General features: G+C 34.8%; 1 long non-coding RNA gene across 3 annotated transcripts; it reads left to right on the plus strand.

Annotated features, from left to right (window-relative positions):
* The first annotated feature begins 5,828 nt into the window (after nucleotides 1-5,828).
* Nucleotides 5,829-46,845, plus strand: LOC145691667 (uncharacterized). Of its 3 annotated transcripts, none has more exons than XR_014132479.1 (3): nucleotides 5,829-5,906; nucleotides 45,897-46,029; nucleotides 46,634-46,845. It is a non-coding gene; the product is annotated as an uncharacterized LOC145691667 (long non-coding RNA). The 3 variants fall into 3 exon arrangements; XR_014132480.1 differs by lacking the exons at nucleotides 45,897-46,029; nucleotides 46,634-46,845 and adding exons at nucleotides 7,459-7,591; nucleotides 8,195-8,452 and having other exon boundaries at nucleotides 5,865-5,906; XR_014132478.1 differs by lacking the exon at nucleotides 5,829-5,906 and adding an exon at nucleotides 44,078-44,128.
* The last annotated feature ends 25,244 nt before the right edge of the window (nucleotides 46,846-72,089 follow it).

The following is a 72,089-nucleotide window of genomic DNA, read 5'->3' on the forward strand; positions in this document are numbered from 1 at the left end:
TTTATATCTTACTACAACTAGAATCGAACCGATAACAAGTAATCTCCAACCATGACATTAGTGAGGGTGGGAGGGTGGGAATTATTTATATCTTACTACAACTAGAATCGAACCGATAACAAGTAATCTCCAACCATGACATTAGTGAGGGTGGGAATTATTTATATCTTACTACAACTAGAATCGAACCGATAACAAGTAATCTCCAACCATGACATTAGTAAGGGTGGGAGGGTGGGAATTATTTATATCTTACTACAACTAGAATCGAACCGATAACAAGTAATCTCCAACCACGACATTAGTGAGGGTGGGAATTATTTATATCTTACTACAACTAGAATCGAACCGATAACAAGTAATCTCCAACCATGACATTAGTGAGGGTGGGAATTATTTATATCTTACTACAACTAGAATCGAACCGATAACAAGTAATCTCCAACCATGACATTAGTGAGGGTGGGAATTATTTATATCTTACTACAACTAGAATCGAACCGATAACAAGTAATCTCCAACCATGACATTAGTGAGGGTGGGAATTATTTATATCTTACTACAACTAGAATCGAACCGATAACAAGTAATCTCCAACCATGACATTAGTGAGGGTGGGAGGGTGGGAATTATTTATATCTTACTACAACTAGAATCGAACCGATAACAAGTAATCTCCAACCATGACATTAGTGAGGGTGGGAATTATTTATATCTTACTACAACTAGAATCGAACCGATAACAAGTAATCTCCAACCATGACATTAGTGAGGGTGGGAATTATTTATATCTTACTACAACTAGAATCGAACCGATAACAAGTAATCTTCAACCATGACATTAGTGAGGGTGGGAGGGTGGGAATTATTTATATCTTACTACAACTAGAATCGAACCGATAACAAGTAATCTCCAACCATGACATTAGTGAGGGTGGGAATTATTTATATCTTACTACAACTAGAATCGAACCGATAACAAGTAATCTCCAACCATGACATTAGTGAGGGTGGGAATTATTTATATCTTACTACAACTAGAATCGAACCGATAACAAGTAATCTCCAACCATGACATTAGTGAGGGTGGGAGGGTGGGAATTATTTATATCTTACTACAACTAGAATCGAACCGATAACAAGTAATCTCCAACCATGACATTAGTGAGGGTGGGAATTATTTATATCTTACTACAACTAGAATCGAACCGATAACAAGTAATCTCCAACCATGACATTAGTAAGGGTGGGAGGGTGGGAATTATTTATATCTTACTACAACTAGAATCGAACCGATAACAAGTAATCTCCAACCACGACATTAGTGAGGGTGGGAGGGTGGGAATTATTTATATCTTACTACAACTAGAAACGAACCGATAACAAGTAATCTCCAACCATGACATTAGTGAGGGTGGGAGGGTGGGAATTATTTATATCTTACTACAACTAGAATCGAACCGATAACAAGTAATCTCCAACCATGACATTAGTAAGGGTGGGAGGGTGGGAATTATTTATATCTTACTACAACTAGAATCGAACCGATAACAAGCAATCTCCAACCAAGACATTAGTGAGGGTGGGAGGGTGGGAATTATTTATATCTTACTACAACTAGAATCGAACCGATAACAAGTAATCTCTAACCATGACATTAGTGAGGGTGGGAGGGTGGGAATTATTTATATCTTACTACAACTAGAATCGAACCGATAACAAGTAATCTCCAACCACGACATTAGTGAGGGTGGGAGGGTGGGAATTATTTATATCTTACTACAACTAGAAACGAACCGATAACAAGTAATCTCCAACCATGACATTAGTGAGGGTGGGAGGGTGGGAATTATTTATATCTTACTACAACTAGAATCGAACCGATAACAAGTAATCTCCAACCATGACATTAGTAAGGGTGGGAGGGTGGGAATTATTTATATCTTACTACAACTAGAATCGAACCGATAACAAGCAATCTCCAACCAAGACATTAGTGAGGGTGGGAGGGTGGGAATTATTTATATCTTACTACAACTAGAATCGAACCGATAACAAGTAATCTCTAACCATGACATTAGTGAGGGTGGGAGGGTGGGAATTATTTATATCTTACTACAACTAGAATCGAACCGATAACAAGTAATCTCTAACCATGACATTAGTGAGGGTGGGAGGGTGGGAATTATTTATATCTTACTACAACTAGAATCGAACCGATAACAAGTAATCTCCAACCATGACATTAGTGAGGGTGGGAGGGTGGGAATTATTTATATCTTACTACAACTAGAATCGAACCGATAACAAGTAATCTCCAACCATGACATTAGTGAGGGTGGGAGGGTGGGAATTATTTATATCTTACTACAACTAGAATCGAACCGATAACAAGTAATCTTCAACCATGACATTAGTAAGGGTGGGAGGGTGGGAATTATTTATATCTTACTACAACTAGAATCGAACCGATAACAAGTAATCTCCAACCATGACATTAGTGAGGGTGGGAGGGTGGGAATTATTTATATCTCACTACAACTAGAATCGAACCGATAACAAGTAATCTCCAACCATGACATTAGTAAGGGTGGGAGGGTGGGAATTATTTATATCTTACTACAACTAGAATCGAACCGATAACAATTAATCTCCAACCATGACATTAGTGAGGGTGGGAGGGTGGGAATTATTTATATCTTACTACAACTAGAATCGAACCGATAACAAGTAATCTCCAACCATGACATTAGTGAGGGTGGGAGGGTGGGAATTATTTATATCTTACTACAACTAGAATCGAACCGATAACAAGTAATCTCCAACCATGACATTAGTGAGGGTGGGAGGGTGGGAATTATTTATATCTTACTACAACTAGAATCGAACCGATAACAAGTAATCTCCAACCATGACATTAGTGAGGGTGGGAGGGTGGGAATTATTTATATCTTACTACAACTAGAATCGAACCGATAACAAGTAATCTCCAACCATGACATTAGTAAGGGTGGGAGGGTGGGAATTATTTATATCTTACTACAACTAGAATCGAACCGATAACAAGTAATCTCCAAGTAATCTTGATCAGCGTGTCCCAGATAGGTGGATAGGTCATGGTAGACCAATTGACTGGACGTCACGGCCTTCAGATTACATCTCAGTTAACTTCTTTCTGCGCGTGTTTGTGAAAGATAAGATGTTACCTCTCCTCTATTTGATAATGTTAATAAACTGAAAGATCGCATCACAACAGCCATCGTGGACGTTACCCCCGAAATGCTGGCAACTGTTTGGCAATAAATCGAATTTCGTTGGAATGTTTCTAGGATGACCGCAGGTGCACACATTGAGGAATAATGGATTTGTCTATAATATTTTCTATATAGGAGAATTGAAAACAAACTTGGAATAATTAAAAAAAAACACGTCCACTGTCCTAGTGAAAATAAAGTTGAATTCAGTTGTATCTACTACCGCCGCTATTCTCTTCATTTGTTTGTTTTTGCGAACCATGTGTGCATTTTGTAAACCCCCATTCTACTTTTTCTTGACACTCTTCTTCCAGTTGCTCACAAGTTATTAGAGAAAAAAGCCGAGTCAGCTACTGGTAAGTGGATAAATTCGTCAATATTATGGAAATAGAAAACTGGTTATTATCAAGTTACTACAAACACTTGTTGAAAATATCAGAAGATAAGACAGATGTGGTTTCTATTTTAAACTTGGGAGCTCTCTGCCATACACTCAATGTTACTGAATGTAGTTCAAGCGGTAGTACAACTATAAACATAAATTACCGGTACTCTCCTTCGTTCAGTATTTTCCATATACTGATATTAATTCTTGAAAAATTCAACACGCACATCGTGCTGAGATTTGTCCGTACGCATTAGTGCCTCAAGCAACTACACCTTATAGACATAAAGACGTAGACTCTTGTGCAAGGCTTTGTGCACTTTTATCGTGGTATTTCTAACTCTCTGGCCTCAGTAATCACTGATTTTATCAGACGCCTTGCAAACACCTTTAGTACCTTGTCCACATTAGTATCTTAAACAGATAAGCGGGCAGCCCACTGTTCATGGAGAACACTACCTATTTCTATAAATGACGTATGCTAGACCAAATACTTGGTCAGGACGGATGTTCGCTTCCACACTGTCCGAAAGCTTCATTGCACTTGGGCATTGGACTTCACTTCTATAAACCAGGATACTGAATATTTTCCTATGGCGTCCGTGTTATTCGTCAAATCTGCGTCACGTGGAAATTTAAAAGAAAATATGAACTATGACTTGAAAATCGTTTGTTATGTGAGTAAGACGCTCTAAACACCGAAGGGAATGAGAAAGTTGACGTAAATATAAAATTGTATTGGTGTTGAATCCAAAGATTTCGGAGTTACTGAGGTGAATAGTGACACTACCAATGCCATTTTAAGTCCAAGTTCAGCCTTATCTTCATGGAAAATAAGAAGGGGTGAAAAATAAATTGTGCAAAATAAAAGTGCTTAGCATCAAATCAATAATTTTCGAGGGCGTTAAGCTGAATGTTATCAGTACCTGTGATACAGTACATAAGCCCAAGTTTTGGAAGAAATGCATACGTCAGCTAGATCTGAAATTGACAGGGCCAACGAGCTGTTGTTATTTTTACTCAGTGGTGTATTTACGATTTTGTTTCGGGAGAGGCTTTGCTAACCTTCGAAGGGGGCTTTGCCTGAAATTGTGAAAATTCTGCAAGATATTTCATATACTTGACTAAAGTAAGTAAGATTTTAGGGGGGGCTTGAGCCCGGAAACCCCCCAAATACGCCACTGTTTATACTACGTAGTTTCTTATGTTTTGACAAGGAATTTTTTTCAAGTTTTGCTCTTTTTCTGTGATTTTCTCTGGACTAGGAGGCACCCAATTGAAGAAACCTTACGAAACTAGTTTTCATTTGTTACAGTGTACTATACCACGTATCGAAACAATGTTTCGAATAAAATTTACCTATTCTTCCTCGTAGAATCCGAGTCTGCATTAAGAACAATGAGTGTCTCTTGATTTGAGCTTTCGAAGTTGTTCTCCAAATCTCACTTCCAGGGAGGGGGGCAAGAGTGGGTTACTTTTATCACAGGTGAACCAATCACACTTCAAAATATTAATTTTCTTATTTTGAACATTTTTTCCTTGATTTTCATTTTCCCAGGTCTTTTGCAGTCCCAAGTTAAAAACTTTACCCTATTTTTGTTCAGACATAATTCAGTCTGTATCTTGGAAATGATTGATTCGACGAGAAAAGTGTAAGGAGCATTTTATAAACTGCAACTTTCCTCATAACTATTTTCTATGAAAGATTGATAATTTTTGAGATAATTCCATAAAAATATAATTCTCCCTCCTCCAACACCCCACAAAATACCCATGGCACAAACCAAGAGCACTTTTCAGAATATATTGAGGACATCAACATAAAGTTTTTTTTTTCGAAGTATTGCTTTCTTTCTTGTCTAATACATCTGGACTAATTGAAGTTGTTGATGGGTAAGGCGATGAAAAAACGAAATTGGAAACAAAACCTTCAATTGCTTCTACAATGCTTGACATTATTATAATTAATTTCAAACCAGATCCTATAATATCTGCCATTACGTGTTAGAGAGGGAAAATAATTATAAGTAATTCTTACTAATGCATAAACAATGAACCTTAATTCGTATCTATTCGAATGTAACTAATAAGTGCTTCCATTTGTCAAAGTTAACGGGTAAATTAATATATGAATCATTAGCAGTATATGAAGTGTTAACCTTTCAAGGGTAAATCACTGTTATAAGTATGGTTCATTTTGAAATTTAGTCATAAGTTGTATCTTCTCCAAGAAGAAAACAATTCTGGATTCAACCATGTTCGCAAAGGTAAGTATTTTCTTTCTAGATATAATATAATGAAATCAAATCTATCCATCTGCATACTTAAACATTTAAAAGAGTTAAGTAGCCCAATTCCAAAATGTCTCTTGTCCACTTCACAAAACACTCGGAAAATCAAGTTCCTTTATTTGGTTTTACCAATTTCACTCCTACACCTGAAAATAAGCAAAATAAGTTTTGTAAAATATAAACAATGAAATACCTGAACACATGAAATGAGATAAATGGTTCTGAAATTAAGTATTAACAAATTATAAAAAATAAAATAAGAAACATTCCAAAAGAAGTGGACGAGAGACGTTTCAGAACTGGATGACTCAGTTAATAATATTATATTATCCAAAGTACTTTCTGCGTTTAAACAGGGCACTTAACAAAGAAGTCACGTAAAGAAATTACCTGCTACGTAATTAATTCAACTGGTTTATTTTGAACAAACTAAAAATAATCTAATATAAATATACTTTATCAGAGATAATCTTACCTGTCATGAAAATGAGAATTAAATAGCAAAAATTGTTCCTGACTGGAGAATATGTTGGGTATGAAAATTCCCTAATTATAGTTATATCTAAAATAACTGTGGCTATGGAGAAGAATGTGGAAATAGACTAAATCTAAAACCGAATTAACTAGAAAACACAAGTAATTTTTATTAAAAATGGAATTCTATAGAAGTTTTCTCTATAGAGGGAGAGAAAGGGAACTTTACATTAAAGTAAACAATGCTAAGAGGACCCTTATTATGGGAAAGAATATGAAAAACAAGGGGGAACAAAGTGCAATATAGGCAATTGAAATATGACGTACTTTTAACTGAAGACTATCGTGCATACAAAATACTTGATTAGATACAAGATCTGTCCCAAACGTGGAAAGATGCTTATTTTATTGATAACAATGTAAATACTCTAGTAAATCTGCAAATTTTATAAAGTTATGTATTACAGTACCCACAATCAATAGATTATTGTTTTCATCTTAATCAGGCGCCGTCAAGATGTATTAACTCAAAACGTATCAACTCTACAAACTGACTAACATTTTTACAATGTATTCAAAGTATTCAATACGTCAAGCAATCAAACTCAATTCATGTGTATTACGGAAAAGAACTTACCTTCTCTTTATATTCTTTTCTAAGATAACACTTTTTTAAAACACTGTTAAGCAACACTTCCTAATACAGAGTAATATTGTGTGCTGAAAAGTAAATGAAAAATGTCAGTAACTTTTGACATCCTCAAAACTGAAAAATTAGATTAAATTGTAGAAATATTTTTTAAGTAAATTTACAAAGTAATTTTAGATTAAGAACGCATAATTCGGAAGCAGAAGGTAATTACAAAAAATACACTTCTAATTACTAACATGTTAATAACTCAATGATAAATTATTTGCAATACCTGCAAACATTTTTATGAGTTATTAAACGCTAAGTTTTCTGAAATTTTTAAAGATAATTTGTGACCTCATACAACTTAGAATAACAATATTAAATAACAAAAATAATAATATTAATTCTTATTATTTTCAGGTTTTCATTTTCCTTGCTCTAGTCGTTTGTGTTGCTTTGGCTATTCCCAGGCCCATACCTATACCATATCCTCAGAGAATTCCTTTGCAACAACAGAGAGGAGAAAATATGCAAACAGCTAACATGATGTGGGGTGAGTACTTACTTCAGATACCCAGTCGTATTTGCGTATATTTCACTTGATTTGAAGATTACTGTACATAAAATAATAATAAATTATAGGTAGCTGTGCATATATTAAACGTACTCAGTGTAAAATCATAAGTGAAAAATTAAGTTGACTATTATTTTGAGCATAATTGGCAGACATTCAAATAAATAAAATTATTCTTGGATCGAAATTAATAATCATATGAGGTGCTTTGAATATTAAGAGTAAACTCAACTAATCTTATGTGCAATTGAACGCTCAGAAATTACATTTGGGACATTCAAGAAGTGTTCGCTGGCAGCCAGTCCTAGTACCTTTGTGTGTATATATTGTATAGGTCGTTCGTCTTTCAATTAGATAATAAAGTTTCTTCCTCTTAAATTGACAATTATTTTGACTGTTCAAAGTGCATTTTCAGGAAACAAGCCTTTATTGCCTTTGGTCTTACTATCATGAACATCTCATATCAATATAAAAATCTAATTAATATTTAACCTCTTGGAATCAAAAAATACTCATTTTTATATTATTAATTTATTATTATAGGTGCATACATTAATTATAATTACTCCTATTTTATTGTAGGGTTTCCATGGTTCTGGGGTTAACTGACTAAACATTATATTCAATGGCTACGGAATATGGGATTGCTATCGGAACAAACTAAACACAATCTCCATACCAAAAGAAACTGAACAAACAATAAATAATTTTAGTATTATAGTTTGTACAAAATTAATGCTTTTGTTTAAGAGCATGTTAAGCAGTAAATAAAACAATAAAGAGTTTTGCAAGAAATTTGTTTTTGATTTGAACATGCTGAACATTATATATATTGTTGGAACCAGTGTTTTATCTGCTATTAAACGTGTTTAAATAAGTTTTGCTTTACTTTCTTGTACATTGAAAGCCTACTCTGTATGCTAAACTTCGAATTTATCAAAGGAATATTAGAATTTCTTTATTTCATTTTTAAAAAAGAATGAAATGAAATTTCAAGCATAACATCACTAGATACCGTCGTCAACTCCAAGCGAGTGGTAAATGAAAGTAAAAGATGATGCATTGAATAAAGTGGAATTGAAGGGAAAGAAGAAGAAAGATAATATACCACAAAACCTACAAACACGATAATCTACGAAAAGATATTAAGAGAAGACTATTTTGTTTAAAGATGTCTAAAGAGTCTTCTTTTACTGAAGACTATCTACACTTATAATTAAATGTTATGCAAAAATAGATTCTTTATTTTTCTAAGATTTTTCTAATAGATTCTTTATTATACTATATGAAAGAGTGGAAATGACTTTCTCTTCATCGTCCAAATTTTATTAGTATAGACGGAAATATAAAAGTTAGACAGAATCCTCCTTTTTTCTTGAAGATAACACATGAGACAAGCTGTTTTGAAATACCTATCATAATGGGCAGGGACGGATCCAGAAGGGACTTCTGGGGGGCGGTGGGTTGTAATATTACTACTTACAGCTACTTTTAAGAGCTCGAAACTCTGGAATGCGTTTTATTTATATATAAAATAAGAAATATTCATCTTATGAGTGGGGCGATCACCTCGATCGAACCCCCCTCGATCCGCCCCTGATAAAGGGAAAGAAGAGTTCACAGTTTCTAAAGAGATATGAGTAATTCGGGATGGTACCGAGACCTGAGACGGACTTTTATATACCTAGACGAGACCGAGACTGAGACGAATTTTTATATACCGAGAGCAAGATCGAGATCGAGACAGGCCTCTATAAATCGAGGCAAGACCGAGACGAGACTTGATAATGGTTGATTTTATTATATTATCTGTACCTCAGAGATAAACTAAAAAATGTCATAATTTCGTAATTTTACCGGAGAAACGAAAAACTGGTACTAGGTAAGGTAGGGTAAAATGGACCCAAAATTTAACGAAAGTCGTACAGCGAAAAAATATTTTTGTCTATTCAATCGTTCATGTTGCAGCATAACTAGGAAAATTAATACAAAAGAAAACTAGAAAGTTAAGAATTACTTGTTTTGGTGAGAGAGAGAAAATAGATACAGGTAGCTCGAATTACCTATATAATTATATAATGTGTATGTCCATGTTTCGCAAGTAATGTTCAATCAATATAAAATTTCAACGTAGTGAACGCATGACTAGTTTTTTCGAATAAAGATCAGATGCACCGCTGAAAGCTCAGGAATAAACTTGATCTATGTTATGAGCTCCTTCGTGGATAAGCGGATAGCAACGCGCCTTTGGAGTGGGAGATCCGAGTTCGATTTCCGGCCGGAGCTCATGTGATTCGGATTCCACGTTAATAAGTAATCCCCGTCTGATATAGCCTCGCTGCTGAATGGGTCGTTAAACTCAAATTCAAATCAACTTTACTTAATCTATATTACGGCACTGGATATATGCTGAATGTAATGCATTACGACCTTATGAACTTATATAAGAAACAGAATGTACTTAAAATGAGACATGAACTATGCGAAACATCGGACGTTGAATCTGTGATCCAAACCGATACCACACATAATAAAGATTATTGTCGTAGCGCCAACCACAAGGTTCAAAAATTTCGTGTTATAAAGTGTCAATCAAACACGGAGATGTGAAACAGTGATCAATTTGAAACAAAATATATTGTAGTAATAATTTACCCTATTTGTTAAGATAATGAACGTTATATTCTGGTTTTAAAATGACAGCCAAAGCAAAATTTATTGGATAATAAATGAGAAATTTTAAAATTTCAATTTCGGTACAAATAAATACATTCGTGCTGATATATGTTGCGTTATCCGTTAGGAGGTATTGAACAATTCTGATTCAAATGAAGAAAATAAACTACTGTGTAGTACTGGACTTAATATAATAGAGTTTAATTGTATAGACAGTACTGAGGCTGAATGAGACAAAGTGTATTGCTGAAAGCGAAATATGGATTGTTATTAGGGTTTTATCCCAGGTATGATATTCCCACTGATAACTGAACCTGGAACACACGCATGGAAAACATTAGCGATAGCAAATTAGCTATGAAGAAGTACACCATACCATAATTCAAATAAAAAATGAAAGCAAAAAATAAGAAGCGGAAATGACAAACTGTACGATAATAATAATTTCAAATTTTTATTTCAAACTATTTATTTTGAGACTTTCGAAACGAGACGGAGTCCGAGATCGAGACAAGCATCAGTTGACCGAGACGGCAATTTTTGACTCGATACGAGATTGAGACCGAGACCGCTATTTATCAACCGAGACGAGACCGAGACTGTACAAAGTCTCGTCTCTTCTCGATACTATCCCTCTCACTATTTCGTGAAGCTAGATAGTTAAAACGTGAAACATAAACTCTTAATTGCAAGTAATGCAAAGTGTGGTTCAGCTTTTCGGTAATTCCTAGCATAAGAGGGAAAGAAGGTGACATTTTTATAATATTCAAATTTCACTTTGTTTATTCAGAAGGTGATACATGTAAAGATTCTATTAAGCTGGAGGTGTGAACTTCGATATATAAACTCTTAATTTAAAATAAAGAATCTCATTTTTCAGCGTTTTCGAAGATTCTGCTATAGAGAAGTGGAAAAGAGCTCATTTCTATTAATATTCATATTTCTCTTTCTGTGTTCAGAAAATGACAATTGTGAGGATTCAGGAAGAGTAAAATTTAAAGTACAAACTCTTGTCTGAAAATAGGGGATTAGAAGTTTTATCGTTTCGAAAAGTATCTTCCTAAGCGAGTATATCTCTATAATATTAAGATTGTTTCTTTTACCATTATTCAGTGAGTTACAAATGTAAGAATTCTCGTAAATCGGAGGAGATAATTTCTATATATAAACTCTTAATTAAGAAAGGAATACATGTTTTAGTGTTTTCCTGAACGTGAAAAAAAGACAATTTCTATAATATTATATTCAAATTTGCGATTTTATATTTATTATAACTTAGTTCCCTTAGACACATGCTGCTCGTGTGATGAAGTGGAACTTATGGTAGCCTATCCGTCTACATTTTTACTTCTTAATCCTAATTGAATGATAATTTAATAGATTCAACTTTGTAATTTAATGTTTATTTTTCAATAGTGAAACAATGTAAGACAGAGTTTATTGTTTAAAATCAAACCTTAACCTCAAACGAAGTTAATATACAAGTAGGTGTGTTTGAAGGGATCGCAAAGAACTGTATAGTTTAGAACGTTTACCAAACATTTTAAGTGTGATCAAATCTAGAAGGTTAAAGTGAAAATCCCATGTAGAAAAAAGTGAAAGGAATAAGGAACACTTTAAAAATTTTAACTGGAAATCGAATCCGAAAATAGTCATTAGGAATGTACAGATGGGAGGACAATATCAGGATGGATCTAGCTGAATAAGAAATACAAAATAGAAACTGGATCCAGTTGATTAAGGACAGAATTCAACGGAGAGCTTTTGTGGACGCGACATTGAACGTCCAGGTTTCATAGGTCATGGAGTTAGTTCGAAATAAATACTAAAGTCCAGAACGAATGAATATAAGAACAAATAATTTTATTCTTATTCTCATAATTAATTTTTGGATTTGAAAACTTTGTTGAAAATTGAATAATATACACTGCTCCACAAAACTTAAGCAACTCGAAGAAAGTGGCAGAAAATAAAACGACACCATCACTGCACCAAGTATAATGAACAAACCGACGTTCTAGATGCACAATGCAACACAACTGAAGACGAACAATACAGTTAGGATGTACAGAGTGACCAAAAAGTTCAGCACAACAATACCTCAACAGGTGAAGCTGGATTGTGCGAGGGCATAGGCAGTCAATATGGCCTCCATGCTCGTATGTGACCACCACGAACAGCTATACAGGCACGACATCTGGCCTCCATGCTGCAAATCAGAATGTTGATCAACTCTTGTGGCAGATGTTGCCACTCCTTGAGGAGAGCTGCTCCCAGGTCAGGGAGAGTGCGTGGTGGTGGACTGTACTGCGCTATTCGCCGTCCAAGAGCATCCAACACATGCTTGATGGGATTCAAGTCCAGAGAATATGCAGGCTATGCAATACGCGTAATGTCTTCACTCTCCAGATAGTCGGAAACAAGATGTGCACGGTGTGGGCGGGCATTGTCATCCATGAACAGGAAGCCTGGGCCAAATGCTCCGCGGAAATTGCGCACATGTGCATTCAGAATTTCATCCCGGTACCGTTGTGCTGTTAAAGTGCCATATTGCACAATATGGAGGTCCATTTTCCCATTCAGCATAATTCCACCCCACACCATAATGGAACCACCGTCATAGGAAGGCCGTTCAGCAATGAAGTTTGAATGATAGCGTGTTCCTGGCTCTCTCCACACTAAAGTCCGACCAGAATCATACGACAAACTGAATCTCGACTCATCGGAGAACATGACACGCGCCCACTGGTGTTCCCCCATGCAACATGTTCCTGACATCATGTGTAACGCGCACGTTTGTGCTCCACTTTCAATGGCGCACACAGCACAGGCCTTCCTGCATACAGTCCTGCTCTGTTGAGCCGACGACGAACAGTGTCACGACTCACGCGTTGTTCTGTAGCCTGAAACAACTCATTGGCCAGTTGAGAGCGTGACTCTTGACGGTTACGTTTGGCAGAAATTGTGAGAAATCCGTCATCGACGGCCGACGTCTTCTACGGACGGCCTCCTCCATGACGTCTACTGACTTCACCTCCATTTTGGAAGCGACTCCACAGCCTTGACACAACGCTTTTGTTCACGTTGAATTCCTGCGCCACTTCCACTTGCGATCGACCCAATTCCAACCGCCCAATTATTCGCCCGCGGTCAAAGTCACTCAAATGTCGTCTATCAGTCATTGCAAGGTGTGTACCCCACACAAGAACCACTAACACAATGCTTGGAGCCTCGGAGACTACTAGGCTGTGGTGTACGCCTCATGGCATAATTTGTTCACCGCGCTTGAAACGGTGCTGCTTATGCAATAGAACGTGTCCTCGCCTTGCCTGTGTGTCTCTGACGCGTCTCTGTCTATGTGCATGCCACTAACCATTGTTGAATGGGCTCCACACGTCGCTTATACCACGTTCTCTCGGGTTGCTTAAGTTTTGTGGAGCAGTGTATTTCTTTTTTAAAAAATAAGTACCAGAAAGATCGGATAACTTTAGTACATTTTCTTATTGTTTTGTGCCATTTTCCTTATAAAAGTGTGCCACTATGAGCACTTCCACAGAAACAATTAAAATGTGTCAATTGAATAATTGAAGCATACAAATGTTTCAATCGACATCCTCAAATCAAGTGAAACCCTTTAACAGAATTAGAAAGAAAAGGAATAACGTAGATTTCAAAATAGACCATAGATCCCCAAAGTAGCCAGGCGGAGACGTGTGCTCAACCGGGTCTGACTTAGTAATTGAAATCAATACCACGTGAGCGAAAGCCTCATTGTAACTGTTGAGTAGAAAACTCAGCATGAATGCAAAGCCCTACTCAGGTTGGTAACCACGAGTTCTATTATCCATTCAGCCTTTTCTCTAAACGGAGATGAACAATATTCGTATCCTTCCGCTATTCAATAGTATAATTGGCTAGTGATGCATTATTTCCCCTCCCGCACAGGGCGAGCAAATTTTACGTGTGAAAATTTGACAATCCTGATCCCTACGGAGTACTTGCATCAGAACGAAGAAAATGGAGCTATACATTGGTATTGGCGTCATTATCACAGCACATGCTTAAATGCAATGTTTCTGTGATTTTTTTAAAGAGAAACTGGATTGCAATATTACGAAATAATTTGTCTTGTATTTTTATATTATGATTATGTCATAGGTTTGTATTTTTTTTTTTTCATAGTAAAAGTTTTAATTAAAAGCACAGAACTATTTTACAAGGACATACAAGCATTGGTAGGCCGACAGCCAGACTTCTTCAGATCCAGGATCGATTCTCGGTGGGAGAGCACAAAAAATGCATTTCAAAATCATCTTCATTTTCAATAATTATCCGTCACCTATAGCCTAAAGGATATAAAGGGAATGTTAAAGTTTAAAACAACACCATACCAAACGTTATTTTTCTATTAAATTTTCATTTATTTCCAAGTTATTTTAATATCATTTGTGTATCATTGAAGACTTTTAAACTTAATTTATGATATTCTCCAAGATTCCATTACTACATTTTATTAATACTTTTCTTTGTACATGTTATTGAAATTCTGAGGGGTTTACTAAACCATCTCGTGAGATCTTTGACAGTACACAAACGTCCGCTAAATCCATGCTTGTAGCTGTTAAAGCAGTTGCAACGCTTGTTATAATTTACGTTAAATATATATGAAGTTTTTTCTATCAATTGCATAGTTTAACTCTATCTTGAAAAAAAAGAGTCAAATATTGCTATCTTGAAAAATAAGACAGGAAAAAATATTGCTCCATGTGCAAACAGTATCAGCTTTCCCCTATGTGAGCAATGGATAACCCATTTTTATATAAAAATTTTCTAACTCATCCCTAACTATCGTAGAGACATGATTGATACACCATTGTCTTTGACTGAAACCAATCTTTCAAACGTTACCACTCACATGTCTCTAGCATGCACCGTAGTGGGGAAAATTTGCGAAAAAGGGAAGTTTTTGTCAAAAAATTCCCTTTACCCGATTTTGGCCCCTCCACTATGGTACATGCTAGACACATGCGAGTGGTTCCTTTTGAAAGACTGGTTCATGCCAAAGAAAACGAGGAACGTATCATGACTTTAGGATAATTATTGATAATACTGTAGATACTTTACTAAAGTAATTGACTAAAAATGTGTAAAAAATGAAAAAAATAAAGAAATCGAGATTTCTTTGACACACGTCTGTTGACTCTAGCAACATGAATCATACCTCATTTTTTTTTTTTAGCGTAAGACACCCTTTCAAATGGTACCACTCAAATGCCGTTATCGTGTAAATGTGAAGAGAAAAATGGGAGAAGGGAATATTTTTCTTTTAAAAAATCTCCTTTTTATCATTTTGGACGAGATTTTCCCTCTTCTGGTACACGATAGGGAACACCAGTTTGTGATGCATTTCGAAAGCCGGTCTTATAACGAAACCAACGAGGTACAAACCATGATTCTAGGTTAAATAGTAATGTGTCAGGGAGTTTTTGAAAAACCTTTTCAAATATACCCTTTTTTAAAAACCCATAGTCCATGTTTGTGACGTCACAGCCCCCAGATAGAGCACCGAGGCTGCAAAATTCCAATAAAATATGTTCTACGATTCTTCCATATTTGAACGAAAGCAAAAAACCCGGTCTAAAGAACTTTACTAGAGACTTATAAAGCAAATTTCGAAGGTCGACGCCATGGCACAGGTGTTGTGCCATCATAATTTAAAAGGTTTAATTGTGCGATAGGAGTATCCTACAGAAGTATCCACCAATGTGTCAGAATATTTGATAGGACCAATGAATTTAATTAGTGATTCCAACTAATAAATGTAAATTGTTATTTCTCTAACATTTCTCAAATAAAAAGTTAATAATGCAACATTTTCAAAACTTTACGCAATCCTATGGGGAACCTTACGAATTATTTTTGTTTCGTTGTAAATGAAGAATAACTGAACAGCAATCTATAAGTAGTACTAGTGTGTATTCATTGAGACAGAGTACACCCGCAGCAGTGGTTATGATTTGGTGGAGAAGATTATTCAGGAACAAGTAAGAAACCCACATGTGCTGAAGAAGTGCTTCTGCATTTGCTATTTTTTTTTTTTTTGTTTGTTTGTTTAGTGTGCTACATTACGTAATTGTGTGTTCATTACATTCTGTAAACACACAGATGCCTTTGAACGCTATAAGACAATGGTTGAAACGCACGTGGTTTCAACAGGACAATGCTACAATACACACTACTGAGAACACAATACATTATTTAACAAGACGAATTATCTTTAAAAGGTAATGGCCATCACGATCTCCAGTTCATATCGCGTACACACTTCTTCTTATGGAGTTATCTAAAGGACTCTACCTGCATCACTCGTAGATATGGTATTTCGGAATTCAAAGACAATAGTTGTTGTTGTGCTGTTTATTAGTAACATTTCACATATAACATTGAAGAGCGTTCTAAACACCATGGTTTGCCATGTCCACTTGCGTCAAAAGCAAAAATAGCTTTCACTTATTGAAAGAAAAGGTAAAAAGTAAGATTGGTTTTTTCAACAACATGTACATCATATTAAAACAATGAGCAGTCGAACATTTATTAAACACAAGAATTTCTTTGTTGCCAGCATCGAACAATATAAAGGATGACTCGCTACTAATTAGGAATTAACATTACGATCTTCATTTTACAATTAAATGTAACTGACTATATGTAAATATATATATATATATATATATATATATATATATATATATATATATACAAAACCAATAGGGAAATTCGATTAATGTATAGAATTAGTTTTATCAACTTCATTTGAGACTACCATCTAGTGACTGACAAAAAATGAATTCAGTTTATAAATTTTGATAATATGTTCGTATTAATATTTGATTGAGACGAGTGAAGTGAGCGCCCGTGTGTGCGTGTAAGACTATACGTTTGTCTGTAATAACCACCACTACTTTTATAAACTTTATCCCATCTGAATAAAACGGTTTACAACACCCTTATACCTTCGGATATACAGTACCTCTATTTTGTTTTGAAATCAATCAACAATACTGATATAAAAGGGGTCAACGTTGATCCCATGTTGCATGTCTACATAATCAATCTAAAAAAAAAAATATTTCTTCAGTATTACGTTTGTAAATAATTCTCGGGAGTGTGTACATTTTTCAACTTCACGAGTACTTCTATTTTCTACTTTCGAGTATCAACAGGAGAGAAAAAAGTATCGTGATTGTGGGAAACGTCTATTTCGATGTATGTACACTAGCCTGAGTGCCACACCTTTCAACATATCTAGACTTTTACACTTAATAAGGTTTCTTTAAGATTTTCCTCAGAAAATTTCAAATTTTCTTGCTGTCTTCAAGTGTTCTCTGTGACAAATTACGTTCACTGTTATTTTGAGCTCAATAAGTAGATACTCAGGTTAACATTATTCCTTGATAGAACTTAATCATCATATGAGGTGTTCTGGATCTCAATAAAAATTACGTGGAATCTGCACGCTCGGAAATTACATTTGAAGTGTTCAGGAACTAACACCAAAGTGTCCTTTGTCACGTAGTCCTTGTTCCTACATGCATGGATTAAAAATGTCGTTCCTCTTTCTCCTAGAAAATGCAGATTCTTCATAATAAATGGACAATTATTTTGACCATTCATAGATCATTTTCAAGAAACAAGTCTTTGCTGCTTTTGGTCTTGCTATCAGCAATGTCTCAAATCAACATGAATATCTTAATCAATATATAGCCGCTTGGAATAAAAAATATTTACTTTTATATTATTCATTTATTATTATACATGCATTCACTAATTATTGTATCTTTTTTTTTTTTTTTTTTTTTTTGTAGGATTCCCATGGTTCTCGGGTTAACTGACTAACATATTGTATTGATGACTTTGGAACATTGGATTGCGATTGGCAAAAACTAGATACAATCTACATATCACAAGAAATTGGGTCGACAAGGAATAATTCCAACATTACATTTTTACAATATAATTACACATAGTTTCAAAATAATAAAAAAGTTTGCAAGATATTTTTTTGAACACTCTGAACATTATACAGAGTGGATCAAAAGTGGGTATACAGTACCGTCCTGATCAGCTCATTGCAATTTCTATCATTTCTTATTGTTATAAATCAGGTACACTTAGTTTTTTATTATTATTTGTTCTTAATGTATTTTTGCTTATATCTTAAGCTCGGAACAACCAAACCAAATAAACCTATAAGCTAGAATGTTATACTTGATCAATGCAGGGATGCATCCCTACTTTGGGCCAGCCTGTATATCTTGTTTGAACCTACACTTTTATCTACTATTGTATGTGCTTCTATAAGTTTTGTTTTACATTTTTGTATATTGAGAGCATACTCTACATGTAGAAGTTCGAATTTATCACAAGAATGTTAGAATCCCTTCACTTATTTTTTTTTTAAGAAGAATGAAACTAAATAATAACCATAACGTTATCTGACGTTGTCGTGAAGCTCATGTGAGATGGGTGGTGAATGAAAACAAATGATGATGGAACGAATAAGGAATAAAGTGGAATTAAAGGAAAAGAAGAAGAAGAAAAATGTTATACTACCAACACTTTAGACATTATAATCTAGTAAAGGATTTTGAGAGAAGACAAAAAATATTTTAAGATGGCAAAAGTCTCTGTAGCTTAATATATTAATGTAATGGTCGCAGGTCGCTGCCTTCCTTCCCTTTCTTCGGATAGTGTGTTCGTCGAGGGACGTCATTCAATATATACGTGACGGGCTAAATGGACATACTACCGGAGAATTGTCGTAAATCGGAGGAGTGAATTTTGGCACATAAACTCTTAATTAAGAAAGGAATACATGTTTCAGTGTTTTTCAAATTTTTATTTCTGAACAGGAAAATTAGGACAATAATATTATATTCAAATTTCCTATTTTATATTTATTATAGCTTACCTTAGCTACTTTAAGGCATATGCTTCCTGGTGATAAACGGGAACTTACGCTAATCTATCCTTCTACATTTTGATCTATCTATCTATCTATCTTGGAAACAACTCTATGTACACTCATGTCCAAAATTATTGTCGCATATCTATAACTCTCTTCTTGTAAGAATATAATTTCATAATGACTCTCTAGGATAGTTTTAATACTGATACTGAGTGTATAATCGGGAAATATATATTTGTGGTAAATTTCATAGGAAAAGAATTATAAATACGAAAATTAAAATGAGAAAACAAAATGTTCCTAAATGGACAAGAAAGTTTTGTTTTCATTTTATTGTCGTTATTTACTGCTCTTTTGTTTGAAAATTTCCACATAAGTGTCTTTGCTGATTATACACATACTAACATTATAAGAAATACCGGGCGAATTCGTTACCAAATTATATTCTTACAACACATTTATAGACATGCTACAATAATTTTGGACATGAGTGTACATCATACATATTTAAATGAGTTCTTTGTCCATACTGAATTGTAATGTATTTGGTTCGACTTTGTAATATAATGTTTTTCTTTAATAGTGAAACGATGTAAGATGTAGCTTATTGTTTAATGTGAGAACTTAACCTCGACTAGAGTTCATAAAAGTGCAATTAGATATATTTGAGCAGATCGACGAGGGACTATATAATTTATACAGGTTACCAAACATTGTAAATGTGTGTGATCAAGTTTAGAAGGCTTCGGTGTGCAAGTCATGTAGCCAAAAAACAGAAACTAGGAACACTTTTAAAATTTTAACCAAAAATCCAATCCGAAAACATCCATTAGGAAGATCTATGTACAGATGGGAGGACAATATTGGAATTTATCTCGCAGATTAAGAAATACAAAATAGAATCTGTATCCAGTTGACTAAGGAAAGGAGTCAACGGAGACGTTTTGTGAACACAGCATTGAAACTCTGGGTTCCATAGGCCATAGAGTTAGTTAGTTATTTTGAAATAAATACCAAACTTCGAAACGAACGATTATAAGAAGGAATAATTTTATTCACAATCTCATAATTAACTTTTGAATTTAAAAACTTTATTTAAAAAATGGAATAATATTTTTTTAAAAAGTACTAGAAGTGTCGGATAATTTTAGTACATTTTGTTATTATTTTGTTTCAGTTTCCTTATATAAGTATACCACTGTAAGGATTTACACAGAAACAACTAAAATGTATCTCTTGATTATTTGAAGCATGCTAATGCTTAAGTTGTGACTCTTTAAACGAAATGAAACCCTTTAACATAATTGAAAGGAAAAGAAATAACTTAATTTCTATAAAATAGACTATAGATCCACAAAATAAGCCCCTTATACTGCTCTGTGGAGGTTCATGTTCACTCTGTCCTTACGCAAGTTCATGTTCTAACTGAACTGCCACAACCTGGTAGTATGTTGGATATACCCACACCAACAACTGACCTTCTCCTTATTTCTATTTGCATTGAACTCACAGTGTGATGGCCAATTGAACACAAACCTCCACAAAAAGCGGCAGGACATTCTTGTTACCTTCATAATAGTTAAAAGCTGTGGACTATTTTGCAGGATACAAGCACTGGTAGGCAAACACCAAATCACAATACATCAGTGTCACGAGACTTTGTTTATCGCGGCTTAGAAATAAATTAAATGAAATATTTCAGCTTTTACGTCCCACGATTATGCCAGTTAGACTAAAGGAGACGAAGATGATGAGAAACGAACGAAATGGTGAAAGAAGGAAAGTGGGAGGAAACGGGGGAACATGGTTTTGTCCACTTGAAAGTCCACACGGCACGAGCTATGATCGAAACAGGGGCCCCAAGCACCAGAGGTGAACGCTCTACCACTGAGGCACCACGCCCCTACTATCCCGGTTTAGAATTAGCTGGGACAGACAATAGTCTTATTGAAATTAGTGAGTGTCAACCTTATTGACGGATAGAACCCGATGTAAAATAAACATGTCATTTAACCACATGCAAACCATTATTGGTTCTTCTCGTTGGTCTAACAACTAGCTTGTATTCCTTTGATTTATTTGGTTCCGGATTCGATTCCCGTTGGAAGAGCTAAAAAAAAAAAAAAGATTTCACAATAATAGTTTCATTAGTCATCCATCTTCTTTAGCCTAAAGAGCATAGTCGTAGGACATTAAACTAAAATAATTTTACAAATCATTATTTTTCTATTAAATTTGCATTTATTTCGAAGTTCTTCTGAGATCATTTGTGGATAGTTGAAGAATCGATTTTTACTACATAGCCGATAGACTCCAAGATTTCATTGCCACATTTATTAAACATTATAATAATAGAAGATATTTAAAACGCATTCACCATAAATAATACCTAACGCAATAGTCGCTTCAACAGCTACAAGCAGAGAATTTATTTAACTTTTCTCTACTAACAAATATCTCACGAAATGATCCAATAAACTTTGCAGATATTCAGAAACCACTGCAGAGAAAATATTAGTGGAGAGAAAAAAGAAGCTCTCACTCTCTCTCCATTAATAGTCTGGAGGATCGGTCATATGATCGTGCACTTTTTGATACAAGTATGAAATTTACCGTACACAATAAATGATGTGTAAACAACAATATTAGGGGTGGAGCCAATCGAAATTGGCGCTCTTGTCATAATGGCGGCCATATTGAAAAATTAATCTCGTAAAGGTATTTTTACTTGAAAATAGCTTATATTTTTCTCTTTATGTGCAAGTGACAATATTATTTTAATTACTGTTGACCAAATAATGAACAATTTACACATTTGTATATTTTAGTTTGTTATTTAGTTCATTTAGTTTGCTATTTTTCAACATGGCACCCAATGTGACCAGATTTAACATAATGCCATAACTATAGAGTGATCGGTATCAAAATATATGTTCTTGAGGTTACTAATTGCAAATATACGCTTAGAAATACTATCAGACGGTCTGTTCTTGATTTAAGAGAATGAAATTCATAGCACTATTAAGTATTTTAAGTTTATCTTTCTAACTTTACACGTCAAGCTTGTGGAAATTGAAGTTTGAATATAAGATTTCTGCAGTACCAAATTGTACAATAAAACATATCACATAGCAACAAAATTGAGGATTTTACTTCATGTTAAAACATGAAGGAGAGTAAAATTAGAATTTTCAGTCTTTCTTCGTGTACATATATTCAGCGTTCACATCCTTCACATGGTAAAGAGTTGTACATGGTAATTCAGCTTTGAAACAGCTACACTTTCCAGAACACACTTTGGAACAATTACATTTCAATATCTTTCTTGAAGACTCACTGACTAGTGGAGTTGTTATCCAACGAGGTATCCATCTTCCTTCCTCGGTTTGTGTCCATCCGTAAATACTCGGAGATCAAAGTTCAGGTTCTTTTTCAAGTGATCTTCCCCAAATCTGTCCTGCTTGATAAGCTGTTGGAAGTAAATGCTGTAGCAAAGCATTTTGAGTTGGAAGTATAAACTCAAGCTCAGGATTCTTTCGTCTAAACATCTTTTGCCTTATTACATTTATGTCATCATCTATGCTGCAACGGTCATATAGCGATACAACAAATTTTTCGACAATTGTAAACACTGTCTTCACGGCTTCTACATCTGGAGCACTTGATAATACTTGAAATGCCGACGTAACCTCATCATAAGCTTTCCAGGCTGTCCAAGCTAATATTTTACCTTTACCCGCAAATTTAGATGTAGTGCCACTTCCCGTCAAAGCATTAAAATCAAGTATTGCAGAGCTTTTCTCACTTCCCAGTGCCTTTGATATTGCTGTAGCATTGATGTAACGCATATGTTTTCCTGATCCATACAATACCCACAAACAATCACATTCCAATTTAGCTGCATGGTTGACTGCCAACACAACATCTGAATTAACCGTACAAACTTGCATATTTCGATACCCTTCTATTATACCATCTCCTGCATGAAAAAATATGCTTGGGTCTGCTTCATCTTGAGAACATGGTACTATTCGACTTAAATCCGCAGGTTGTGAACTAACAGCACTGTTTCCTTGAGTGACAACAACTTTTCCTGGATATTCTGCTAAACTTACAAATATTGCCAATAAAAGAAATAATTATGTTTTGTTTTCATCAACTTTAAGAAAGTCCTTCCAGTTTTAGGCACCTTTTTTATCCGCTTCAACTTTTCTTCGAATGCCGGTTCCTCTCTTCTTATGAACTCAACTCCTCAAGCTATCTGGTTTATATGTATCATACACTATGTCAACACGTTTCATTTGTACTTTAAATCGATTTCTAATCATGTTTATGAACTTTTCGGCATAGTCTGCAAACGAATCTGTAGCTTCGGGTGTCAGAAAGTGTACAATGACTGCACCATCAAGAATAATCATTTCAACATCAGGTCCAGCTTGATGAGATTCATCACTATCTTCTTCACTGCAAGAAATAAGTTTTTCCAGGCAAGGTACTATGTCTGATTTACCTCCATACCGAATGCTTCCATTGCACTCTGCCAGTGACGGAGGAAATGATTGATGCTCATGACTGAAAAACTGATAAAGGTCGCCATCTCGAACTTGACATCCTATGTACATTCTAAGGAAAAGATTGCGGTCTTGTTTGACGGCTACAATTTGTTGGGTGGTTGTACATTTCGACCTAATTGGAGGACTGAAAAGCGGAAATTTATTCTTTGTCAGAGTTTCATTCATATTAACTTCACAGTTTAATAGACGATCAATGAAGAATTGTGTGCTCTGTTCTCTTCCAAGTGCTTTCATGTTTCTATATGATTTTGTAACATTTTCGTCAGCAACCACACGTGAATCCAAGGTAACTAAATCTTGCGTACTGTCCAGAAAAGGATCTCCCATTTCTTTTATTGTTTCCGCCAGGTTTCTAACATCCTTGATAAATCGAATATGATTCGATGACACTTGTTCATGATGAATAGTTGAATCTGAGGAACTTGACAGGCTAATACTTTTTAAGAATTTGTACACTACCCTTGATATTTCTGGCCCTGAGACCATCCATCTACGAAGTGCTTCTGGATTCTCTGTAATTTGCACAGCTCCTCCTTTGCCCTTAACAAGCGCATTATTGTGTTCATATGCTTTGTCAAGAGACATGAAAGAAAAAGGTCTCGAAGTTTTATTTACTGTGAACTTCCCCTTGGAGAATTCTTGAAGAATAGTAGGGTGAGTTTCTTTAAGTCTTCTCATATACATTCTCTAAGATGAACTGAAACAGCTCTGGCGTAGTTAGTATGATCCAAAGCAAGGAACAACCACACAATGTTTGATAAAGAACTCACATAGCACTGAAAATCTCCTTCATGGACAGATCGATCCCATGTTAATATGTCAAGGATGACTTTCATTATAAAGTTCCAGAAAAAAATACTGGGGACTTTCCTTGCATCTAATTTCTGACCACTCATTAAAAGCTAAGAGCTCATTGCTGTCCTCTCTAGATTCAAGATATTGCTTGTATTCGTCGCTCTTTAGTTTGAAAAGTGTGCATGCTGTTTCTTGATAGGTACAAAGCGCCTTCTTAATGTGTACCACTTTCAGAAACGCGTCAGCAGACCCGGGAGTTGAAACTCTAGCTTGTTCTAGAGCAGTTTTCAAGCCACTTCCTTTGATAATGTCTCCAAGGCATTTAAGAAAGGCCATCTTTATGTGTCTGTTAGTTTGAATTTTCGTTTCATTTTAGCTGCAGTTCAGTTCTGAAATAAATCGAAAACAAAATTTGAGTTACACTGAAAGGCGAAAGAAATAGCAGGCAAAATAACTGTAAAACAACTAATAAAAATAAACAAATAAATCAAAATTAAACTTTTAAATTCAACATTTTACCACGCCAAGTGTCAAATGACCTTTATCAAGAGCATGAAAGTAGAAAATAGATTATAATTTTAAAATTAGAATGCATTAACATGTTAAACAATACAATTAAATTTTATTTTATATGTACTGAGCGGTCATTTTTAATATGGTGGCTATCTCGACGAACTCACGTGATATTTTTTGGCTCCACCCCTAAAATTCTTTCTTATGATGTCTATAAACCGTGTGTAAAATTTGACGCTTGTATCATAAATTGCACGATTCTTTGAGATTTTGTTACGGATCCTCCAGACTATAATAAATGTGTCAGAATATTTGTTAGCCTACTATATGAGGTTAGTGATTTCAACCACCATAAATATATTATTTCTTCAACATTTCTTAAATTAAGAGATAATAAACAATGTCTTCAAAACATTAGCTACGCAACTTTGTGGGGAACCTTACAAACTTTTGTTGTTTTGTTGTAGATTATGAATAACTAAATAACAGTCTATATGTTGCCACAACAAATATTCATTGTGACGAAGTCAATCCGCAAGAGTTATGATGCTTTTATCCGGAAAATTTACACAAGAACAAGTGAAAAACCCACATGTACTCTACATTCACAGACATTTGGCGTCCGGTGTGCCATATTACTTAGTTATTTGTTCATTGCACTCTTTAAACAGACATCTTTGAACGGTATATGGCAATAGTTGAGCATTTCTTACAGTGTTGTCAATTGAGAAGTTGGAACGCACATTGTTTCAACAGAACAATGCCATAATCAACACAGCTGCAAACTCAATGAGTTACTTGGAAATGTTTTCGAAAACGTCTGATCTCAAGCAGGTAATAGCCAACACGATTTTCAACTTTATGACCTTCAGACTTCTTGATATGAAGTTACATCCATGATTCCACCTACATCACTCAACCCCATAGTATTTAGGAATTGAAAGACAATATTCGTTGCTGTTAGTAAAGTTAACATCAACATTGTTCGTCGTTCCACTTGAGTCATAAACAGAAATAGCTGTCACTGAGAATAATGTAAAAAATAATTATTAAAAATGGTTTTCCCAAATGGTTGTACAAACATTTAAACACCATATATAATATACTAATATTCACAGTATAATTAACAGTAGAATGATTTTTAAATAAGATTGCAAGAATATTTGACTTTTGGCATGAACTGTATTACTTGCTTAATATTTAATAGTAATAATTAATGTAAGTTAAAAGTATGGCGACTAATCTAGAAGAATGACTCTCTGCTACTAAGTAGCAGTCAAGCCCACCGCTCTAACTTTCCCATTAACTGTAATTGAGTTCTATAAATATATATAAACATATGAAGTCACAGGGAAATTACCATTAATGTATAAGATTAATTTTATCAGCTTTATTTTAGGCAACCATCTAATAACTACCAGAAAATATATTCTGTTAATAACAGAAGTGACTGTTTAGTATATCTTCTCGCTCTTTCCAATCTTAATACACCAAACGAATAGCTAAATAAGCAGATTAGTTATATTTAAAACTACTAGTAAACACAGATCTTATATCTTCCTAAAACTTTTGCATCTAATCATCGGAATCCAACCCGAAGACAATCATTAAAATTTGAAATTGATATTTTATTGTCATTCTATACATACTGTACAGTAGACTATATATTTTCATCTTCTATTTACATAATCGTGATCTTTTAATTATCGTTTCTATCGTATAATTAAGAAGATTTAACTTGTGTGACTATTCAAACTATTTTGAAATATAAACGGATGTTTGTAAATCAATGTGTATAGATTTGGATTTCAACTTGTCATAAATGGCGGGTCAACTGCTGTATTGCCGGACAAATTTTTAGAACATTTACTAGATGAATTGGAGAATTTATTTTGGTTTATTCGGTAGAGTGATTGAAAGTTAGGTAATAGGAATAGTTGAACTTAAGAAAATACTTGTTGTTGTTGGTTCTTTTTCATGTTGTAAGCGGTACTATGTGTAGAGGCGGAAGGGACTATTTGGTGGAGAGGCACACTTGTTATGATTTAAGGGAAAGCCAGTGCGAAATGATGATTAAACAACACGATTATTACATATCATGTTTGACTTTTATCGAGTTATACAAAAGTAAGGAATGTCAGTTGTTGAATGGCATGGCCTACTAAATAGGCGAATAGTTTGTCGTAAGCGTAGAAACGTATTCAAACTACATAAAATAATAGCTAACCAAATCTAATCTAATCTAATTTAGTACATTTTGGTACTTTTTTTGGATGGCAATGCTATCACTCCGAGAGTTGTTCAACACATGATCCACACATTTTATGATATTTAAGTGTTTTACCACTATCTTCGTCCTTGGGTACACCCACTGCGCCTGACACGCCTGCTCCCTGAAAAGTGCAATAGACTAGTGCCAAAATATTTCATGATAGGCTACAAGTGGGAATTTTTTCAGCACGAAAGTACACTTATAGGAAGTGTGAAAAACACCGGGACACAAGCTGGCAGTGACGTCGCAGGCCGTAATGACGTCACAAACATGGCTGACCACCTGAAATTTTAATTATGATAACTCAGAAACCATTGATCCTACAGACTTAACTCATGCCCCTTTGTAACCGGAATCACAATCTCTACAAATCATTATATCAAAGTCATACTCGTAAAATAATATTTTAATGGAGAAATTTCAATATTTTTATTTTTGCGTCCATTTTAGTTCATATTTTTGAATTTCAATACACAATTGGACCACATTCATGTAAACACCCATTACATTTATTATAGCTTATAAAACAGTCTTTCTAACAAGGCCAAATATATTAATGTGACTTTATTACTTAATAACATACTTAATTTTTAGAACACATTTGACGAAAAAATAAGGTAAAAGCCCTAAATGTACAGAAATTTCAAATATTTGTGGCTGGTCCCAAGCCCGTGCGGAGAAATGAGGAGGGACCCCCGTGGTTGTCCGCTCTCGCATTCTTTTCCGGGAGCGGTTGCTACACGGGGAAATAGGGTGACTCTGTATGCCAGGCTCGCTGTCGGTACTTTAACTGACATATGGCAACGTGTGCATTGCAGGGTCTACAACCTACCGGCGGAGGTGAGCCCCTGGGTATTCTCCGAAATGGGCGACTAACTCGTGCCATTGGTTCTGGGTGAATACGTGTGACCCCATCACGTCCTCAGTGGGGTAGGTAGTCTATGCTGCCGTACCTTCCGGCGGGGGTGCGCCTACGGGTATCCCCCGAAATGGGCAACTAAGCCTTGCCCTTGGGTCCGGGAGATAAATCTGCGTGGTACCCCAACACTATAAAAAGTGTGGGTAGCTGGTGTGTCCAAGAATGTGGGCGGATCCAGCGACCCACCGGGGGGATGATGTAGGTACTGCCCTCAAAGAGAGTGTAATGCGTTGTCTTGTTCCGGGATGGGATGTCTCGTATCCTAACGCATACTCGTACCTCAGGAGCGCTGAGGAAGTGGGTCACTCCTTCGTCCCAGTAGTGTGAGCTGGGTGCAGGAGCCACGACCCTACCAGGGGGAGCCGCCGCTCCCAAATGGCCATTGTCCTTAAAGGTGGACAGTCTACATCAGCCATTGGGTCTGGTAATGTACGGTGTACCCCAACCGTAACTAGAGGTAGTTCCGTATTGTTTGAACGGCTCTACCGAGGAAGGGTGTAGGTGTCCCTTCTAATGGTGGTTTACACGTACCATTGGGTTTCGGACAAGTAGCTTTGCTACAAAGTGTACGTGGTACCTAAACACGTTAAAGATAGGTAGCCCCGTATTGTTTAGGCTGGCCTACCAGGGGAGACACGGCTCCCAAATGACAATGTCTGGTTTTGAGCAAACGGTCTACATTAGTCACTGGTTCTGGTAATGTAAGGTGTATCTCTACCGTAATTAGAGGAAGTCCCGTATTGCTTGGACGACCCTACCGGGGGGAGTGTCGGATTCCTGCCTGCAGGGGGGCCGAACTGAGGTGGGAGAGGGGCCAATCCCAGGAATCTGGGTAACGTTTCTGATCCTGCTACTGTGGGATATTGTCCGGCACCATCTCAAATGGTGGCTTAACACGTACCTCTGGGTACGGGATGAGATACGGGAGTATCTCGACGTGTGTGTGGTACATCTACACGACAAGGCGGAAGCCGGTTTAGCGATAGATGTAGGAAGGGCCGGGATTGAACAAGCCCCCTCGGGCATTGCCTGGTGCTCCGGATTTGGGTTGCACTCTGCCGGGCTGTGGTCATACCGTGGGATTCGGTAGCTTGTGGGAGCCAATCCCAGGAACCTGGTTAACGGTGAACACGGGCGGGAGGTGATCTTTCCTTACAACGCTCGGGCACCATGCCTGCAGAGCATGGTAGGACTGGCTCGCTAACAGTCTGCCCCAACCAGTAGGTCTACTGGTAGGCACTCAGGACTTCGGTCTGGCCGCGCAGTGTGCGTATCCCATTCCCTCAGAGAAAGGGGATACATCGCTTAGGCGAGTCAGAATAAGGGGGAAAATTCTGACTTTGCACCACGTGCACGAGCGTACAATAGCGTACGGAGGAACTACGGGTGGGGTGCGATATATTTGAGCGGTACCCGTCCATCAAATAGACCGAACGGTCGCGGGCATGCTCCCCATGCATGCAACTAAGCGTGGCAATAGTAGACCACTAGCGAACAAAAAATTAAGATACTATTGATTCTACATACTTGGTTTCAGTTTTTATCGTTATTGATTGTTGACATTGATTTAAGTTCATATTTTTTTATTTCAACACACAACGAACTGACAAATCAGAATATCTTAGAAATATTCAATTATAAATACTTCAAAGGTGATGTTGGAGATGTCATTCGTGATGCTTGTTCTATTAATTTTATGAGTGCTATCATGTGTTTGACTCGAGCTGCAAATATCCTTCGTGGTCTTATGTTTAACAATTTCTCCAAATTTGACGGTTCTTTTATCAACCAGTTCACCCCTGCCGTATCAGTGCCAATGGTGGTGCTGTTCTTTGTCCAGATGTTACTGAAAGGATCTTCCATTGGTTGTGAAGACCAAAGTCTTATTAGCCAAAAGTCAGCTGCCTTGTCAATAACACAGTTGATTCGGCGTAACAGCATAATACGTAAACGGCGCCATCTTACAAAAGCACAGCGTTACCCTATCGTACGAGAAACACCACTCCCTTTGGTCATAGGTGTTATGCTTCATGCCAGAATTAGAAAACTTGACATTATAAATATGCTTTCTGAACATGAAATTTGAGTCTCCTATACGACAGAGTGCAGCAGGTTTCTGCAATAGTAACTAAGAGTTTGTGTAAATTATTTGAAAACCATGAAGTTGTGTGTCCTGCAAACCTCCTCACTGGTGTGTTAACCACTGCTGCTATAGACATGTTGACCACAACACTTCATCTCAAACACCAACGGATATGTCCAACGGTTCCAGCATTTCGTTTATTCAACATCCTTCCATGCTACATTCTAACCTACAATCCTTATGCCACAGATTTCCGAGTATTAGCGCATATATGATAGACAGGGAAATAAAGAGAAATCTTCCAGACTCATACACCACAGTTTCTGCAGTTCCTACTGTCATATGTGATTCACATATGTCAACAGTTAACTCAATTTACCCAGCTTTTTCGAGTACTATAAATGCAGCAACATACTGGATTGATTGTGTGTACACAGCAATTACAAGTAAAACCAAGTCCTCTGATGAGAGGATATAATTGGCAGCCTACAACTTGAGGAAGCAGTTCACTTTAAAGCGATGGTTCGATATGCGTTGAATATTGTTTCATTACCAGTTTCACATCTTATCCCTCACCAGATACCAGTTATTACAGGTGATTAACCTCTGTATGCCCTGATAAAACAATGGACATATCCAGAGAAGTGTGGTGAAGACAAAATGTTGGTAGTTATGGAGGCCTTCATATTGAAATGGTTATCATGAGTACGGCTGGAACTTGGTTAGAATGACCAGAATGGGATCAGATATTAATCAAGTCCCATGTCATGACATCAGGGAGGGAAAAATGTCTCCTGAAAACCTCTCATGTTAAAAGAATAAGATATGCTCATCAAGTGTCAGCAGCTGCTCTATATATTCTTCAGCGAGAAGCGTATAGTCGTTACTATGAAGCTTCTAGTGATCAAGATGGTGTAATAAGAGAATAGGCGAATCTTCACAGTTCCTGGTTTGGAGTACGACATAAAACTTGAAATCTTGCACTTCAGCTTGTGAAGAGTTGGCAAATTTCCGTCTATTCCTTCACACTCTTCTTCAGGATTGCCCGTGGTTCTTTGCCTGTGACCATGTTCACTATGCCAGATGGATTCCAGTATTCGTACAGACTCTTCTTGCATTGCCAACTAGGCATCCCCAAGTGTACTCCGAGTTTCAGAGAGGTAATTTCTGCAGTAGAAAAAGTCAGATGGCTTTTTCACATATCGCAGATGATCATCTACATGCGCAAAATAATAGAATCGTGAAAGCCGATGGTGGTGCTGTAGATATGTTGGATAAACAATCTTCCTTTCTGAAATGGATGGTGGTTGGCCCAGCAATCGCAATTATTAATGACTACGAACAAGAGGCTGGTTTAATTGATAAGACGGGTATAGATACAGAGAACACACACACATACGCATGTTAGATTTCCGATTACAAAAATACTCTTCGGATGTACTAGAGCAATTTCGTGAACAAGGAAACACGTCTGAAGAAGACAGTCTTAATACAGCTATTACCAAAGTAATTATGTCAACTGAAGCAGAGGTGTCTGTTCGTCAGGAAGCAGCAGTGGGTAAACAGCAGGATGATACATATGTAAGAGAAAGACTTACCGAACTCAACAAATCCATACATTAAGTAATAAAGTGAAACAATCTGCAGCTCCTCAAGTTGGAACGAAGCCCTATTTTTTCCAAGGAAAAGAAAAATATGTTTCTTTCGCCATGAGTCGAACATTCTTTGCAATCTTTATGTTGCCTGTCAGCAACGTGATGGTGACACCGACATCTTCACACACGAAAATTATGCCTATCCACCATCCATATCTGAGTTTGGACGATTAAGAAAACCATTCAGCAATTCAGATATCGAAGGTATGAAGAAGAAAGCATCTCCAACCGACACCCTCACTGATGACTTACCCAAGGCAACTGCACTAATGCTTGTTGCAGCAACCGTAGTACGCATGCTGTCTCCACGTTCATCAAAAACATTTGCTAATTATGCTTCTGGCGTATTTGCCTTGTATGTTCAACACCGATTAACACATTTGTCAAGGATAGATCTTATTTGGTAGGTATTCCACAAGTGACCTGGAAACGTGTGCTCGTGAGATACGTGGCTCGGGTCAAAAACTCAATTTATATTTCCCTTTTGTTCCTCAAATAATGATTTTACGAATACATATAATTATTGACAAACATTGCTTCTTGCCTTAGCGACAAAAAACAAACGATTCTTCGCAGAGAGAAACTCTCGAAAATCAGTAGCGTCATTTCAGATTTGGCTTAAGGGGGGGGGACTCTTGATATAAGTAAACTTTCGCTTTTTCACTGACTTATTACTATTCTATTGATAAAATCTATATAAATCTCGAACTCAGGGGGGCAAATGCCCCACCCTGCCCCTAAATGACGCCCCTGTCGAAAACTGGAATATTTTTCAAGTGCAGATGAAATTTTGTGAAGTATGTAATAGATTGTTGCAGGTGTCATTCTAAAATACTCGAAAAACTTTTCTTCTTGTTGCTCTAGCTGAGGAAATAAGTTAAATTTTCTCTCCCCATTTGTTAATAAAAATATGACATTTATCCACATTCGCCTTCTTCTTGCTCTTAAGACTTTAAGGTACGAATTTTCAAGGAAAATCATGTCATATTGAAGCTTTGAAAGAAACACTGCGACTCGATTTCCATTCGCAAAACTTCGGATCTAGTAAGGGCACATGAATTCACAATTCGAATTCGCATTCGCATTCGCATTCGCAAATGCATTCGAACCAATGGAGGCGCGGCCTAACACATGCATATTTTTTATGCCTTTCGTGTTTCTTCCTTCATTGGGTGGTATATAACATTCCAGAACCCGTGTGAGCACAAACGAGATAATTTCACCTGGATAGAACAATCATCACGCCGGAGAACGTACAGTTGGACGTGATTATATGTTACAAAGGTTATACAGGGTATTCCAAAACAACACCGATAACGTTTGGGAGGTGATTCCTGAATCAAATAAGACAAAAAAATATAGACCAACTTGGGTGCACAAATGCTTCCTTTCAGAGTTATAGGCTGGCAAAAACATGAAAAAAAATCAAGTTTAGAGGTCTATAGTTCCAAAAGTGTGGGACTTATCGTTGTCGGGTCAATACTTCACTTAGGAACTAATACGTGCCCTATCCAAAAATACATGTTTCAGAATCCTGCAGCACTTCCGTAACGCATAGAGGGAGTTTGCCTACGGGCATACAATCTGAAGTACTCACCAACTACCTCTATAAAAATTGTTGTGGAAGTACCGTAGGAGTCTGAAACTTGGATGTTTGGTTAGGGAACATACTACAAGTGAAGTATTGACCCGACTACGGTAAGACTCATATTTTTCTAGCAATGGATCTTTAAACTTCATTTTTTCATGTTTTCAGCAGCCTATAACTCCAAAAAGAAGCATTTGTGCACCCAGGTTGGTCTATACTTTTTGTCTTATCTTGGTGTCAGGAATCACCTCCCAAACGATGTCGATGTTGTTTTGAAACAAACTGTATAACTTAATAAAGTCATCCATAGAGTTCGAAACGAATACGACATTCCTGAGCGCATTCTTCGGCATGCGGGACAATATCCGAGATACATCATCCAATTTTGACACCAGTCTGAAGCTAAAGGCAAGACATGGAGATGGCCCAGAAACAAAGGTATGGTGCACAAATCCAAAATCCTAGACATTCAAATGATTTTTCCTTCCTTTCCTCAAACCTATACTCTCAATTTACTTCTTTTTTAAATAATTGATTTTATTTACTTCAACTTTCACCCTCATGATCTTTACGCTACAACGCTCATCGTCATCACAGAAGCCTCAGGAATCTACCCTCGAGCTGCAATTTCCATGTTCTTGAATATCGTTACTTTTCCTTCTTGAAACGACGACAAATTCGTTCCTACCAAATGTAAGCGTTAGGATATAGCACTAATGCCTAAATAACAATATTTATTTAATATTCATATGAATTATAAACTAATAGTTACATATGTAAAGTTACGGTAGTATACGTTTTAAATATGTAAAATCATAGTAGTAATTATTAATAATTATGAAGGCATGTATTGAAATTATGAAAAAACGATACGAAATTCAACAACAAATTACAGTGGTAAGCTTGACACTAGGGCAGTTGCAAAGCAAGACTGCACAATTATAAATTACTTTACTTACAAAACTCAAGAAAACACTCAATGAAGTGAATGATATATTATAAAAGCATACCTGTCTATATAACAAAGAATATGCCTTTACAATTAACGAAAGTTTGACCATGATCGTTCAGAGCACATATAAATATTATTTATGGTGCTTCACCCACCATAAAACTTCAGCTTTGAATGTTTAAGTTAACATTTTGACGGTCTATTTTCAGTGGCATTTCCATTTGTCTGCTATCGTTCTGGAAATGGACACTGAATTCAAATGTCAAATGTGCAGCCGGCCTTAGGATATTCCAAACATATCAAAACTTATATTTTCTATAAATGAGCATATATATCTATAATCAGTGGCGTAGGCAACAGGAGAACTAAGGGAGCTTAGGTCATAAAGATATTATGACATAATCAAGAGTTTAAATTAAATACTGTAATGTTAGATGTAAAAGAAAGTTACTTGCGAGTACAGCCCAGCTATAATTTCTTCTGGGGATAGCGGGGGACAGATAAATTTGTTGGCATTTATTTTTGTATACCAAGAATGCATTTTAAATTGTTTAGTCTAAATTACAAACATCTGCGGGAGACAGGCGTACTACTCTATCTTCGTCACTGCTTGAATAAGACAAAAGTCGATCACTATTACTTTATTATCGAGTAATGGAAATCACTATTACAGAAAACCGCTCCCAGTTTGTATATATAAAGTTAAAATCTCCTCAAGGATTTACGAAAAACTGATATTTAATTGGAATTTTGTAACTTCTGAAACCAGTAATAATTGTAAAATCTAATAGGCGGAAACAAAACATTCGTAATGGATAAATGTTACAAATGTTGAAAACTTTAAACAAAACAATACAACAACAAACTATTTCAAACTTGGATTGCACTGGGGACATCTTTACTTCCCTCCGCTTAACAAACTTGACGAGACGGGTTGGTGAAGCCGAAGAATTCTTTCCAATTACTAGAACAATCTAGTTTTACATTACACTATTATAGTTCCGTAGGTGATAGAAGGCGTATGATTAACTAAAGTGAATGGTTATGAAAGAAATGGTGGAATGAAATGTGGAAGAAAATAAGATCTCGATGAGATTATGAATAGTGGAGACTGACTCGTCTCGAAAAGATGTTGCCAATCTTATGTGTCGTTTTGAAAAGTATGTCTATAGCTAATTGGAAGATTTCTGTCACTTCTCATATCGTTACTAAAATTCTGTTTCGTTTTGTTTGGCGGGCAATTGACGAGAAACACCATAGTCAAAGTGTCGTCCATTACAAGCTTAAATAACCTGGAATAGAATTAGATATTATTCGCGTAAGGCTCCCAAACGTCCCGGTTTATATGGAACAGTTCCACAATTACATCCCAAAAATACTGTAGTTCAAAACTTCGAATGTCAATTCTTTCCATAAAGCTTAAATTAATTTCTAGAGTATTTTTAAAAACATACCCTAGATGCATTAATACATTATTCATCAATACTCAAATAATGGAAACAATTTACTCTCTATCACTCATTATTGGTGAGTATTGACCTATTATTTAATTAATTCTAATACTTCAGCATAAAGTGAGTGCATAACTATGATTGTAGTTTCATGGAGTATCCAGGTTTAGTGTAAATGTTGGTATATTGTACCGCATTAGTAGAAATTTCGGTATATTGTCCCGCTTTAGCGGAAATTTTGGTATATTGTAAGGTTTCGTGGAAATTTAGATGGATATATTGTCAGGGTTTAGTGGAAATTTTGGTATGTTGCCCTGTTTAATGAAACTTTTTATATATTGTCCCGGTTTTACAGCCGCAAAATCTGCGAGCACTACTCTTCTACCAGATGGAACCACATAAAACTGGTGAGTGCTCTACCAGACAGAGATACTTGTGGCCCTAATTAGAATTTTTCGTATTCACTTAGAGTTAGAACTCGCTTTCGAGTGTAGACTACAAGAAGTAGCTCTGTAGATCCTCATCAAGAAAGGAAATTAATAATGGAGGATAGAAAGAAACTGCAAAATATTGATCGGATTGCAATAACAAGAACGAAAGGAAAATGTACAATTCGTTAGATCCTTTCCATACGAGTAGTAGTTGTGTCACTGTTGGGACGCATCGAAGAAAAGAAAATGTAACGAAAGAAAATCTTTTAGGTTAACGTCCCACGTTTGTACCCCTCAGGCTCAAGAATACATATAATTAAGGCAAGTTAATGATGATTGAAATATTTAGTGCAATGAGATTGTAGGAAGAAACGACAGTACACCAAGAAAATTCACTAACACGATGTTGTCCATCTCAAAATTATTTGAGCGGAAATTGAACCAGGGACCTCATGCATCAGAAGTAAGTGCTGTAACATTTAGCCCTCCCCCCCTCAGAAAATAGAACAATATGATACTTAATCCTATATACCTTTCATACATAGTATAGGGGGCACGATGACTCCCCTCTGTACTATATATATACAGTATGTTGTAAAGTATCTTTACAACATCTTTTTTACATTGAATATTGGAAAGAAATTAGAGACTTTCTTTTGGCTTACTCTAGACAAACTTACTAAAATACTAATTTAAGTAATAACAAACGGTTGGAATTTTGTATGCAAAACTTTGCAATGGAACTTTGTACAAAGTGCAGTACAAGTTAACACAATCTCAAACGGAAGCAAAACAATTTAAATTAAGAGATTACTGAATAGCATTCTTATATGGTAGATGATAAAGGGGATAATCTACAGGAAAAGTTTTTCAAGTAACAATAAACTTCTAAGTTGCACTAAAATTCTTTTTTAATATTTCTTCGGTATTTCCAAAAAAATATTGATCTCACATCTGTAAAAACATTTTTAGAGCATAAAAAACTTATAGTATTTTGTTACTTAATGATTTATTTGTCCTTTTCTGTTTCTTCTTGTGTTTGTGGCAGTGTTTGTTTGCATTGGATTGGCTTTTCCCGCATCACCACAAGAAATAGCTGCCCCACAAGGAAAACCTCAGATGTCAAAGAGTGGCGATGATCTCAAAGGAGATAATACATTCGGATTTGGATATTCCTATTGGGGTATGTTAGATTCAATAAAATAGAATTTACATAATTGAGAAGAATACTTAATTGATATAATCGAACTTTCAATTGCATCGTAGGTGTGATTAAGGTAAATAAAACATAGGTCTATATTTGGAGATTAAATCTGCAGCTTAAAGTAAAATTCTAGCCATTATTAGGATTAGTATTTGAGACAATGTAACACAATGAAGTAAAACCATTATCATTCGTATGCAAAGTTTGAGCGTAAACTACTTCACCACAAAGGCGCAGAATCAAACATAAGAGTTTTTAATCGAACACTGAAAAGGATTTAATTTAAGGTGGTTAGTTTCCTTGTTGAAGTATAGTGTTTCTATTTTAACGCACGTGAGCGTACAGTCAAACGAGAACCATCATAATGTATTGCCGACTCCAATCGAACTGAATGCTGAAAGCGGGCGCTAGCCATAAGATATACGGAGAAGGTTGTACATTTGTGAAAGTAATTTCAAATTATAGGAAAATGGAATTAGCGAGATTAATGAGTTCTGGGCTTAATCCGGATAACTCGGGAAGTGATCAGAAAGAAATCATGTCATGAGATTTAAAGAAATTTCTAAATATTGCTTCCGGTTAATAAAAATAAATTCCCAATGTGTGTTGAAAATAAAGTCTGTTTTCCCACAAACAATTAAAACAAACACAGAAATTTTCAGCTACATATACTTGCTTTAAATAAGAATTTCAAGGAAATTGTATGTCTACGAAATATACACACAGTTATCATTTCGTAAAGTTTTTGAAGGTGCACAATTTTTATTTTCTGACATCAATTCTGATAAATGGAATTCGAATAGCTCTGAACTTTGAATTTTTTAGAAGACATAAAGAAAAATCACGGTATACATATACCGTTATCGTACATCACACTTTTGTAATATGAATCATAAATCGTTTTAAAAGTGTATTAAAATTAAGTTTCGGAATTAAAATTCTTTTTTGTCCTTTTTTCAGGTTTCCCTCGGTTCTGGGGCTAAGTACCAAGAAGCAGCATCCGATAAGGACAATATGAATAGACTAGTTCTTCAGTAGGAGAGACCACACTAAATACTTTCATTTAAATAATGTATTGTGGCACTTTTTGCAGTTTAGTGGCATGTAAATGTACATATGTATATATTTCGTTTATGCAACTAAAATAAATGCATTTGTTACAGAAAATGTTTTATTACTATTCAAATATTGATAAATTGCTATCAATACATCATTACGTAAGCAAAAAATATCACGATAATCTATATCTTTGTTTAAATAGTGCAAGGGAACAATTCCATTTGAATTGTTTATATTTCAATCATCATTGCCATCAACAGCTTGCTTTCTCGTTAGAAATATTTTTCCAACGAGTGGCTACAACCTGGAAGAATTGAGCCTTGTTTTCAAGAACGCATTTTGGAACGAATTTAATGCACGTACCGTCTTCAACGTTTTTATTATTTTTTTCTGTTTTCATTGTGAATTGGCTGATGCGGATGCATACAAAATCAAATTGCATGTCGTTTATTTAATACACTGACATATAACAAAAAATTATGTTCTTTTTGCTGAGATATATTTAAAAAAAACCGGAGCAGGATGAACTCTTGCAAACTGTGATGAGTTTAACTTATTTTTCAGTTTCAGCAAGACGGATATTGCAATGGAAGGATGACCCGAATAATCTTTTCAACTATTAAGAATGACTTCTGACAAAATTTTCAAATTATTGAAATGTGAGGGTTTGTAAACCTCTTCATTTAAACTAAATATACGTAAGAAGTAATATCACGGAGAAAGCATTATTTTTGTTAAGGATTGTAAATGCAGTTGGCAACAGGCAGATCTGCAGGCAATATAATGGTCTTGATCTCTGCCACATGGATCTGGACAATACTACTTAATGAGCCAGCGAAGATAGAGGACAAGATTTTGAACCAGGATTCGTTGAGAGATAAGTAAGACTGATGCTATTTAGAAATATAATTCCAATCTCTTGAAGGAAACCGATCATCCGAACGGCCACAATCATTAGTGCGGATGGAGACTCATATCCGGTTGTAGACACTGAGATCTCCAACAATTAACGTTGGCCCTCAACAACATGGTAGAACGGGTGCTGTAAAGACTTTAGATCAAAAATATTGAAAAAAATAAATTGCGATTGGGCGAGATACGAAATTTCTTACGTTAACAACAGATAAATCATGTTGGTACGCCTATATTGGAAACCTTCTAATATACCAATGGTCACGTCTTCAGCAACTCCACAATCTTATCATTTCTGTAAAGCATGTAAGAATTAAAAGAAAAAGAAAGTGAGATTCCTGCAAGCAGATAATATTTGGTGAGAGATCAGAGACCAGTTGCGTCTATTTCTCAAGATTTTTGCAATGTCTCAAGATGTTTCCATTGAAGAATGCCATTTTGGAAACATCATCATTTAAGGCGAACCTTGTATTATGAACCAATTACTGCCCACTTTATATCCATTAGCTCTTCTTCTACCATATTGAATTTCAGTGAACTCGAAGATAGCTTGAAAACTGATAGAGGATTTCCTTTCCTTAGAGAGATAATACTTTCATTAGGATGATGACCTAACTGGTAGCTTAGTTCATGTCAGCAATGTATAGAGAGTGCTGATGAGTTGGCGTTAAAATAGGATGGCTGTTACAAAAAACATATGGAGATGGATTATGCTTCGAATCGTAAAGCAATTGAGGATTTTATTCAAACAGCCTTGTATTATGCAGACATTTTAGGTGGAAAACTCATTCGTCTGTATTGAAAAAAACTTTCGAAAAGTTGTATGAGTAAATGCAAAAGCAATATGAAGAAGTATTGGAACGTTTTCTTTCATAACACATTTTGCATCAGCAAGGGAACTTTTTCAATAGCCAAGATCTATTTTAGCCCTAGCAGAATTATTTCATAGTTGGTGCAGTAGCGTTTGGTCTACTCAGAGGAGGGGTCTACACCACAACCATCTTTGACGCAGTTCACACAATAGCGAGAGATTGATCGTTTATATCCCACCGATTTGTCAACGCTGGTATCACCTGTGATTGGGCCAGAATGATCAAAACCTACATGGTAATAAAAGTAAGTCGATATTGGAAAAGATACATCTCATGATACATTCTTCGTAAACTAAATGTTGAAACATTGTCAGGAAAATGCCTTAAAAATCGAAGGAACCGCAAAAAGAGAAATTGTGGACAGATAAAGACAAAAGTGGGGAAGTGCTAGGTTATCAATGAAAATGTGACTTGAGATGCTTCGTGGGATTCGTCGAATAACAACACAGAAAAATCTACCACCTCAACGTAATATGGAGATTAAATTTGGCACAATGCACTACATATATCGCCGTCACCATGGCCTGCAGCGTGTACATAACGGCTGGTCTTACAACCTCTAGCCCCATAACTTTATTCAATTAAAGATAAATTGTTCAAAATACATTTGCGGCCGTGGTGACCAACGGAGTTCAAATGAGCCATCACGGAAATGAGTTCAAAATTGAACTTTCTAACGAGTATAGATTAAATCATTTTTGCACTATTGAAATCTATTCATTAATTTTAGTTTAGTATATTCGGTTCAGTACTCTAGACTAACCAAGGTTAATGACATTAAACTCCAGAAAATATGGTATACCGTTCAAAGTTAAACTCTCCACCACTACATTGAGACTAACGTTCTCGAAATAGAGTTTTCGAGAAACCAAAAGAGAATGTTTGTAGAAGTTATTTTTTTAAAACTGATTTTTGGTTTACAACATCGGTATTTAGTTCCAGTTATAGTTCAAAACCGACTTTCGGTTTTCAAAACCAAGCTTCGTTTTTTGGTTTTCTTTCTACACTGAAACAATGAACGAAACCAAAGAAACGAAGTAGAAATAATGTGTAAAATCAGAAATAGAAAATTCGCATTTTTGATCGGGTTTAATTTGTGCTGCAATTATGTCCAAACTGAACAACGGACACTCAAAATAAAATTATTGTGTATTGTATTCTTCGTTATTTAGCAAACTGCATTAAATAAGAATGTCTTTTCAAAATTTTAAGGGGTTCTTATTGGTATCTCAAAAAGATCCTAACTACGCTACTCTTTGTAAGATTGTTCTATTCTATGTGTAATTCATTGCAAAACTAATTTTTAAAAAATGTCAACTGTAATTTAAGTTAAGGATTCGGTTATCTCCTTTCAGTTGTTTTAGGCTTTAGTGCCTGAAGGTTCGTAGGCACCTTCTATAAATAAAGACCTAATATCTTATGTAAGACTCTACACTGTTGATCACGGCATTCCCAACTCTTTGGCCGCCATACGCATTGATTTTGTCAGACTTCTTGCAAACGACTATCGTACCTTGTTTACGTTGGCTTCTGAAACAGATAGGCGAACAGGCCCATGTTTATGGAGTTTCAATAAATGACGTATAACAAGCACGAATAATTGGTGGGCACGGTGGTTTCCTTCCATACTGTGTCCGAAAGTATCGTTCCACTTCGGTATCTCACTTCATCTCTTTGAACCAAGATACAGTCTGAGCTTTCTTTGTGGCATCCACATTGTTCGTCAAATCAGTGTCACCTGAAAAATAAAAAAAAAAAAAAAAAAAAATGAGTAATCTTGTCACTTAAAAATTGTTCGTCATGTGGTAAGACGCTCCTAGTACCACGGAGAGTGGGAAGCACGTGATGTAAAAATAATCTAGAACAAACAATATTGGTGTTGAATCCATAGTTTTCGTATGTTCAGTGAGGTGAACATTCACACTGCTGATGCCATTTTAAGTCCAAGTTCAGCCTCATCTTCACGGAGAAAGAGAAGGGGTGAAATAATTTCCCAAAATGACGGTAATTAGAGTCTAATCCATAGTTTTCGAGGGCGCTAAACTGATTGGTGACAGTACCAATGACATTGCAAGCCCAAGTTTTGCAAAGAATGTATGTCAGTTCGCCCTGTAATTGACAAGGGCAACGTCTCGTTGTCTTTAATAAATCCATTCTTTAATAATATATTTTTTAGAAATTTCTAACTTTTTTCTAATTTTCCTGGACTAGGATTCTCCCAATTGAGCAAACGTTATACTATTTATCATTTATCAAAAATCGAGAAAACTGTTTTATATAACATTTACTTATTTTTCTTCGTAGAAATTCTGCAATTCCTAGTTAAAACCTTCAGTCTTAATAAATCCTGAATAATAATAATAATAATAATAATAATAATAATAATAATAATAATAATAATAATAATAATAATAATAATAATAATAATAATAATAATAATAATGGTTATTTTATCGCTTGAAAACCGTTTGTTATGTGGGTAAGACACTCGTAGCACCAAGGGCTGCTCAAACACAATTCAATCCGAGCTTCCTTTATGGTTAGAGTACATGTAACTAGAGCGGGTCATCCTGGTTTGATTCCCAGCAGGAGTTCATGTTCTTCGGATTCCATATTAAGTTGTACGTTTCCTTCTCATATAACCTCTCTACTGAAAGGGGCGCTAAACTTAAAATGCAAATCCACATAACTCCCGTCTCTTTGAAACAATTGATTCTACGTATATATATGAAAGTCGGGGAGGAGCATTTGGTGTCGAATTTTATAAACTTCTATTTTCCTCATAACTATTTTCTACGAAAAATTATAATTTTCAAGATAATTCAACAAAATTGGAATTCTGGGACCGCGATGGCTCAGTGGTAGAGCGTTCACCTCTGGTGCTTTGGGTTCCGGGTTCGATCCCAGCCTCCGCCAAGTGAACTTTGTAGTGGACAAACACCGTGTGCGTGGGTTTTCTCGGGGTTCTCCCGGCTCCCCCCACTTTCTTCATTCCACCATTTCATTCATTACTCATCATCACCGTATCCTTTAGCCTAACAGGCATAACCGCAGGACGTAAAACTCAAAGATTTCATTTCATTTCAAAACTGGAATTCCCTAGTAACACACCCTTTCGATAAAGCATAAGCTAACAGCTGAAATCAAGATCACCTTTCAGACATCAAAATAACGGTCGTAATCATCCAGTTTCTTGGGTTATTTCAAAGTTTTGCCCTTTTTAAAGGAAACGTTAGTGATGGGATAGATGTACTGAGTAGGAAACAAATTTTTCACTCGCTTCTATAATGCTTAGCAATACTAATATACTTAATTACACATCGTGTCCTATAATAACTGTTATTACGGGTAGAAAGACAAAACGACGAAACGTAATTCTTGTTAACGCATAGATAACGAACCGTAACATGTATTTATTCAGATGTAACTAATAAGTGCTTGCTTCGTCAAAGTTATGAATCATAAGCAATTTATGAAGTGTTAACCATTCAAGGATAAATCACTGTATAAATATAGTTGATCTTGAAATGTAATCATTAGTTGTATCTTCTTCAAGAAGAAAACATTTCTGGAAACAACCATGTTCGCAAAAGTAAGTTTTGTTTCTTTTGTAGATATAATATCCTGCAATCAAATTTATTCATATGTATGCATGAAGATGTATTAATAATTAATTAGCCCAAAATTCTCTTGTACACGAAACCCTCAGAAAATCAGAAGTTTCTTTTTTTTTACCAACTTAATTTCTACACCTGAAAATAAGGAATATAAGTTTTGTGAAAATGAAAACTATAAAATACCTGAACACAGTAAATGGGCTAAATTAGCTAAAAATTGGTATTACAAATCATTTAAAAAATAAAAGGTAAAAATATTCTAAACAAGTGAACGAGAGGTGTTTAAGAATTGGATAACTCAGCTAATAATAGTACATTATCCAAATCATTTCCTGCGTTCAAAAAGGGCATTTAATAAAGAAGCTACTTAAAGCAATTAACTGCTACGTACTCAATTAAATTGATATATTGGTAATTAATTACAATATAAATGTGTTTTAGTCAGAGATAAATCTTACCCTTCGTGAAAATGAAGAATTAAAGACCAACTATAATTGTTTATAATTGCAGAAATATTGCTTATGAAAATTCCATAATGAAAGTTACGTCTAAAATAACTGTGGCTACGGAGAAAAATAAGTATAGAGCAAATTAACTAGGAAACAGAAGTAACTATAATTTAGAAGACAATTGTATTTACGTGAGCTCATTCGGGGCTAAGCGGTTAGCGGTTCGATTCCCGGCGGGAACTCAAGTGTTTCGGAGTCCACGTTAATCAGTAGGTCCACGTCTCATATAGCCTCGCTGCTGAACGGAACGTTAAACTCAAAATCAACTCAACTCAACTCAACAATTGTATTAAAGGTAATAAGAGAAAGGAAAGTTTACTTTTAAGTACACCATGTTAATAGAACCCTTATGATGAGAAAGTATATGAAAAACATGAGAGGAAAAGTGTAAAGTAGGTAAAAAGAATGAAATATGACGTACTTTAGCTGAAGACCATATTGCATGAAAAATTCTTAATTAGCTAAAAGATGGCGTCCCAAAGATGGAAAGATACTTATTTTTTTGATGACAATGTAAACACTCCACAAAATCTTAAAAAAATATAAAGTTAGGCATTTCAATGCAAAGAATCAAGAAATTATCGTTTCCAATTTTATCGCATGTCGTCGAGAAATCAATTAAGACTCTTAACATATCAATCCTTCAAACTGACTAATACTGTTAAAATTTACTCGAAGTATTCAATGCTTAACTTAAAGATGTCTGTTGGGGAATGCTGCTCAACAGTGTTTTAATAAAAGTATTGTGTTAGGAAAGAGCACAAATAAAACGTAACTTCCTTTCCTCAATAAATGTAAATCAAATTCAATTTACATTTATTGAGGAAAGGAAGTTACGTTTTATTTATGCTCTTTCCTAACACAATACTTTTATTAAAACACTGTTGATCAGCATTCCCCAACAGACATTAATATTGTGTGCTGAGAAAGTAAATTAAATTTTTTTATTAGCTGTTGACTTCCTGAAAATTGTAAAAGCAGGTTATATTGCAGAAACAACGTTTGAATTAAATGTATGAAATTGAGAACGCTTAATTAGGACGCAAAACGTAATTACAAAAGGTATACATCTAATTACTAGCATTGTAAAGAACTCAATGATAAATTATGTGCCATACTTGTAGACATTATTTCATGAGTTATTCAACGCTAAATTTTCGAAAATTTTTGAAGAAAATGTGTCAAACCTAAAGACTTAAAATGACTAAAGACTAAAAATTATTCTTACTTTTAGGTCTTCGTTTTCCTTGCCCTTGTCGTTTGTGTTGCTTTGGCTATTCCCAGGCCCATACCTATACCATATCCTCAGAGAATTCCTTTGCAACAACAGAGAGGAGAAAATATGCAGACAGCTAACATGATGTGGGGTGAGTACTTTCTTTAGTTAGCTTCTCGTATTTGCTTTTATTTCACTTGATTTGAAGATTACTGTACTTAAATTACTAATGGACTTACAGAGAGCTTATATTAAGTTTTCTCTGTGTAAAATCATGTATGAGAGATTACATTTACTATCATTTTGAAAATAATAGGTAGGTATTAAGCTTAATAAAATTATTTCTGGATCGAAATTAGCAATCATATTAGACGTTCCGAACAGTAAGGCCGATCTGAACAAAACTTGTGTGCTGTCTGAACGTTCGGAAATTAAATTTGGGCATTCAGGAAGTAGTACAAAAGTGTTATCTGGCAGCCAGTCCTTGTACGTATGTGTATAGGTTACGGAGATCGTTTCACTTTTCCTTACAAAATACAGTTTTATTTTTACTAACGGAACGATTATTTTAACCGTTCAGAGTGTATATTCAGGAAACAAGTTTTGCTGGATTTGCTCTTACTATGAGAAATATCACATACTAACATAAAAATGTATTTAATATTTAGCAACTTGGAAGGATACAATGTTTACTTTTATATTATTCTATTATCATTATAATGCATTCATTAATAATAGTATCTATTTTCTTATAGGATTCCCATGGTTCTGGGGTTAACTGCATAGATATTATAATAAATGGCTTTTGAAAATTGGATTGCGACCGAAGGATACTAAGTATAATCTCCACATCAGAAGAAACTGGATAAACAAGAAATAATTGTAATATTACGGTATATTGTGTACAAAATTAATGCATGTAGTTTAATAGTATGTTAAGTAGTAAATAAATTATTAAAAAGTTAGCAAGAAATTCATTTTTACTTTGACCATTCTGAACATTAAATACCTTGTTCCAAAATACGCTTTTATCTGTCACTGTACGTGTTTAAATAAGTTTTGCTTGCTACAGTTTTTAAATATTGAGAGTGTAGTCTGTATGTAAAAGTTTGAATTTATCGAAGCAATATTAAAATTCCTTCCTATTATATAAAAAAATGAAATTATATCTTAAGCATAACGCTTTAAGATATTGTTGTGAAGGCCAATTGAGATGGGTGGTAAATAAAAGCAAATGATGATGCAATGAATTAAGTGGAATTAGAGGAAAATAAGAAGCCAAAATATTGTACTACAAACCCTACAGACAGGATATTCTACTAAAAGATATTAAGAGAAGACTGCTTTTTAAAGATGATTAAAGATTGTCCTTTCTCTGAAGATTGTCCACAGTTAATAGGAAATATTGTGTGCAAGTAGATTCTTTATTTCCCTATACAATCATATAAGGAAATAGAAATGGTTCACTTGTCATCTTCCAGGATTTATTACTGTAGACAGAAATAGAAAGTTAAACAAAACCTTCATCAAGGTGACAGATAAGAAAAGACGTTTTGAAAAAGGGGAAAAGGGAAGGGGAAAAGGGGAAAAGACGGTTTAAAGTTTCTGACAAGATTTGAGCATCTTACTTAGTCCGTGAGAGATAAAACGTGACACTTAAACTCTTAATTAACAATAATGCAAAAAGTGTTTCAGCTTTTCGATAATTCCTAATATAAACTGGAAAGAAGGTGACATTTCTATAATACAGGAATGTCCCTTTCTTTGTTCAAAAGGTGATACATATGAAAATTTATTTAAGCTAGAGGTATGAAATTTGATATATCAACTCTTAACGTAAATTAAGTGATCTCATGTTTCAGTGTTTTCGAAGGTTCCTCTCGTGAAAAGGTCATTCCTATAATATTCATATTCCATTTTCTTCTCTCCGTGTTGGAAAAACTGCGATTGTAAGGATTCAGGAGAAGTGAAGTTTAACGTATGGCAAATATGGGAAATATATTTTTTTTCTCGTTGAGAAAAAAATGTTTCTAAGTGGGCATATGTTTGTAATATTGAGAATTTCTCTTTTTTATTATTATTTAGTAAGTGATAAATGTGAGAATGCTCTTAAATCGGAGGAGTAAAATTTGGTATATAAACTATTAATTAAGAAACGAATGCATGTTTCATTGTTTTCAAAATTATATTTCTCAACAGGACAATGAGGACAATTTCTATAATACTATATTCAAAGTTCTGATTTTGAATTTAATATACTTTAATTACCTTAAGCATATGCTTAACATGTGATGAACGGGCAGTTATGCTTCCATATCCCTCTACATTTCTACTTATTTATCTATATTGGAATGAGCTCTATGTACTTCATATAAATGGCAATGAGTTCTTTGTCCTGAATGAATGGTGATTTAATTGGTTCAACTCTGCAATTTAATGTCTTTGTTCAATAGTGAAGCGATGTAAGGCGGAGTATATTGTTTTAAAGTGAGACCTTAATGTAGACCCGGGTTAATATAAAAGTAGGTACATTTGAGCTAATCACCGAGAACTACATAATTTGTACCGTTTACCAAACATTGTGAGTGTGTGTGATCAAGTCTAGAAGGTTTCGGTAAGCAAGTCATGTAGCCAAAAATGAGAGAAACTAGGAACACTTTTCTAGAAATCCCTAGGAACTACGAATCCGAAAACAACCATTAGGAAGACCTATGTGCAGATGAGAGGACAATATTAGGTTGGATCTTGCAGAAAAAGGAATACAACGTATAACTTGGATCCAATTGGCTAAGAACAGAATTCAATGGACAGCTTGTGGCCCAGTGTGGCGTACTCGCTAATGCTATCGCCTTCGGTACGAGCAGTCCCGGGTTCGATTACCGGTGGGGGCACTCTGTCGAAAAAGTGAAAAACACTTTTTCAGGCCTGCCACCCTGAATGAAGTTTTCCTGGGTTTTTATCATTCACAGCAGGCAAATGCCGGGGTTGTACCTAAATTATAGGTCCCACGCCGCTTCCTTCCTTCCCTTTCCCCGGATAGTGTGCTCATCGAGGGACGTCATCCCTCAAAACGTGAAGGGCTAAATGGCCTTAGATGCCAAAAGCCCAGAAATCTAAAATCCTAAGTCCATCATTGGATAGTTTTTGTGACTGGCTTTTGTGAGTTGGTTAGTTTCAAATAGATACCAAACTTCGAAACGAACAAATACAAGAAGGAATTGAAGTCTTGAAGTTTTACGTCCAACGGTTATACCGGCTAGGCTAAAGGAGATTGTGATGATGAGTAATGAATGAAATGATGGAATGAAGAAAATGGGAGGAAAAGATAGAACCCCTAGAAGACCCACGAAGACGGTGGTTTTCCACCACGAAGCTCACTTGGCGCGTGCTGGGTCACCATGAACCACTAGTGAACGCTCTACCATTGAGCCACTGCGGCACACGAGAAGGAATTAATTTTATTCTAAACCTCATAACAAACTCTTGAACTTCAACACTTTAAGAAAATGGACGCATATTTTTAAATGAAATTAGTCGGATAATTTTACTTCATATTCTTACTATTTTGTTTAGGTATAGACTTTAAGTGTACCACTATGGGCAGTTACACATAAACGACTAAAATGTGTCAATTGAATATTTGAAGTAGGCCTATACAAATGCTTCAATCGATATTGTTCAAACTGAATAAAACATGTTAATATAATTAAAAGAAATGAAATAACACAACTTCCTGAATAGAATAGAATAGAATAGGCTTAATAATTGAAAGCGATACAAAGCGAGAGCAAGCTTGATTGTAATTATTGAGATGCAGTAAAAATGAGTGCTAGGTTTTAACCAGGTTGGTAACCACCACCCTATTATCAATTCAGCCTTTGCTCTAAATGGAGGCAAACAATATTCGTATCCTTCCGCTGTTCAATATGATTGCCTAGTGCTGCATCAATTCCACTCACACACAGAGGGAGCAATTTTTACACGTGCTAATTTTACAATCCTCTGTCATTTTACAGTTGCTTCCGAGTTCTGAAAGAACTCAGTTTAATATTAACACCGAAAGTGTTAGTAAATTTCTAATACTTCCGGTTTTAGTAAAGGGATTAACATTGTCAAATTTTAGATAGAATTAGAAGAATAACACTTAAATACTTCATAAATAACCTGGCTCATACACGTTTTGTCACCTTTTTAACTGATTTTAATATCCACTCATGAGAAGCGTACATAACAAGATGTCTATCTCTACACACACTTATTTATTATGTACCCATAGTAACAACTCTTTTCTTTCTAATTTACGATTACAAAAAGAATAATCTCTTGATATCTCTATGTATCTTCCTTTTCTTTTCACATAAAACTGTTCCACTAATTCGCCTCTGATCACCTTTTTATAAGCTGGCACAGATTGCCAATACCATATACAACAACATAACAACGTTGTCGTTGTAGAATGTCGCCTGAACGGGACTTCTGTAATAGTTTCACTATGAAGGAAAGAACCCTGGGTTAAAGATCATGAAACACCTACGTTTTGAATAGCCTACGTATATACTCAATATTATTTTTAATATAAATATTTTACTCTTCAGATATATAATATATTATAACATTACATTTTTATATTTATTAATACGTCGATTTACAATTATCATCAATGGGCCTATTCAAAATTTAAATCTAGCTAAGAGTTTCCTTCATGTTCAAACAACATTAATCACAAATAAAGATCTTTAACATATTAAATATTAGTAGGATCAGAAAGCATTAGAACGTATAAACATATGAAAAATTAAGAAATTTGTTATTCATTATTCATATAATAAAATTCATCTGTTTTTTATATCTGTCATTACCTTAATGCGTTTACATTAAAATTATGCTCTTTTATTTTTTTAAATATTTATAATGTCCGCATGAAATTCGCATAGAATAAGAACACGAAAACAAGAGTAGCTTAAATACGTATTTCCTGGGGAGAATATAAATTGTCAAATTCAATATATTCTCGTATTATAATAAAGTTTTAGATAATTTCTCAGCATGAAACACAAATTAACATTTCCTCAATTAATGTTATAAAAGGAAATGGCAACAAAACTATAAGAAACAAATCAATAGTGTTTTCAGTTGATTGCCATAAATTAATTTCATCACTTTCTTAACTATTTCCTAATTGCATATATTTTTACATACATGTTAATAATACATCAAATGAAGAACACATTAACCATAGACGTAAGCAAAGGTCAATCTAATTCAAAATCCATCGGACGCCTTTGTGATAGTTCAAGTTATACGTTCGAAGGGCTCATTTAAGCAACATTGTATAGTACAATCTTGTGTACGTTCTTGTCTTGCATAGGATGACACCATATTTTGATTCCTATTTACAGAATTCCTGCCATCTACAAATTGATTTTGTGAGAATCGGCGATAATTATTATTCATACTGAAATTTCTGTTGCTGTTTCTAAAATTCCTAACACCATTTCTGTGATTGGGTTGTGTTCGATTACCGGTACGATTATAAGTATTCATTCTATTATTAAAACTGGGCACATGGGAATTACTTTCAGGTTGTACATTCACATTACGAACAGAAGCATATTGTGGCTGATTACGTCCAGAATTACCCTGACCTCTATCTTGCATTTTATTATTCTGTATTGCTGACTGACTTTCATAACTTTGAATAAGCATAATTAAATGGTTAAAGTTGATGCATTGTGCCGACATTAACAATTGTTGTAATCGAAATGGCAATAGGATTCTAATAGAAGCTATAATACGAGGTTTCGGATGATTTGGATTTACTGATCTCAACTCATTGTATGTAGATACTACAAATTCCGTAATACTCCTATGCAATTTTGGATTAAAATGCTTTGTTCTCAAGATGGCATCCCTATTCGCTGTCATGAAATCATTTTCGTAATTAGACAATAGAGCATTCTTAAAATCAGAGTATGTATAAAGACTACCCCTGATAGCCTTAAACCATGTTAAACAGGCTGGTAACAATATATGTGGCAATAGTTTTAAATACTGCGACTCATCTACAGCTATAAGCTCGCACTCACCCTCAAATTTTTCAAGAAGCTCCCTAGCGGGTACAACTTCCGGTATGCCACTGAACTTGGTAAGTGATTTAACTTCACTGAATCGTATGGGTTTACCTGTTATAGTCTTCATATAGCTGTTGGAGCTTCGCCGGGATGACTGCCTCACTCTTCTCTCCCTATCAATACTTTCCTCTCCACAACTTGAAGGTTCGTCAGCTTCCAACATCGTCCTAGGATGGCGACTAGGTTCACGAGTATTAAATGAAGGACCCACCATGTTCCTATATCCACAGTCTTGCGTTGCACTCTCGGAAACACAATTTTCCTTTATTAGATTAACCTCCTCCTGTAATAACTTGATGTGTGTATCATGGGCGTTTAATGTTGCCTTTATAAGATTTACAGATCTTTATCAGGTTTTAGAATTCCGTGACTCTCTGTGATACTCTCTCCATCTTTTCGTCATATTGCTCAAATTTCACTACAATATGCTGGTTCATCTGTCTAAGTTGACGTTGGATAGCTTCCCACTTGTTTTCATTGCATTGTTCTAACTATACTAGCTTTTCTTCAAAATCCTTCGTTTGTTGGCTTATTTTCCGGTCTAAGTTTTCTTCAAGATTCCTAATTTGTTGTGCTATTCCTTCATTTCTTCGAGCTTCTTTTTCGTCAAGATTCCTAATTTGTTGGGCGATTTCTTCACTTTTTCGGCCTTGATCTTGAGTCTTTTCGTCAAGATTCCTAATTTGTTGTGTGATTTCTTCACATTTTCGAGCTTCTCTTTCGTCAAGATTCCTAATTTGTTGTGCGATTTCTTTCAAAATATCAGCAAGATTTTCATTGGGATTAATCTCTAGATGAGTACTCTGCTCTCCAGTTATATTTCTATGCGTGACACTCATGATAATATTTCGACGTATCACTTTTCCGCTTCTTAGAGTGGTCACACTAAGGTCACTTATAATGTTGGCCGTTTTTACTGTACTTCGAAACAAACTTATTTTCCAGGTTTAAGGCACCAATTTTTAGAACAATAACCCTTAAATACTTCATAAATAACCTGGCTCATACACGTTTTGTCACCTTTTTAACTGATTTTAATATCCACTCATGAGAAGCGTACATAACAAGATGTCTATCTCTACACACACTTATTTATTATGTATCCATAGTAACAACTCTTTTCTTTCTAATTTACGATTACAAAAAGAATAATCTCTTGATATCTCTATGTATCTTCCTTTTCTTTTTACATAAAACTGTTCCACTAATTCGCCTCTGATCACCTTTTTATAAGCTGGCACAGATTGCCAATACTATATACAACAACATAACAACGTTAACGTTGTAGAATGTATTTTTTGAACTCTTAATTGATGACAGGAAACCGCTTCTCGCTGTCCATTACAGTTCTTACTCTATTACAGTAAACATTAAAACCAAAAGTGGTTGATTTGTGCCGATATTGATTTGATTAAAGGCTTAAGAGAGAAGGTGATATCCATCTACACCCTGGCCAAAAATGATGGCGATCTACGATGTAGTTCCTGAGATGTTGTGTCTTTCGAACGAACAGACAGAGTAAATAAGGGAATTTTGGTCATCAAATTTCTTAAAGGTAAGAAAGGTCGCTTCTCCTTGACGTTTTTGCTCTGATGTATGTCAACAGACGGAGAATTTCTGTAAGATTTCACATTCTCGTTGAAGATTGTGGAAATTTACGTTAATAATTGATGTTAATGTAGTGTGTTTCATGGTATCTTTATTCCTAATCGTTCTTATAAACAGTACATTATTTAATTCACTATGCATCACATAATTTACAAGGAAGATTTCCGTATGTTAAGACTGTGAAAGATTTCAGTTATATTATTTCGTATTCATATACGTAGTTTAATCAGAAATAGAGTATAACAATTACTTAGATGAAAAACTGCAATGAGTATGTTTGAAGTATTTCCTTTGGAAACTCACGCATCACTGTCCATGTTCACATCACAGTTATGGTATACTCGACATGTCAGAACTTACATTTTCCATAAGGAACTACATATCTACAATCAATGAAGACAGATCAGAAGGACTCGGGGACCCTAAACCATGAAGATAGTAGGACATCGTCCCAAGGTTTAAATTAAATAATGTCAGATGTAAAACAAATTTACTTGCGAGTACAGACCAGCTATAATTTCTTGGGGAAGAGTCGAAGGACAGAAAAAATGTGGGCACCTATTATTGTATATCGGAAATGGTGGATTTTAAATTGTTTGGTCTAGATTTCAAAATATTTGCAGGAAGCAGTGATACTTCTCTAGCGTCGTCACTGCTTGACTAAGACAAAAGTGTTACTCTAGTAAATATAAGAAAAATTAGGGCTGTACCCCCAACAAATTGCAAGAAAAGTTTTTTTTTTTTTTAATCTTTGTGATAGAAGAAAAGCATTCTGAACATTATATCAAAAATTAGCCAAATTTATACTTCCATTTGACAGCTATTTTGAACTGCCCTTTTGGATTTTGTTACTAAACACCTTTCTCGGAAAAAGCAATTATATCTTCTCACAGAATTAAGATAGAAATTTCATTCTTGTGTCAAATTGTTGGTAATAGATAATATAAATGAGGAAAGGTGGTACAGTCTTGTGATGATGCCGCCATATTTAAATATGACTTTTGTTCTTCCAAAAATTTAGTTACTTCGGCACATAACTATGAAGCCGTTAAAGTTTTCAAAAAATGATCTCAAATGATCGTTACAGAGTAGAATGTCCTCGTTTAGTTGACATCAAAATCATTTCGGTATCTTAATAACTAAACGAACTAGACCATTTTATGTGGCGAGAATATTGTCTTTTATAACACTGAACTCCGCCATATAAGGCAACATGAATTTTCTTTCAATAATGTAATACTTTAATTTTATAAAGAGAAGTATCTGAATTGTTCTTATAAATTAAAGAAAACAACTACAATAATAATAATAATAATAATAATAATAATAATAATAATAATAATAATAATAATAATAATAATAATAATAATAATAATATAATCAGTGGCATATTTACGATTTTGTTTCGTGGCCTTTGCTAACTTACGGGGGCAGGGCTTTGCCTGGAAATGTGAACATTCTGTAAGATATTTCATTTACTTTAGTGTAGTAAGTAAGATTTCGGGGCGGATTAAGCCCGGAAGCCCTCCCTTAAATACGCCACTGATAATGATGTATATCACAGGATAATTTTTGTGTGTGTGTGTGTGTGTAGTGTTAGGCACCCTCATGTGTACATCCAAGTTAGTCATCTGTGCAATTCCTGCACACGATTGATATGTACCCTGGAAACAAAACATACATTCCGTCAACTCTTAATTTTATTTATGAGCTAGCAGCGAAATACAAAATGCCAGCTATTATTACCTTTGACCAACCATTGTTTTGGAAAACTTCTGAAATCGTGAGTTCAGCCGAAAGGAATGTTCGAGTGAAAGATGCTATATTGTTACTTTGAAGTTTCCATATCTTAATAAATCTATTGGGTGCTATAGGTATGTTAATGGAAGACAGTGGACAGAAGAGATCTTAAGAACAGTCTACAGTGAAAATACAATCATACAAGCTATGTCAGGGAAAGCAGTATAGCGTGCATTACGTGGGCATCTTATGGTCAACCAATGCCTTACAAACTTAATTATTTCCAAAATTATTGAAACAGAACATGGGTTTGAGGGCCACATTACCAAGCTAGAACAGTTATACTATCAAGCTGAGAAGGGTGTCTTAGAGTTGTACATGCTTGAATCAGATTATATGCTGCGTATAGTTTCTGCTGTGCATGAAAAAATGTGTTAATATTCTCTGGAGTCAAAGACAAGCAGACTTTGGTAGAACTATACGCAGATATTGGGTGTAGTCAGGGGATTCATGTCGATCGATCAGGATAATGGACAATGCACCTACGCGCTATTTTAGCTTGTTTGCCCTTTTTTGCTGCTGCAGGTCACCAAAATTTTCTAAACTCTGCTTACCTGTACCTTCAAACCATGAACGTTTGGACATAACTAACCCTGAAATGAATCATAAGTTCATGCAGGGATACTATGTCATCAGACGAAGTAACAAATTCTGTACTGGTCTTAGTTGTGACCTGGATATTTAGCAGACGCTAATGAGGTAATTAAAAACCACAAAGGATTAACAAGAGGTAATGGAATAACAGAGAAGCAAAGGGCAATCTGGACAATGTCTTCTCTTGTATCCTTGTCTTACAACTTTGTCATGCAGGACTTCTGTGATATGCAATATACTACTTGTGAATAGCACAAAAATGTAACTGCTGCAAGAATATTTCGTGATAAAGAGGATGCGGCTAAAATTGGTAGTATGCTTGAACTATATTCCTCACTGTCTGAGAAAGTGGCACTACATAATATTGTAACTGGAATAAATGCAGATAATGTTGTGAATGTCCATGAGCTTTTCATTATCGGTAAAGACATTGTTGCTCAAATGGAAAATCAGTCCACAGTTTCATATGCACACAAACGCAACATTAAGGCAATCACATTTGCATCAGCAAAGGCTGTTAAGGTATCGGAAGACAAAACGATAGATCCTGCTCTTTTGTTTCAACAGTTCTTGGTTGTGTCTCAGAGTAGAGATTTAAACTTAAATGAGGTGAAGAAGTATGAGCTTTTTCCAAGCTCGTATACACTGTCTGGAGCTAAACACAAACTTACAAAGGCAGACAAACCTGCACTTTTTGAAGATATAAGAAAGCATGTTACTTACTCTTTAGAATGCTTCAGCCTTTTGCCCATACTGAGCAGTATGTTTCGGATGGAGGTTCCCTCTTACATAGGCTTAACTAGCCTCAAGGAAGTACTTGCAGCTTCATTGCAGATCATTATGCATGTTTTGTTGCAGAATGATATGGAAAAAACAACTTTGTTTTCGATAGCTATGCAAAGCCTACCCCAAAGGACAACTACAACAATAGTTGTCAGTGTCACGGAAACAACAAAATCTGCTGAGAAAAAGGAGGACTTTCCCTCCAATGGAAACAACGAACAATTATTGATCAAAATGATTACTGTGCGCCTGAGATCGAAAGGATGTCAAGTAATACTAGCAGGGAGAGAAGCAGATGTTGACGTTGTAAAAGCTGCAGTTGCTAATTCACTTACCCAGTCAACAACATTCGTCGATGAAGATACGGTTCTATTACTATCTTTGTTCAACAGAAAGAATCCGACACATTAGAATCGTTGTGGAATACCTACATTTGCAAAAAAAAAAAAAAAAAAAAAAAAAAAAAAAAAAAAAAAAAAGGCGGATGCTAATTCATTTGTAACACCCGAGCGCATTCCACCCACAATTTCTGGTACGAAATACCACTCACAACGAACTACTTTCAGCTCATAACACGGATTGGTCTTAGTCAAGACATGGATCCTACTAAGTGAGACTGGATTAATGAAGTGGACAACTGAAACCAATAATGAAGGATAATAAACTCGCTCCTGACAGCCTTCTAAAAATGATTAACAGCAGCTGTTCATGTGGATGTGTCAAACGTAAATGTTCGTGTAAGAAATATGGTCTCGATTGCACAGCAACGTGTGGCTCTTGCTATAATTACAACTGTCAAAATACCACAAATAAACTCCTTATGGGTGATGAAGAAATTTAAGTTGATTTTTATGTTAGCATAATACGAACAAATAAAAAGAATTTACAATTCCTTGAAGACAAGTCTCTTACAGACATTAAGAGAAAAGTAATACAACAAAAAGTGATTGCTAATAAATAACTTTACATACGTTGTAAACTATATGTTGTATTTTAATGTTTTAAAAAAATATGCCAGTGTTACGCATGCGAATTATTTTGATTTCTTGAATAACATAGTTTGTGACCATTATATTGTAAATATGAGACACTTTCGTGAAATTTACACCATTCTTATTATATTATAATTACATCCTTTTAATGCTCCTATACTATGCATTACGATTATTATTATTATTATTATTATTATTATTATTCTCTTTAATTTATAAGAACAATTCAGGTACTGCTTTTCATAAAATTAAAATATTACATTATTTAAAGAAAAGGAATGTTGCATTACATGACGGAGTTCAGTGTTATAAAAGACAATACTCTCACCACATATAATGGTCTAGGTGTTAGTTTTTAAGATACAGGAATGCTTTTGATGACAAAGAAAAGAGGATATTCTATCCTATAACGATCACTTCAAATGATTTTTCGAAACCTTTTACGGCTTCATAGTTATGTGCCACTTAAGATAGATAACGAACCGAAGTAACGAGATTTTTGGAAGAACGGAAGACATATTAAAATATGGCGGCATTATCACAAGACTGTACCACCTTTCCTCATTTATATTATCTATTACCATCAAGTTGACACAAGAATGAAGCTACTATCTTAATTCTGTGAGAAGATATAATTGCTTTTTCCCAGAAAGGCGTTTAGCAACAAAATCCAAAGTGGGACTCAAAATGGCGGTCAAATGGAAGTCTACTGATCAGAATGCTTTTTTCTACCAAAAACATTAGAAAAAAAGACTCTTCTTGCAATTTGTTAGGGGTCAAACGTTATACTGCCGAGATCGTATTCTGTGGGATCAAGAAAATTAATATTACATAAAACATTTTCAAATTTGTGAATAATGTTGAAAATCTCCTAAAGATTTACGAGAAACTAATATTTAATTGAAATTTTATAACTGCCGAGACTAAATATTATTGTAAAATTTGATAGTTGCAAATTAAACATTCTTATTGGGTAAATGTTACAAACGCTGATAGGTATAAAATAAACAATGCAACAAAATATGTATTTCAAACTTAGGTTGGGGAAGAGACATCTTTACTTTCCCGATCTTATCAAACTTGACGAGTCGGATTGAAGAAATCGAAGAATTCTTGTTAATCACTAGAAGAATTTAAAACACTTCAAAATGACATAAATTATGTAATTTTACAGTTATTATTATAATCCAAGGGCGCCGATTTCTCTGTAAATTTGGGAGTTGGGCATTCAGATGCAGAAGCTATCTGTATATATATGAGGATTTTTAAGACAAATTGCGTTCAAATTATGCCAAATATTTTACATTCTTACATACAGTAGGAGCCGCAATGTGTGCTTTGGTGGGGTCCGGCCCCCTCGGCTCATCAGTATTAGTGCCCTTGTTTTAATCTCCTAGGATTGAAGACGAATGATTAAAGCGAATGGAATGAGAATGTGGGAGAATATGAAATAATCTCGAGGAAACTATTATTTCTTATGGAACAATAGTGAGGTTGTCTCATCTCGAAAAAAATACTGTCAATGTGATGTGTCACGTCTCGGAAAATGTGTCTATATTTAATTGGAAGAGTTCTGTCACATCTCTTTTATTGTTACTTATGTTCTGTCTCGTTTTTTCTGGAGGGCAATTGTCAAGAAAGCCCACACACACAGAGTTGTCTACCACAAGATTAAATGACGTAGAATAAAACTAGATATCTTTCGCCCAAGACTTTCAGAAGTCTCAGTTTATCCGAAAAAGTTTACATCATCTGTTCCCTACCAAAAACAGTTACAAACCTCAAAATGGCGCATTTTCTTCTACAAAATTTAAACTAAAATAAATGCTGCAATATTTTTAATGATAATTTTATTTATTAGTCATCGATACTCAACTAGTATATAATCTACTCTATGTCACTCATGTGGGGGGCGCGGTGGCTCAGTGGTAGAGCGTTCACCTCCGGTGCTTGGGGTTCCTTGTTCGATCCCAGCTTGCGCCGTGTAGACATGGTGGTGGACAAACACAGTGTTCGTGGGTTTTCTCGGGATTCTCCCGTTTCCTCCGAATTTCTTCATTTCATTCATTTCTCATCATCGTCGTCTCCTTTAGCCTAACCGTGGGACGTAAAACTTAAAGATTGCATTTCATTTTTCTTTGTTACTCATATTTGGTGAGTATATGCCTATTCGTTAATTAATTCTTATATTTCAGCTTCAAACTAGTGCATAAATATGAATATATTCTAGCTTTTCATAGGGTACCTAACTTTTTAAGCTGAAAATGTGGAGCCCTACCCCCTTGCCAAAGGTGAGTGGTCTTTTATACGGAACTACTTCTGTCCACAATTAAACCTCTTCGTATTTAGTTGTAGCTGAAGCCCGCGTTTGGTTGTACAGACTAGAAGGAGTAGTCTGAATGATATCTTTTTTTTTTTTTTTTTTTTTTTTTTTTTTTTTTTTTTTTTTTTTTTTAAGGATAAAAGACTATTTAGATCCTGGTCAAGAAAGGAACGTTATGATGGAGGATAGGACGAAACCACAAAATATTGATCTGAAGGCAATAACAAAACTAAACGAAAGGAAAATATGCAATTCGTTAGATGCAGTCAGTGTTTCCACACTTGGTACAATTGTACCAAATTCAGCCCCTTTTGTCATTCATCGGCCCGTTGGTACAACGCAGACATTTTTAGCCCCTTTTGTGAAAAAGTTGGTACAATTCTACCCAATTCAGCACCATTTAACCAATACTTGTTACATTTTCAAAAGTGTCAGTAAAACTTTTCCTACATCTCGCGTTACTATGTGTTGGAAACTTAAAAAATGATGTTGAACATTCATTTCTGTGACGTTACACCGCATAACGCTACGAACTTTGTGTAGAAAATTCGTAATTGGTACTATACCCGAAAAAAATGACGCTAAATGGGCACATCCGCGCCGCGCATAAAGGAGACGAGAAAGAAGCAGTGTGGTAGAAATTTTAGTCGTCCTATTTTAATGTTTCTAAAAGTTAATTTTAAAAAACACTTCCTTGATTTAAACTCTTGGAAAAGGGGGGGGGAGTATTATAGAACTTTACCTCTGTTACTTTCATGTTATAGAGCCATGTATTACACTCAGAGGTAAAACTGGATCTGAAAAAGTAGGGGGATGCATGACGTCACGCCATCCCACGTGCCTATCTTTGCCCATTGTAATTTTTTAAAAGTGGAGGACGCCAGATATTTTCTGAAAGTGGGGAGACGGGGCTACCCCGCGTTCCCCGACACTTTTACCCCGATGGTATTAAATAATGAATTCAGCCCCTTTTGTTCCAATTTGGTACTATTTTTCAGCCCACTCCAGAGCTATGACTGTGGCAACACTGGATGCAGTCCAATTCATACAAAAACGTACGAGTAGTAGGCAGGCCGGTAGCCAGCCCAAAAATGTAGGGGGGGCCCGGCCAAAGTTAGGGGGGGCCGATCCAACCATATTATAGTTCATCACCATATTATAGTTCATTTGCAAGCCTACCGTGAAAATGTTAGGGGGGCCGGAGAAATTTTAGGGGGCCCCAGCCCCCCTAGACCCTCCTTGATACGAGCCTGGTAGTAGGTGTGCCGTTTTTAAGAGAAATGATGTATTTCGTCCCACGATTACGCCCTTGAGTGTAAGAGATACGTATGACTAAAGGCAAGTGAATGATGACTGAAAAATATGAGATTTTGGGAGGAAACGGGAGTACTCCAAGAAAATTCACGATATTGTCAATTACAAGCTTACTTTGCCAAGGATTGAACTAGAGACTAGACACATCAGATGTAAGCCACCTACCACTGAGCCAGCGTGAACTCCAACAATATCTACAATATAATACTTAAATACTGTTTTATACTTTTACAATACTCCTCAATGTACGTTTCTTTTAGATCGATCTTATTATTCAAATCTAGTCAAATGAAATATAGGATATATCTTAGGGTATAATATATAATATAATAGTTACGTATGTCCCATTTCGTTTATGGAATTAAAAAGAACAGAAGCACGTTCTACGTGCACATTTGCTATTAAATTAAGACAACGATGCATGATATTTAATATTCTCTATATAGGAGAATTGAAAACAAACTTGCAAAATTTTAAATAACCACCTGCACTGTCCTCGTGAAAATGAAGTTCAATTCAATTGTATCTACCAACACGTTCTTTGTTTGTTTTTTGCGAAGCTTGTTAGTATTTTGTAAACCTCTCACAATTCTCTTACACTTCTTCGCCAGCTGCTCACAAGGAATTAGACAAAACAAAAAAGTTTAGTCAATCACTGCTAAGTGGAGAAATTCGTAACTATTATGGAAATAGAAAGTTGGTGGTTATCAAGTAGCTACAAACATTTGATAATATCAGAAGATAAAATCGATGTGGTTTCCATGTTAAAATTGGAAGTTCTCTGCCATATATTCAATGTTACTGGGTGTGGTTCAAGTGATGGTGCAACTAGAAACATAAACTTCTTCGTTCAGTTGAAATTAATTCTTGATACATTCATCAACACGCACTTCGCACTGACGTTTGTCTGTATGCATTACGATCTGAAACAACTGCATCTTGTAGGCATAAAAACGTACCTTCTTGTGCAAGACTTTGTGCACCGTTGATCGTGGTATTTCCAACTCCCTGGCCGCTATACGCACTGACTATATATATTTGTCGGACTCTTTTCAAACGCCTCGTACCGTGTCCACGCTTGTATCGAGATAGGTGAACAGCCCCTTGTTTATGAAGAATAGTACCTGCTTCCATAGATTATCTACACCAGTCTCGAATAGTTGGTCAGGACGTTAGTTCCCTCCTGCACTTGCATATCGACTTCGACTCTATGATTCAGGATACACACTGAGCTTTCTTTTGTGACGTTGACATCGTTCGTCAAATCTGTGTCACCTGAAAATTAAAAAAAAAAAAAATAATAACACAGGGGATTGGGAAGGGTGAGGCGTAAAAGTGATCTTGAACAGACGGTATTGGTGTTGAATCAATAGTTTTCCGTGTTACAGAAGTGAATAGTGACACTGCATATGCCATATTAAGTCCATGTTCAGCCTCATCTTTATGGACGGCCAGAAGGGATAAAAATAAATTGTCCAAAATGATCGCGATTAACGTCGAATGCATAGTTTTCGAGGTCACTAAGATGATTGGCGACAGTACCGATGACATTTTAGCCCAAGTTTTGCAAAGAAAGCGCATGTCAGCTCGCCGTGGAATTGACAGGGAAAACGTTTCGTTGTTATTTATACTACTCAGTTCTTTATGCATGACAAGAGATTTTCTTTTAATCTTTGCCCTTTTTTTAAAAAAAAAAACAAACTATATAGCAGGCTCCCAACTGAAGAAATCTAAAGAAACTAGTTTTCACTTATTACAGTGTTATCTATCACAAATCGAGAAAAATACCTCGAATAAAATTTACTTATTCTTTCTTCTTCCTCGTAGAATCCGAATCTGAAGAAAAAAGAAAAAATAGGGTCTCTTGATTTGAGTTATCGAAGTTACCTCTAACCCCACTCCCGGTTAGATGGATAATTTTTATCACGGTAAAGTTTTTCGCTCCAAAATAGTATCAACTATTTTATTTCAAACATTTTTTTTCGTCCACGTTTATTTTTCCAAATATGTTGTAGCCCTTAGTTAGAAACTTCTCCCACTTTATTTTTATTAATTTATTTATTTAAAATCGCTGACTCCAACAGGAGAATCCCAATTACAGGAGTCTTACATAAAATATTACATCTATGTTATCAATCTAAAACAAACACTAGAATCAGAAAAAATACATAAAATAGAAACACAAAAATAAAAATACAAACACACACAAGAATGCCAACATACATAACATAATTTATGTCTATACGTAATTCTGTCTGTGTCTTTGAAGCCGTTGATTCTTTTCCCCTAATATTTCTGGACTAATCGATGTTGGTGATGGGAAAGGCGATGAAAAATCTTAATTGAAAACCAAAATTTCATTCGCTCCTACGAGTACTTAGTATTATTAGTATAATTAATCTCAAATCAGATCATATAATAACTGCTATTACGTGATGTAATAATTAATTATTGTGAATACAAACGTATTTATTCGAATGTAACTAATAACTGCTTACTTCATCAAAGTTTATAGATGAATGAATATATGAATCTTAAGGTGTAAATGAAGTGTTAAACTTTCAAGGTTAAATCATTGTATACATACGGCTGATCCTGAAATGTAATCATAAATTGTATCTCCTCCAAGAAGAAAACAATTCTAGAAACAACCATGTTTGCAAAGGTAAGTTATTTCTTTTTTTCTTTCAAGATAAAATATCCTGAAATCAAATTTATTCACGTGCATGTATGAAGTTGTATTAGCTAGCCCAATCTCAAAAAGCTTCTTGTCCACTTTACAAAACGTTCAGAAAATCTCATTTCTACTCCTGAAACTAAGTAAATATAAGCTCTGTAAAATGCAAATACTTAATACTTGAACCAAAGAAATGAGATAAGTTAATTGAAATTAGGTATTAACAAACCTTAAAAATTAAAACATTTTCAAAAAAGTGAACGAGAGACGTTTCAGAATAGGATTACTTAGTTCATAGTATTACATCATTCAAAGCGCATTTGAACAGGACAGTTAACAAAAACCCGTGTACTGAAATTACTTGCTACGTAATCAATTCTACTGGTTTATTTGCAACAAACCAAAATTAAATTAAAGGAGATTTTAGACAATTGATAATCTTACCTTTCGTGAAAATAAAGAATTAAATAGCCAAAAATTGTTTTGAATTGTGTATAAAAATTCTGCAATTAAAGTTATATCTAACATAACTGTGGCTATGCGGAAGAATGTAAAAATTGGCTAAGTCTCTGAGCAAATTAACTAGGAAACAGAAGTACATGTAATAGTAATTAAGAAGAGAATTGTAGCCTAGAGAACGTAATGAGAGAAAGGAAAGTTTACTTTCAGGTACACTATGTTAATAAGACTATTATGATGGGAAAGAACATGAAAAACAAGGGAGAACAAGTACAACACAAGCAAAGAATAAAATATTATGTACTTTCAGCTGAATACCATAGTACATGAAAAATACTTAATTAGCTACAAAATGTCATCCCAAAGATGAAAAGATATCTGATTGATAACGATCTAAATTTCCAGTAAGTTTGAAAATTTTAAACAGTTAGATACTAAAGTAAACACAATCAAGAAATTATCATTTTCATTTTCTTTATGCGTCGTCAAGATGTATTAACTCACTACGTATCAATTGTATAAACGACTAACATTTCTACTATTTATTCGAAGTATTCAATACATAATTTAATGCAAGGAAATTCAATTCACATGTATTACAGAGAGAAACTCACGTTCCCTTTATGCCTTTTACCAACATAACACTTTTTTTTTCTCAAGATATTGTAGAGTAACACTTCCCAACACAGAGCAATGTTGTGTGCTGAAAAAGTAAATTAAAATTTTCAGTAACTGTTCTTTCTGAAAATTAAAACATTAAATTATAGAAACAATTTTTGGGATTAATATACAAAGTAAGTTCTAGATTAACCTTGTTTAATTCGGACGCAGAACGTATCAATCATCAAAGTTAACAAACATTACACAAAACTACAATTCTGATTATTAACAATGTCACTAACTCAATGATAAATTATTTGCTATACCTAAAAACATTTTTCGTGAGTTATTCAACGCTGAGTTTTGTGAATATTTTAAGAGATAAGTTACGAGAGAGAGTCAATTCTTACATAAGAATATCAAATAACAATAATAATACTAATTCTTGTTATTTTCAGATCTTCGTTTTCCTTGCCCTCGTCGTTTGTGTTGCTTTGGCTATTCCCAGGCCCATACCTATACCATATCCTCAGAGAATTCCTTTGCAACAACAGAGAGGAGAAAATATGCAGACAGCTAATATGATGTGGGGTAAGTACTTACTCTAGTTACCCAGTCGTACTTACTTGCATTTCACTAGATTTGAAGATTACTATACATAAATCACTATAGGTTTACATCTATAAAATATTGTGTAAAATTGATGTTTGACAAATTACATTTACTATCATTTAAAAAATAATAGGCAGGTATTAGGATTAATAAAATTCTTCCTGAACCAAAATTAATAATCATATGAGATGTTCCGATAGTAAGAGTGATATCAACAAAGATTACGTGGAATCCGAATGCTCAAAAATTACATTTGAGGCACTCAGAAAGTAATACCAAAGCGTTCTCTGGCAGCCAATCCTTGTACCTATATGTATAAGTTATGAAGGTCGTTAATCTTTTCCTTAGAAAATACAGATTTTTAAAAGAAATGGACGATTATTTTAACCGTTCAGTGTACATTTCCAGGGAACAAGTCTTTGCTGCATTTGGCCCTTGCTATCAGTAACATCTCATATCAACATAAAAATCTAATTAATATTTAGCTACTTGTAATAAAAGTTATTTACTTTTATATTATTCATTTCTTATTATATATGCTTTCATTACTAATGGTATCAATTTTCTTGTAGGATTCCCATGGCTCTGGGGTTAACTGACTAAATATTATAACGAAATACTTTAGTTTGTATAATATTTACCTGTACCGTGGGCAAAAAGTGCTCATAAATATGTAATATACTTAGTAGAATGTTCATTTTAAATTAACAGAAAAGAAGAATGTTTTTAATATATGTAAGAGATTATTATGGGATAGTTGTGACTATGTACATGTTATGTGTTGACCTAGTCAAGTGAATTTATGTATTTTACGGTCTTAAAAAGAATATTAAGACATATCAAGCAATAAAGGTGAGATTAATAATCTTTGAATATCTGAGTTGATTTTTGCATAAAGAAAAGTAATTATCGCTTCGTAACTTATATTTTACAAGACGAACCAGGTTGACGACGCTTTTCTATAGAGTCGTTATAAAAATTTGGTTTACCAAACCCGGGACTTTTGAAAATTCAGTTCCCGAAGAAGGAAAGTAGGGCTGAATTTACTTGGATATTACCATTTATGAATACGAACTTAACCGTATTACGAAGCGGTAAGGTCATCAAAAGAAAAATGGATAGTGAAATAGTGCAACAGGAATCTAATACCAGTAATCCAGGTGAAATTAGTGCAACACCAAGTTTGTCATCTGAGGATCGACTTTTGTTAGCTGTGCAGCGACAAATTATGCAAATGACGACTGAGATAAAACAAACCATGGAACAGAAGCTCAATGAATCTAATACAAACATGGAACAGAAGTTCTATGAAGCTAACCAGACCATGGAACAGAAGATAGAATTGAAATTCAACGAAGCTAACAAGACCATGGAACAGAAGTTCTATGAAGCTAACCAGACCATGGAACAGAAGATAGAACTGAAGTTCTATGAAGCTAACCAGACCATGGAAAAGAAGATAGAACTGAAATTTAACGAAGCTAGCAAGCAGTATGAAGAATTAAGTAAACGAATAGAACGGATAGAACTGAAATCAGACGATACGAAACAAACAATCGTCCAGGTGATGAACGACATATCCTCGCAGTTTGAAGAGAAGTTAAAAAGGTTAGCCGATGAGTGTCAAGAAAAGCACGATCATCAAAATCATGAAATCTGTGCTGTAAAAAAGGATTTAACGTTAATAGAATCTTCCGTTAAACATCAAAAGATCCAGTTGGCTGCTATGCAGGAAGAAATTAAAACGTTACAGGCTAGAGATAACATTTATCGCAATAATCTGGGCAGTGATCGCTTCGAGTTTCCCCAATCACCGGATATAAATACGCCTTCGCCGGAATCTGAGGAGGATATTATATTAGAGGAAAATTGTCCGAAGATCACTGATGAACGAAATATAAATGGTATCATGACACAACACGCCACGGACCGGAACAATCACACCACAAGAACAAGGAGTGAGAAAAGAAAGGTAAAGTTAAGTGTCAAGATGAGCGAAATCAAAGCCATGAGTAAATTTAGTGGTAAGTGCAATGAAAATGCTAGTTCTTTCTTAGAGAAGTTCCAAGACGAATGTAATATAATGTCTATCGACCGATCACAATACATGAAATTAATACCCCATGTATTACTCCCACCTTGTTCCTTATGGTTTAAGGCAATACGTGATCACATTAGTACATATGAGGAATTTAAAGCGGCATTGATCGCGAATTACGAAAATGACTTTTTGCTGGCCACTCTTAGAAATCAACATTTCAATCCTCGATTGCACAAATCTATTGTAAAGTTTGTTGTAAATGTCTATAATGAATTAAAGGTTGTTAATCCCTTGCAATCGGAATCAAGAATAATTGCATCGATTCGCAATTTGCTTCCATTTAAATTACAGCAGATCTTATTTTCCACACAGTGTATGAGTTTCAGTCATTTATTAATGCTTGTACAATGCTACGAAGCTCAATACCATGCTATGAATCTAACACAATCAGGAATGGGTAAAAATAAGAATAATTCAGATCATTTGGTCCCTGTTCGGAATTTGAATATCCGAAGTGTGAATAATAATGAACCGAACCTAAGACGAATATACTCTAGCAATCAAAATGAACAAAATAGACAAGGTTATGTAGGGAATCCGCCTAACCTAATCAACCGAAGTAGACACAAAAATAATAGAAATACATGTCGAAATCCTAGAGATGCTACCAATCCTATGTATAGACATAATCATTGTTCACGAGATGGTACTTCGTATCCAAATTCAAATCACGATGAAAGACATGTACAACCTAATGTAGAACCTAACCACGATTGTGCGGTACAATGCACTTTATTAGATTCATATGCCAGTGCGAATGTAACATGATTACCGTTAACGAAATTAGGTTAAACCCATGTTGGTTATAGATTCTTGTGAATTTTCGTTTTAAAGTTTGTGTTAATATTAATAATGAAAACGATGGTTATAAATATTTGAAATGCATCTAGTTAAAGAGTTAGTAGAACCCAACATTCTTGATCAAATAAATAAGAATGAAAAGGAATAATAATAATAAAGAATGTGTTCATGTAATAACAAAAGGGTGTCTTTTGTTTCTGTAAAATAAATTTATTTACTTCTATTTGATTATTCAAACGTAGGTTATGTTTAATTTTTATTCTTTCTCGTTAATGTGAAGAATCATAATTCAATTTATAATTAGTTAAAGGCAAAGATTATTTATATTAGATTGATTTGTGTTTAATTATCAAAGATTATGTTAAGAATAAGATCCATTCTATAAAATCAATTATTCAATGACTACCTTGAGTGAAATTCTTCTTTATTTTGGACATCTTAGTGCTACTATGTATACATTACAATTGCAACATCTAACTTATTTGTTATACAATGCGCCCGAAAAGAACAAATATTATTTGTCACATCATCGTTTGTAATAATGATCGAAACTAATAATCTTGATAATTTGTGTTTCACCCTCGTTAATTATATTTCTAAGCGACGATGTTTTTAATGATAAGGAATAAATAATAATGTAATAAAAGAGAAATATTAATGAAATCAAAGATTTATTGTCAATGTATTTATGTGAATGATAATAACTAATATTTTATATATATATGAGGGTTAACCAAAAAGTAATGAAGATATATACGAGGTGTGATCAAAATATAAAGAACATATGTAATGTACGAACATTAATCTAATTAGACCAGTGGTTCTTGAATATAAAAGCCAAGCCTACTCATGACTTTTATATTCAGTCCCTTTGTCGAGCGACATTTTCTATAACGAAATACTTTAGTTTGTATAATATTTACCTGTACCGTGGGCAAAAAGTGCTCATAAATATGTAATATACTTAGTAGAATGTTCATTTTAAATTAACAGAAAAGAAGAATGTTTTTAATATATGTAAGAGATTATTATGGGATAGTTGTGACTATGTACATGTTATGTGTTGACCTAGTCAAGTGAATTTATGTATTTTACGGTCTTAAAAAGAATATTAAGACATATCAAGCAATAAAGGTGAGATTAATAATCTTTGAATATCTGAGTTGATTTTTGCATAAAGAAAAGTAATTATCGCTTCGTAACTTATATTTTACAAGACGAACCAGGTTGACGACGCTTTTCTATAGAGTCGTTATAATATGATATTAAACGGTTTTGGAATATCGGATTACAATCCAAGGATGCTAAATACAATCTCCATACCAGAAGAAATTGGATAAAGAAGAAATTATTATAGTATTATATTTTGTATGATTCTAATACACGTAGTTTAACAACGTGTTAAACAGCAGATAAAATAAAGAGTTTGCAAGAAATTTGTTTTTTACTTTGAACATTTTGAACATTAAATATCTTTTAACAAAAGAGACACTGACCAAAGCTTAAAACTTTACTTTATTTTAAATTATAATTTGTAACTGTTTCGGATATCTAGCATATCCTTCTTCAGACACGATCGAAATTAATGAAAATACAGACATATATATAAATGTTGTTATAACAACATTTATATATATGTCTGTATTTTCATTAATTTCGATCGTGTCTGAAGAAGGATTTGCTAGATATCCGAAACAGTTACAAATTATAATTTAAAATAAAGTAAAGTTTTAAGCTTTGGTCAGTGTCTCTTTTGTTAAAACAATTAATCCAAAGCCATGAATAGTCTTACTATTAAATATCTTGTTTAGATCTATGCTTTTATTTGTTATTGTATATGTTTAAGTAAGTTTTGTTGTTTTTTTTTAGTATTGAGAGCATAGTCTATGCGTAAGAATTCGAATTTTTTCAAAGGAATATTAGGATTCCTTCATTTCTTTTTAAAAAGGGACGAAATTAAATCTTATGCATAACATCAAGAGATACTGTCCTTAAGGCCGAGTGACTGACTGATTTTGAGTTTAACGTTTTTTTCAGTAGTGAGGATATATTAGATGTGGATCTACTGATTAAATGTGGAATCCGAACTACATGAGCTTCTTTCGGGATTCGAACCCACCTCATCCACGAAGGAACTCATGAATAAAGTGGAATTCAAGGAAAAAAGATACTATACTATAAAACCTAGAAAAGTGATAATCTACTAAAAGATACTAAGAGAAGACTATTTCCTTTTTAGAAATGACTAAAGAGACTTTAACTGAAGACTATCTACTCTTATAAATGTTATGCGAAAGTGGATTCTTTATTTCTCTATACCATCTCTATACCTATAAAAGAGTAGAAATGACGTACTTGTTATCGTCCAGACTTTATTAGTATGGACAGAAATGAGAGAGTTGGACAACCTTTCTCTTGTCCTGAATTTGATAGATAAGACAATGTGCTTTGAAATACCTATCATAAGGCGTAACGAGAGTTCACAGTTTCTGACAAGATTTGAGTATCTCACGTAGTCTGAAGTTAGAGAGATAAAACGTGACTTATAAACTGTTAATTAAAAATAATGCAAAGCATGTTTCAACTTTTGGATAATTTCCAACATAAGCAGGAAAGAAATTGACATTTCTATAACACTAAAATTTCTAATTTTTTATTCGAAAGGTGATACATGTAAAAATTCGCTTAAACTAGAGATGTGAAATTCGATATATAAACTCTTAACTTAAAATAAGGGATCTCATGTTTTAGCGTTTTCGAGGATTCCCCAACAGAGAGGTAAAAGGGAGGTTATTTCTGTAATGTTTATATTTCTCCTTCTGTATACAGAAAATGGAAATTGTATGGAACCAGGAGGAACGAAATTTAAGGTATAAACTTTTGTTTAAAAATACGGGAATATAAGTTTTATCGTTTCCAAAAAATTTGTCCCCAAGTTGAAATATGTGTATGATATTGAGATTTTTCTTTTTTTATTATTATTCAGGAAGTGACTGATGTGAAACTTCTCGTAAATAGGAGGAATAAAATTTGGTATATAAACTCTTAATGTTATTTTTACCAAGTGGGGTGCAAACGAATCCCAGTGCTAATTATTTTGTTATTACAGTTGTAAAAATATTTCTACAACGGGGATTAGATTCAACGACTTTAATTATTTATTTGTATGAAATATTTCTACGGGGAAGGCAATTGTACTAAATGAGTTGTCTACTAAATATTTACAAATTATTAGAGTGTGTGCAACTACACCCAACTTGGTAAATCATGTTACTTTTTAAATATGCATTGTTTTCCTCAACGACTACTTGGTAGTAGCTCATTTTAGCTTGCTTCTCATAGTTAATTGTTCCTATTGTACAATTATAGTGCACAAATATGGAAGTGTAGCAACAAGTAATGGTATAGCGCTAGTA

Source organism: Thermobia domestica, chromosome 8 (assembly GCF_964235325.1).
Source record: "Thermobia domestica chromosome 8, izTheDome1.hap1.1, whole genome shotgun sequence".
Classification (NCBI taxonomy): domain Eukaryota; kingdom Metazoa; phylum Arthropoda; class Insecta; order Zygentoma; family Lepismatidae; genus Thermobia; species Thermobia domestica.